The sequence below is a fragment of the Chiloscyllium plagiosum genome, unplaced genomic scaffold (genome assembly GCF_037043375.1).
Source record: "Chiloscyllium plagiosum isolate Xiang-an unplaced genomic scaffold, Cpla_swu_hap1 HiC_scaffold_17, whole genome shotgun sequence".
Classification (NCBI taxonomy): Eukaryota; Metazoa; Chordata; class Chondrichthyes; order Orectolobiformes; family Hemiscylliidae; genus Chiloscyllium; species Chiloscyllium plagiosum.
The window spans coordinates 29939968-30012056 of NW_028270155.1; the positions used below are offsets into that span (position 1 = coordinate 29939968).

The 72089-nt window shown below is 41.9% G+C and overlaps 1 protein-coding gene across 1 annotated transcript; it reads left to right on the forward strand.

Moving 5' to 3' along the window:
* The first annotated feature begins 8963 nt into the window (after positions 1-8963).
* Positions 8964-26811, forward strand: LOC122558296 (cytochrome b5). Its single transcript, XM_043706709.2, has 5 exons — positions 8964-9201; positions 13944-14072; positions 14824-14850; positions 19425-19459; positions 24585-26811. Exons 1-5 carry the CDS (start codon positions 9058-9060, stop codon positions 24676-24678), a joined length of 429 nt encoding a protein of 142 aa, XP_043562644.1. The 5' UTR covers positions 8964-9057; the 3' UTR covers positions 24679-26811.
* Positions 26812-72089: the final 45278 nt, after the last annotated feature.

The window sequence follows — 72089 nt, forward strand, 5'->3', positions numbered from 1 at the left end:
GCAGGAGGGAGAGAAACAGAAAGAAACCCACATTGCTAACTGACAGAGTTAACAGTTACTACCTTTGCTGTTGAATTCATGTATCGCAGGTCATCGGAGTGTGTCTGGAAAAATTAACAAACAGTGAAATTCACAACTTATCTTGGAGGAACCTGACTGGGAGAGGTCACAGCACAGAAGCAGATAAGTGGATTTTATGTGTGGCCTTAAAATAAGTCTGCATTAGTGAGTAGAGTGGGTTTTTTCTTGATTATATGCTTTATTGAGTTATGTCTCTTGATTAAATGTAAAATATAAGCCATAAGTATTAATGTAACCTGGAGCAGTGTTTTGCTATTTTCTGGGTCTGTAGATTGAAAGAAGTAAAATTGGCCCGAAGTGGAGTGATATGCTCATCTTGTCGGATGTGGGAGTTGACGGATTACTGAGGATTATGTCTGCAGTAAATACCGTTGGTTGTGAATCCTATGAGATCGAATGGATTGGTTGGAGAGGCAGTTCGAGACAATGAGGAATTTACAAGAGCAAGGGGATGTGATGGATGGCAGTTATAGGAAGGGGGGTGGGAAGTCTCAGATACAGTCACATAGATGGGTTAACTCCAGGAAAGGTAAGAGAGGTAGGCAGGTAGTACAGGAGTCTTCTGTGGCTATCCCCATTTCAAACAAGTATGCTGTTTTGGAAAATGTAGGGGATGAAGGATTCTCAGGAGAATAAACAGCCACGTTTCTGGTATTGAGACTGGCTATAAGGTAATGAGAGGTACGTCAGGTTCCAAGCGATCGATTGTGTTAGGGGACTCTCTAGTCCGAGGTGGAAATGTGTTGCTGGAAAAGCGCAGCAGGTCAGGCAGCATCTAGGGAACAGGAGAATCGACGTTTCGGGCATTAGCCCTTCTTCAGGAATGCCTGAAGCCCATTCCTGAAGAAGGGCTAATGCCCGAAACGTCGATTCTCCTGTTCCCTAGATGCTGCCTGACCTGCTGCGCTTTTCCAGCAACACATTTCCATCTCTGATCTCTAGCATCTGCAGACCTCACTTTCTTCTCTAGTCCGAGGTACAGATAGACGTTTCTGTGGCCAGCAGCAAAAAATCAATATGGTGTGTTGCTTCCCTGGTGCCAGGATCAAGCATGTCTCCAAGAGGATGCAGAATGTTCTCAAGGGGGAGAGGGACCAGCAGGACGTCATTGTACACATTGGAACCAACGACATAGGAAGGGAAAAGGTTGAGATTCTGAAGGGAGATTGCAGAGAATTAGGCAGGAATTTAAAAAGGAGATCCTTGAGAGTAGTAATAACTGATTACTCCTGGTGCTATGGGCTAGTGAGGGCAGGAAGAGGAGGATAGAGCAGATGAATACATGACTGAGGAGCGGGTGTACAGGAGAAGGATCATTGGAAGCTGTTTTGGGGTAGAAATGACCTGTACAAGAAGGATGAATTGCACCTAAATTAGAAAGGGACTAATATACAAGCAGGGAGATTTGCTGGAGCTGCTCGGGAGGATTTAAACTAGTAAGGTGGCGGGAGGATCCCAGGGAGATAATGAGGAAAGATTTCGATCTGAGACTGGTACAGTTGAGAACAAAGGTGAGTCAAACAGTGAGGGCAGGCAGGGAAAAGTAGAGACCAAGGTAGGACTGATAAATTAAACTGCATTTATTTCAATGCAAGGGGCCTAACAGGGAAGGCAGATGAACTCAGGGCATGGGTGGGAACATCAGAACATGGGACTGGGATATCATAGCAATTACAGAAACATGGCTCAGGGATGGACAGGACTGGCAACTTAATGTTCCAGGATACAAATGCTACAGGAAGGACAGTAAGGGAGGCAAGAGAGGAGGGGGAGTGGCATTTTTGTTAAGGGATCGCATTACAGCTGTACTGAGGGAGGATATTCCTGGAAGTACATCCAAGGAAGTTATTTGGGTGGAACTGAAAAATAAGAAAGGGATGATTACCTTATTGGGATTGTATTATATGGACCCCCTAATAGTCAGAGGGGAATTGAGAAACAAATTTGTAAGGAGATCTCAGTTATCTGTAAGGATAATAGGGTGGTTGTGGTAGGGGATTTTAACTTTCCAAACATAGACTGGGACTGCCATAGTGTTAAGGGTTTAGATGGAGAGGAATTTGTTAAGTGTGTCCATGAAACCTTTCTGCTTCAGTATGTGGATATATCCACGAGAGAAAGTGCAAACCTTGACCTACTCTTAGGAAATAAGGTGGGGCAGGTGACTGAGATGTCAGTGGGGGAGTACGTTAGGGCCAGACAGCAACCATAATTCTATTAGTTTTAAAACAGTGATGGAAAAGGATAGACCGGATCTAAACGTTTAAGTTCTAAATTGGAAAAAGGCCAATTTTTATGGTATCAGATTAGATTAGATTACCTCCTGTGTGGAAACAGGCCCTTCAGCCCAACAAGTCCACACCGGCCCTCCGAAGAGCAACTCACCTAGACCCATTCCCCCTGCACCTAACACTACGGGCAATTTAGCATGGCCAATTCACCTAACCCGCACATCTTTGGACTTGGGAGGAAACTGGAGTACCCGGAGGAAACCCACATAGACACAGGGAGAATGTACAAACTCCACACAGACAGTTGCCCGAGGCGGGAATTGAACCCAGGTAGCCCTGGCGCTTTGAGGCAGCAGTGCTAACCACTGAGCCACCGTGCCACCCAAGAACTTCCAAAAGCTGATTGGGTGGGGGCAGATGTTCGCAGGTAAAGGGACGGCTGGAAAATGGGAAGCCTTCAGAAATGAGATAATGAAAGTCCAGAGAAAGTATATTCCTGTCAGGAAGAAAAGAAAGGCTGGTAGATATAGGGAATGCTGGATGACAAAAGAAATTGAGGGTTTGGTTAAGAAAAAGAAGGAAGCATATGTCAGGTATAGACAGGATAGATCGAGTGAATCCTTAGAAGTATAAAGGCAATAGGAGAGAAACCAGGAGGGAAAAAAGGGGACATGAGATAGCTTTGGCAAATAAAGTTAAGGAAAATCTAAAGTGTTTTTACAAATATATTAAGGATAAAAGGGTAACTAGGGAGAGATTAGGGCCCCTCAAAGATCAGCAAAGTGGTCTTTGTGTGGAGCCACAGGCGATGGGGCAGATACTAAATGAGTACTTTGCATCAGTATTTACTGTGGAAAAGGACATGGAAGATATAGAATGTAGGGAAATAGATGGAGACGACTTGAAAAATGTCCATATTACAGAGGAGGAAGTGCTGGATGTCTTGAAACACATAAAAGTGGATAAATCCCCAGCACCTGATCAAGTGTACCCTAGAACTCTGTGGAAAGCTAGGGAAGTGATTGCTGGGCCTCTCACTGAGATATTTGTATCATCGATAGTCACAGGAGAGATGCCGGAAGACTGGAGGTTGGCTAACATGGTGCCACTGTTTAAGAAAGGAGGTAAGGACAAACCAGGGACCAATGGACCAGTAAGCCAGACGTCAGTGGTGGGCAAGTCGTTGGAGGGAATCCTGAGGGACAGGATGTACATGTATTTGGGAAGGTAAGGACTGATTAGGGATAATCAACATGGCTTTATTCATGGGAAATCATGTCTCACAAACTTGATTGAGTGTGTTGAAGAAGTAACAAAGATGATTGATGAGGGCAGAGTGGTAGATGTGATCTATATGGACTTCATTAAGACGTTCGACAAGGTTCCCCATGGGTGACTGGTAAGCAAGGTGAGATCTCATGGAATACAGAGAGAAACTCGCCATTTGGATACAGAACTGGCTCAAAGGTAGAGGACAGAGGGTGGTGATGGAGGGTTGTTTTTCAAACTGGAGGCCTGTGACCAGTGGAGTGCCACAAGGAACGGTGCTGGGTCCATTACTTTTCATCATTTATATAAATGATTTGGATGTGAGCATAAGAGGTATAGTTAGTAAGTTTGCTGATGACGCCAAAATTGGAGGTGTAGTGGACAGCTCAGAATACAACAGGATCTTGATCAGATGGGCCAATGGGCTGAGAGGTGGCAGATGGAGTTTAATTTCGATAAATGTGAGCTGCTGCACTTTGAGAAAGCAAATCTTAGCAGGACTTACACATTTAATGGTAAGGTCCTAGGGAGTGTTGCTGAACAAAGAGACTTTGGAGTGCAGGTTCATAGCTCTTTGAAAGTGGAGTCGCAGGTAGATAGGATAGTGAAGAAGGCGTTTGGTATGCTTTCCTTTGTTGGTCAGAGTATTGAGCACAGGAGTTGGAAGGTCATGTTGTGGCTGTATAGGACATTGATTAGGCCACTGTTGGAATATTGCATGCAATTCTGGTCTCCTTCATATTGGAAAGATGTTGTGAAACATGAAAAGGTTCAGAAAAGATTTACCAGGATGTTGCCAGGATTGGAGGATTTGAGCTATAGGGAGAGGTTGAATAGGCGGGGGGTGTTTTCCCTGGAGCATTAGAAGCCGAGGGGTGACCTTATAGAGGTTTATAAAATCATTAGGAGCATTGACAGGATAAATAGACAAAATCTTTTCCTTGGGATGGGGGAGTCCAGAACTGGAGGGCATAGGTTTAGGGTGAGAGGGGAAAGATATAAAAGAGACCTAAGGAGCAACTTTTTCATGCAGAGGGTGGTACGTGTATGGAATGAGCTGCCAGAGGAAGTGATGGAGGCTAATACAATTGCAACATTTAAAAGGCATCTGGATGAGTATATGGATAGGAAGGGTTTGGAGGGATATGGGCCAGGTGCTGGCAGGCGGGACTAGATTGGGTTGGGATATCTGGTCGGCATGGATGAGTTGAACTGAACGGTCTGTTTCCATGCTGTACATCTCTATGACTCTCAGTAACAGGTGTAGGTAAAGGAGAACTGGTGAATGTACTGTACTTCAATTTCTAAAAGGAATTTCATAAGGTGCCATGTAAAAGGCTATTGAAGAAAATAAGAGCTTGTAGTGTAGGGAGCATACTGGCTTGGATAGAAGATTGGATATTTAAAAATTACTTGCAAAAATATAATTTAATCATTAAATGATATTATATGACCAAAGTTGACATTGACAAACAGTGCAAATAGATCAGTTTTTTTTCAAATCAAGTTTCTGGCTTGATTTGAATTCCTTTTATTTACAACTTAATATTTGTAATATTTATTTCATGTCAAATATACTGTGTGTCTTCAGAAATATCCCATGTTTCTAAATTCTAATGAATACAGGCTTAATGTATTGAAATGCTCCTCATAAGACAGTCCCTCCATCCCTTGTATTTGCCTAGCGAACTTTCACTGCACAACTCCAATGCTAGTCTGTCTTTCCTTAGATAAGGGGTCCAAAACTGTTCAGTGTTCCACAAGGTCAGACAAGTACCTTGTACAGTTTTAGCAAAATCTTCATTTTTATGCCTCATTCCTTTTGCAATAAAGGCTGATATTCCATTTGCCTTCCCTATTACCTGCAGAATTTGGATGCTAGATTTTTGTAATTCATGTACAAGTTGAACCAAAATTCATTTCAATGTAGCATACTGTAGTCTTTTCATCATTATTTCCTTTTGAAATAAAGGCAAATATTCCATTTGTCTTCCCTATTTCCTGAGAATTGGGATGCTAGCCTTTTGTGATTCATGGACACATGGAACCAAAATCTACTTCAATGTAGCACAGGGTAGTCTTTCATAATTTAAATAATGTTCAGTGTAATTCTTCCTCCCAAAATACATAACCCCTCATTTTACCACATTATATTTCATCTGCCAAGTTTTTGCCCATTTGCTTTCCCACCTATTTTTGTGGCATCCACAAACTTGACTATTTTTCATTCACTTTTCTCATCCAAGTCATTAATTTATTTTGTAAATAATTGTCCCTCCAATACTGATCCCTCAGCACTTCATTAGTTACAGTTTTAAACCAACTTTGTCTTCTGTTAGTCAGCTAATCTTCAATCCTTGATAACATACTACCTCCAACATCATATGCTCCAATCTTATATTCTCTTGTTGATTTTTTATTTACTTAGCCCACCTCATTTCCAATAGGTCCATAAGTTTCTCTTCTCTCGGTGGACCCGAAAACAGCATGATGTAGAAAGTTTCCCTGAACATATTTAAAATGTTTACCTCTCTGTCATTTGCACTACCACTAGCCCAGGTAAAATCAGATAAAGTGGGAGAAAGTGAGGACTGCAGATGCTGGAGATCAGAATCGAGAGTGTGTTGCTGGGAAAGCACAGCCGTTCAGGGTATGAGCCCTTCATCAGGAATGAGGCTTGTAGGTGGGGGGGGGTCTGAGAAATAAATGGTGGGGGGGGGGGGAGGAAGGTAGTTGAGGAAGTGATAGGTGGATGAAGGTGAGGGAGAAGGTGATAGGTCAGAGCGGGGAGGGATGGACAGGTAAGGAGGGTGGTGCTAAATTGGAGGCTTGGGACTGGGATAATGTGGGGGGAGAAGAAATGAGGAAACTGTTGAAATCTTGGCGGAGGTGGTGTCATGAACGTAGGTGGGGAGTTCCTGGACTAACGGGGACAGGACGGTGTCGAGATAGGTAGAGATGAGTTCAGCTGTAGAGGAGACCACATCTGGTGCAACGGATGCAGTGGATGACTGTAGAGGAGACTACATTGGGTGCAACGGATAGTAGGGGAGACCACATCACCCTGTGGCTGAACACTTCAACTCCCCTTCTGATCCATCAAGGACCTGCAGGTCCTAGGCCTCCTCCACCACCAAATAAATATGGGTTTCAACAGCTTCCTAATTTCCCCTACCCCCACATTTTCCCAGTCCCAAGCCTCCAACTCAGTACTGCCCTCCGGACCAATGTAGTTTCCTCTACAATACATTGCACTCCCCCATCTGACCTATTACCTTCTCCTTCAACGTCATCCATCTATCACTTTCTCAGCTACTTTCCCCCCCCCCGACCAAGCCCCCCTGCCCCACCCAAAAATGTCATTCTTGATGAAAGGCTTATGCCTGAAACGTCGATTCTCCTGCCCCTCATGCTGCCTGACCGGCTGTGCTTTCGCAGCAACACAGTCTCAATAATATTCAGATAAAGACCTGTTATAACCATTCTATTAGTTTTACATCACTTTGTAATTTTCTTGTAAACTTATTCAACACCTTTTCACAAATTCAGGGTTTCCCAGCGGATGGGACATGTGCTTCAAAAAAGCAAGGCCATTGCAGAGTTCTAGAGTCGAAGAGAGTGGTGCTGAAAAAGCACAACTGGTCAGGCAGCATCTGAGGAGCAGGAGAGTCAATGTTTTGAGCATAAGCTCTTCATCAGGAAAGCTTTTTTCCTGCTCCTTGGATGCTGCCTGACTGGCTGTGATTTTCCAATACCACGCTCTTCGACCCTGATCTCCAGCATCTGCAGTCCTCACTTTGTCCCATTGCAGAGTTCCAGCCAAATTACAATTGTGCTCATATTCAAACAATCAGTTGCGATAAGCAATCCAGTCTCTGCGTTCATACCCAGCTCTGTCAGAGACATGGAGTGGTACAGCATGGAAATTCTGTCCAACCAGTCCATGTAGATCATAATTCCAAACTAAATAATCCTATCTGGCACCCTATCTGGAATCGCAAAACCTGCGCCCACACCTCCTCCCTCACCACCATCCAAGGCCCCAAAGGAGCCTTCCACATTCATCAATGTTTCACCTGCACATCCACCAATGTCATTTATTGTATCCGCTGCTCCCAGTGCGGTCTCTACACTGGGGAGACTGGACTCCTTGCAAAGCGCTTCAGGGAACATCTCCAGGACACCCGCACCAATCAACCCCACCGCCTCGTGGCCCAACATTTCAACTTCCCCTTCCACTCTCCTGAGGACATGCAGGTCCTGAGCCTCCTCCATCGCTGCTCCCTCACCACCCAACGCCTGGAGGAAGAATGTCTCATCTCCCGCCTTGGAACTCTTCAACTTCAGGGCATCAATGTGGACTTCACCAGTTTCCTCATTTCCCCTCCCCCCACCTTACCCCAGTTCTAACCTTCCAGCTCAGCACTATCCTCATGACCTGTCCTACCTGCCAATTTCCCTTCCCACCTATCTGCTCCACCCTCCCCTCTGACCTATCACCTCCATCCACACCCCCATTCACCTATTGTACTCTTTGCTACCTTCTCCCCCTCACCCTCCTCATTTATCTCTCCACCCTGGAGGCTTCCTGCCTCCATTCCTGATGAAGGGCTTTTGCCCGAAATGTCGATTTTCCTGCTTCTCGGATGGTGCCTGACCTGCTGTGCTTTTCCAGCACCACTCTGATCTAAACTCTGGTTTCCAGCATCTGCAGTCCTCACTTTCGCCTAAATAATCTTACCTGTCTGCGCTTGGCCCATATCCTTCCAAATATTTATTCATGTACTTACCTAAATGTCTTTTAAAACTTGTAACTGTACCCATATCTAACTCTTCCCCTTTAAGTTCATTTCACACACGAACCATTGTCTGTGTAAAAAGTTGCCTTTGATATATTTTTAAAGATTCTTTCTTCTCTCACTATCTTTGCTTTTACAGATCTCTTCCCCTCTGTTCTACCTCACGGTCTCAATCGTATTAATTTTCAAGGAATGAAAAAGTTTAAGCACTGCCTTAATTCGTGGCCTCTGGTCAACACCAGGTCATGAAATTAGTCTTTTTCTTGTTCCCGCACTACAGTTAAGTGGAACGATTTATTAATTCTCGTGGTCTGAAAGGAAAGTTAACCTGGAAAGGTGAAAATGAAAGTCCAGTTTGGATAAACCATGAGCTGTGATCGGAGCAATTTATCCTTACATTCCAATTCTCCCTGCTCCAACGGGGAACCGAATGTCCATTGGGAAGAAAATAGTTCGGTCATGTGACTTTGACGGTTTCGACCTGCGTGGTGATCCCTGCATGCGATTGGTTGTTGCCAGCGGAGACCGTCGTGGGAGCAAGGTCACGTGAGGGTGACGTTTACACCTGCGGGTGCCGGATCGGATCGTACTTAGCCATCTGGGTGTTGACGGTCATTGCGGGAAGGATTAAGCCAGTGAGTAGCGGAGTGTGTCAGTCAGCGGTGAGGGGGTACGCAATGGGCGAGTCAAAGGATAAGATCGATTGTGAGCCGACGGTAAATTATATAACCATGGAAGAAGTGAAAACTCACAACAGCAGCAAGTCCACATGGCTTGTGATACACGACAAAGTGTACGATGTCACTAAATTTCTGGAGGAGGTACGGTTCACGTTTATGGCTTGTTTTGCAGGACTAGGCCTAGTTCTGAGTGTCAAATATTGCGACGACAGGCAAATGAAGCATTTTAAAATTTTAAATGCAGTAAGCAAAACAGCCAGTTGCGAATAGTTTTGTCAGATTTTTAAAATATTTAGTTTAGTCTCGATGAGCAAGCGTGTTGTATCATACTTTGCAGTTTGATTTTTAGTGAAGTCGTGGAATTTAGATTTTTATATGAGAGCCTGATTATCTGTTGTATCAATTGACAATAAGTAGTTGAATGTTTTCTTTAATTCATGTGATTAATTGTGCTTCAAACAAATGAAAGGTATCAAAAGGAAATACATTTTCTATTACTTGTATCAACATTCTTTGCTTTGGTAGAAATGCTTTTAAAGTGTCATAGCATGGTCCAGCTTGTCCATGCTTGCTTGATATCCTAAATTAATCTAGTCCCATTTGCCAGCATTTGGCCTGATCCCTCTAAACCCTTCCTATTCATGTACCTATCTGGATGCCTTTTAAATGTAGTAATTGCACCAGCTTCCACCACTTCCTCTGCCAGCTCATTCCATAAGGCACGTGTGTGAAAATGTTGTCCCTTAGGTCCCTCTTCAAATCTTTCCCATCTCATCTTAAACTGATGTCCTTTGGTTTTGGACTCTCTCTTACTCTGGGACAAAGACCTTGGCGATTCACCCTATCCATGCCCCTCATGATCTTAGAAACTTCTATAAGATTGCCCCTCATCTCAGATGCTCCAGGGAAAACAGCTCCAGCCTATTCAGTCTCTCTCAATAGCTCAAACCCTCCAACCCTGCCAACATCGTTGTAAATCTTTTCTGAATCCTTTGAAGTTTCACAACATCCTTCCTATAGCAGGGAGACCAGAACTGAATGCAGTATTTCAAAAGTGGCCGAACCAATGTCCTGTATAGCTGCAAATGACCTCCCAACTCCAATACTCAATGCACTGATCTATAAAGGCAAGCATACTGCACCTGATGAAGGAGCAGCACTGTGAAAACTAGTGCTTCCAATTAAAACTGTTGGACTATAATCTGGTGTTGTGATTTTTAACTAAACATGCCAAATGCTGTCTTAACTATCCTATCTACTTGTGACTTCACTTTCAACGAACTATGAACCTGTCATCGAAGGTCTGTTTATTCAGCAACACTCCCCAGGACCTTCCCATTAAGTGTGTAAGTCCTGACCTGATTTACCTTTTTCACAATGCAGCAGCCTCCGCTTTATCTAAACTAAACTCCACATACCACTTCTTGGCCCACCGGATCAAGATCCTGTTGTACTCTGAGGTAACCTTCTTCACTGTCCACTACACCTGCAAACTTACTAACCGTACCTCCTGTGGTCACATCCAATTCATTTATATAATAGACAAAAAGCAGTGGACCCAACACAATCCTCCACTGCCACTGTCTGTCTTGTATCTTTTGAGCCAGTTCTGTATCCAGCTGGCTGGTTATCCCAGTATTCCATGTGATCTACCCTTGCTAACCAGTCTACCATACAGAAAATTGGCAAATGCTTTACTGAAGTCCATGTAGATCACACACTCTGCTCTGCCTTCTTCAATTCTTTGTTACTTTTTCAAAACACTCAAATGGAGTTAGACAGGAATGTTGACTATCCCTAATTATGTTAGGTTCTTTTCCCAAGGTTTCACTCACGAGACGTAATTCGCGCACACCAACTTCTGCAAACAGTTAAAGTTTATTAGAGCCTGTACAAACTAGGTGACCCATTTGACACTTTTCGCAGGCATGTGAAGTTGACCCAAAAGAGTCCCCAAACAAAGAAAAAACATCCATTTTTACATGTGAGTTGGTAATGCTTGCAGGTACTCTAGCCACTCCTGCATGAATGTCATCCCCACCCACTTCCAGACTGTTCAGCTTCCAGACAGTTTAATCCTTTAAAATTGCATTAAATTGTACTGTCTTTCTGGACATTAATCTTTTAACATTACACAATCAGTTCTTGCCTTCCAAATACATGTAAATCCTGTCTCATCCCTTCCAACAACCTGCCCACGATGGATGTTAGGCTCACCAGTTTATAGTTCCCTGGCTTTTCCTTGCCACCTTTCTTAAATAGTGGCACTATATTAGCCAACCTCTAGTCTTAAGACATTTCACCTGTGGCTATCAAGTGATATAAATATCTCAGCAAGGGGTCCCAGCAATCACTTCCCTAGCTTCCCATAAAGTTCGAGAGTCTACCTGATCAGGTCCTGGGGATTTATCCCCCTTTATCCATTTTAAGATGTCCAGCACCTCCTGCTAGGTCATATGAACACTTTTCGACATGTTGCTCTTTATTTCCCATTCTCAGCAGAATACTCGTTTACTATCTCCTATAGATCCATACGTAGGTTGCCTTGCTGATCTTTAAGGGGCCCTGTTGTCTCCCTAGTTACTCTTTCGTCCTTCATGTGTTTGGAGAATTTCTTTGAATTTTTATATGAAAGAATATGAAAATGAGATTTGGATATATACATGATGTTTCTAAATTTAAAGGATTTTTTTTCTAGTGATTAATTTGTTAGGTGCATACTGAAGATATTCTTGAAACGATATATAGTAGTCTAACTACAGAAAGGGTCATACTCAACCTTGTATTGGGGAATGAGCTTGGCTCGATGATCAAGGTTTCAGTCAGGGAACATTTCGAGAACAGTGATCGTAATTCTAGGTTTGTGATCATCAGAAGTGGTAGGGAAATTATTGGAGAAGATTCTTAGGGTCAAGATTTGATTTGTTTTCTGAGAAAGTGACAAAGGTGATTGGGGATAGGACTGTCTGTTGGACCTTACTAAAGCATTTGACACAGTGCCTCATGGTAGGCTGATCTAGAAGATTAAGTTACATGGGATCCATGAGTTGGTAAGTTGTGACCAGTGTTGTTCGCAAGGATCAGTGCTGGGACTTCTGTGACTTATTATGTATAAATGATTTCGATGAAAAGGTACATGGTCTGATTAGTAAGTTGGGAGACGACAGGGAAACTGTGGCATTGCGGATAGTGAGGAAAGTTGTCAAAGGATACAGCAGGATATAAATCAGTTGGAAAGTTAAGGGAGATGGAGTTTAATTCAGCCGAGTGTGAAGTGATGTATTTTGCTAGGTCAAATACAGCAGGAAAGTATCTGGGAAATGACAGGACTCTTAGCATTGATATACAGAGGGATGCATGTCTACTGCTCTGAGAAAGTGGCAACATGAGGATAAAGTGGTAAAGAAGACATACGACATGTTTGTCTTCATCAGTGGGGTCATTGAGTAAAAAAATGTTGTTCAAGTCATGGTATAGCTTAATAACTTTGGCTAGGCCACATTTGGAGTACTGTGTATAGTTCTGGTTGCCACACCATAAGAAGGATGGCTTTGGAGAGGGGGCAAAAGAGGAGTATATTAGAATGGAGTATATTAGCTATAAGGAGAGGTTGAACAAACTTAGTTTGTTCTGAGGAAGGATCACTGGACCTGAAATAGTAACTCTGATTTCTCTTCAGAGATACTGCCAGACCTGAGCTTTTCCAGCAAGTTCTGTTTTTGTTTCTGAAGAAATTTGGATTGTTTTTACTAGTGTTGGAGACTGAGGGATGACTGCTAATGGTATATAAAATTATGAAGGCAAAGATCGGGTGGATAGTCAGTTTTTTTTTTCCCAGGATGAAAATGTCAAACACTGATGGCAAAAGTTTAAGGTGAGAGGAGGATATGTTTAAAGATATGCAAGGCAGTTTTTTTTTACTCGGGTGGTAGGTACCTGGAATGTGTTACCAGTGAAGCAAATGCAATAACAATGGCTAAGAGGCATTTAGACAGACCCATGAACAGGTTGGAAATATAGAGCTGTGGACTGCTTGCACATAGGTGGGATTAATTTAGAATGGCATCATGGTTGGCACAGGCATGGTAAGCCAAAGGACCTGTTCCTGCACTGTAATGTTTGTTTAGAACTCTCCTTGAAACTTTTCTCTTGATTGTTCTCTGATTATCTGACCTAATATGTCCTTATGTGGCTCATTTTATCATGTTCTTGTGAAGCTCCTTGGGATGTTTTTTTATGTTTAAATTTGCTAAACACATATAGGTCAATGTCATCATTTGTTATGCAAGCTCAGAAACATGTTAGGCTATGTATTGCATTTTGGAAAAATACGTGAGTACTTAAAATCCATGATAGACTTGTTAAATATTAATGTCCTCCTGATATGTTATGCAAAAGAGCCTTGTTTTCTACCCAAATTGTAAATTTTCCACAGTATTTTGTTGGTAATTGACATTCCATTCACACCTATCCTCTACAGTAAAACAGAGCACAGTACATCTGTTTATCTGCTTTGAAGTTTGTTTTAACCTAAATTAAATCCACTTTTTTCTTGCTCAATTATATCTACATGATGCTAACAAACATTTTGTTTAAAAACATGAACCTAATCTATTCCACAACCCTCAATTGGACCTGTTAGAGTAGGATTACTGATATCCTAAATGATTGTTATACTTCAACATTGTAAATCGCAAATATGCGAATATGTTTCCAGAAATAACTGTGGAATAGTCATTAATTGCTAATAAGGAAAATATTGAAATCCTAAAGACTTAAAATAGAATCTTGGTTATTTGTCACAAAATGGTGTCGACATGTGTCAATTTTGAACTGTAACCACTTATTTATGTTACATATTTCATGATTTATTTATACTATAGCATCCTGGTGGTGAGGAGGTGCTCTTTGAACAAGCTGGAGGAGATGCCACAGAAAGCTTTGAAGATGTTGGACACTCGTCTGATGCCAGAGAGATGCTAAAGCAATATTTTATCGGAGAACTTGATTTGGTATAGAATATAGTTATCAAAGGCTGTTTTTGTCACCCTTAATATTTTTATTGTTATACTTAAGATATACTTAAATTCATTTCTTCTGCCCAATGGAGGAGGGTGAAAGAGATTATAACTGAGATGGGAGATTATAACTGAGGTTGTCATGTTGCCTGAATTATTTCAGATAGTCATAGTATACTGGGCCAAGCTGTAGCAATTAAAGAATATAGATACATCTTTTGTTCTCCTGTTGGATGTCACTTGCATCAAAGTATGTTTTTGGTTTTGTTTCCAAGCTTATAACCTTCTGAGTTCTTGTCCTTGCAGCATGATGGTTCAAAAAGGCAGCTCTCCCCACCTCAAGGTGAAATAGGATTTGCCTTGCCAACAATGCTTGCCACTCAGGTCATGAGACAGTAGGTTAGAGCAGTCAAGAGTGGGATTATTTGTGGTTTGCATGTCTTAATGATCCATCTGAACTCCAATATTCCAGGAAGAACCTGTACCAGTATCTCGTGGCACAGTAAGCTTGCCACTGCAAAAGACTTTCTTTGTTCTTCATTGTGAAATATGGAGATCTAATTAATTCATTTGATTAAATGAATCAATACCATGAACTTGATGCTAGTCATGGTGAGTTCAGTTTTGATTTCTTGTTCTTAGTTAATTTATTTGCCTTCAGGGAACATTTGAGTTTTTTACAACTGATTGGTCTTTATTGCAACCACTGTCTTTAATGATGGCTTTATCTTTCTTAATATTGTAGGCTGATCGAAGAAAGGAAAATTCTAAGGTAAGGACCATTTTTGTTCATCATCCTGCTTATGAATAAATACCATGAACAAACACTACCACTGCACCACAACCACCCCTCATCTGATATGAAATACTGGTAATGTGAAGAGTTTGATCTAACAATTTTCAAAACTACAACTTTATATGTCAACTATTTTTGATAACTAGTATTATTCACTTTGAATTCTTTCTTTGGTAAAAGTTGAAAACATCAATTTAACTCCCACTTAAGGGGAAGTTTATTAGTACAAAAGTCACATCCAATAAATAGTCTGAACCCATAACAAAATAATTTTTTTATTTTCCTTTTTGCAAGTCACTAGTGGATTCCATTTATGTACTTGATATATGGACTTTTTTGTTTCACCTCTTTCAAGAAGTATGTTTACTTTTCTTTCTTCCAATAGCATTCTTCATGAAGTTCACTTTGTGTCAATTTTTTTTTATCAGTTTGAATTTATACCATTATTGCGAAAAGAAAATCAAAAACTGGTCACACCAACACAATTTGGCTCTGTCCTAATAGGTCCGATAGTCAGCTGTGTTCAGTACCAAAGATTAAGTGCTGGTTAGTCCATTTATACGCTTTTCTATTTAAACATAAACCTTAAATCAGCCACTGTCTTGTCAGTGTTTCATGGTTTGTTGACACATTACAAACTTTTTGATGTTGATTACTTGTTCATGATGTTGATATGCCTAGTTAACCACTAACTAAGATTTATCCATTGCTTTTCCCTAGTTCCATTCGGTGTCAGCCAAACTGTGTTCATTGTTAACAATCCATTGGTGAACCTCCTCCAACCCTGTTATCTTGTTAACTACACAAGTTATGTTTTGTTAGATGACAGCTTGCATACTTTAAGTTACACAAACATTATGTTTGAGACTTTGATACAGTTCTTTTCACTGTGACTCTTTCTTGTTGTATTTGATCATTTTAAGTATAGCTTGTAGCATGTCATTACAACATTATTTTGTGGCACTCAAGATGTTAAAATGAAGAAAACTCTTTTGGACTCAATCAGAAAATTAGTTCTGTTTCCTCAATACAATACCTACATTTCTAAAATTATTACAGCAATCTAATTTTTTGTCACTAACCTGAGCACCCAAGTCCAACATTAAATATGCAAATGTATAAAATAATGCATCTCTCCAATGACTATGAATCTCAGAGCTTGATCTGAAAGTTAAAATTCTATTGAGCTGAAAAATTAATCTAATTCCTAACACAACAGCGCTCTGGAAATGCCTAAACATGAAGACTGCAGCAGTTCAAGAAGAGAGCTCACCACCAAATCCTCAAGGATAATTAGGAATAGGCAATAAGATGCCAATGAAAAATGAATAAAACTAGTGAAAATAAAATATATTACAAAGCTGCTTTTGGTCAGTGGTAATAGGTTTTCCTTTAAATCTGTTCAAGTTCCACTCCAGGGTACTTCAAAACATCTCAGTTGACACTCCAGTGTAGTGCTGAGTGAATGCTGCACTGCTGGAGTACATGTCTACAAATTGAGAATTTAAACTGAGGCTTAATCTTCCCTGTTGGTTGTGAAAGATCCCATGAGCTGAGAAATTCTAATGGTACCCTATCCAATATTTAATCCTTGACCGCATCACTTTAACAGATTATTTGGTTATTCTTGCATCACTGTTTGTGGGACCTTACTATGCACACATTGCTGACCATGACATTATAATAGTAAATTCACTGCAAAATTAATTCAGTTGGGTGTAAACAGTTTGGAGAATCCGGAAGCAGTGTTATGTACGTGTAATATTTTCTGTCTCTGTGTAATTATGTTGGCATTCACGGATTTGTATAGAATGTTTTGTACGTTAGATATGAATTTAAATGATAATGTGATAAAAACATATGTACAAAGTAGGTTATTTTGGATCCTTGACCCTGTTTCACCATTCAATAAATCTATGGGTGTTCTGTTTCTGAATTCCTGATAACCTTAGATTTTCTTGTCCAAAAATAATCTATGTACCTCTGCTTTAAGATATTCATTGACTTTCTTCCATCACCTTCTGAAGCAGTGTTCCAATAATTGCACAATCCTCAAAGAAAATTCTCCATTGTATGTCCTAAACAGGAATCCTTAATTTCAAAATTCTGCTCCCTCGTTCTGGACTTATCTACAAGAAAAATGTGCTTTTCACATCCACCTTTACAAAACTACTCAGGATCTGTTGTACTTCAATCAAATCGCTTCTTGTTCTTTTGAAATTCTAGTGCATAGATGTCCATCATGTTAAATTTTTCCTCCTAAGATAAAGCTCTCACTCCAGGTATAAATCTATTAAACCACTTCTGAACTGCCTCCCAGTACATTTACATCTTTAAATCAAGAGACCAAAATTGTCTGAAGTAATTGAGATGTGATCTCTCCAATATCCTGTATAATTTGAGCAAAACAGAACCAGGGATCATGGTCTAAGGATATAGGTAGGCAATTTAGAACTGAGATTTGGAAAAATTTCATATATTCGCCTAAAGAGTGAGCCTGTGGAAAGTGCTGCACTGAAAGCAGTTGAGGCCAAAACTTTGAATCGTTTAAAAGGAGTTAGATAATTCTTGGAACTAAACGGATCAAAGGGGAGAAAATGGGAACAAGTTACTGAGTTGGATGATCAGCCATGATCATATTTGAATGGTGGAGCAGGCTTGAAGGGCTGAATGGCCTATTCATGCTCCTATTTTGTATGTTTCTATATTTCTATTATTTAGAATTCTGCTGTTGTTCACTAAAGTAACACAGACGAACCTTTATTATCCGAACGAGATGGGTGGGCAATATTTCGTTTGACTAATTGATTATTCGGTTAATTGATTCAATGCCTCTCCTCTGGCTCAGTTTTCTTAAGTTTCTGTTTTCCTTTCTCCCTCTTTCTGTCTCGGGGTTTGTTTCTGAGCAGACACACACTTTTGTATGTAAGGGACCTGCAGCTTTGCGGAAGCTTCACCCCACATCAGTTCAATGGATTGACACAGCAAGCACTTGCTAAGTCTGCTCTCCATTCAGGAGACCCAGCAGCAGCACACCGCATGTGAGAACCCGGCCCTGGCCGCCTGCCTGTCACCCCCACCCCTGGTCTGCCCCGACCCACCGTCTGCTTCCCGCGCCACCCACCTTCCCGGGCCAGCTGGACTGGACACCAACAGTAAGACTGCCTGTTTCGCAGCCACACACTGAAGTTTTTACTGCAACTTTTTGACAAGTTCCACCTTTGCCCTGTACAGGACAGTGTTGGAGAGATTATCTGGGGAAGAGGGGTTTAAGGTACACCCCTGTGTAGAACTCCGGGGGAGAGGAAGAGAAAGAGAGAGGAGGAGGGCGGTCAGTGATTTGGAGACGGTGCCTGGGCTCCCATCGATATCCAAGACTGTTCTCGGCAGCATTTCATTAAGCAGAGTTCATTTTTAATCATTGTAAACAATTGATCAGTGTTGGAAACACCTCTTTGATGTAATGTTACTCTTGGGACCTTGAGATCTTCTTCAGATAATCTGAAATTCGGATAATAGAGGTTGCTCTGTATTCTGCTTTATTTCTGCCAAAATAAACAGCTTTACATGTAATGCATTATAACCCATCTGCCAGATTTTTTTCCCACTTATTTAAGTCTATATTCATCTGCATCCTGCTTAGGTCCTCTTCATAACAGGTTCCTACCTGTCTTTGTCATTTTGCTTCCACTCCCCTGCCATCTGAGTCATTTGATATAAATTGTAAAATGCTGAGGCCCCAACTCTGACTTCTGCAGAACCCTACTCGGCATGTCCTGCATGCCTGTCTGTTCTGACAGCCAACCAATCTCCTACCTGTGCTGGCACGTAATCCCCAGACAATGAAGTACTATTTTGCACAATAACCTTCTATATGACACCTGTCAAAAGCCTTCTGGAAATCCAAGTATGTCTGCAGTCTCCCATTTATCATCAGCTCCAATAAATTTGTCAAACATGGTTTTCCTTTCACAACACTGCTGACTGTTTCCAACTTCCTTGAGTTTTAAGTGCTGAGCTATAACATTCTTGGTGATCAACTTTAAGCATGCCGAGTTATTGATGTCCAGCTCATTAACTGGCCAGTAAGTTCCTGCTTTGCCCCTCCCTCCCCTTGTTGAATAGAGGGGTTATATTTGCTACTTTGCAGTATGATGAAATATTTCTACAATGTAGGGAATTTTGAAATTTTAATACCATATCATCATTTAGGATGATAGGAGGAAATCCTTTGGAAAACAGGAAATTGTCAGCCCACAGCAACATCAGTACCATTCTTTAGTGATAGAAAGGGAACTTTGTGAAATTACTGATTTCTAGCTAGTGCTGAAATGTTGTATACTTTTATAGTTATTGAAATTAACAAATATTGCACTTCTATTTTGTAATTTCCTTATTTACTATTAACTTGTCATTCTCACTGTTCAAATTATCTTGGTAAATATTTTTGATCTGTTTATCAAGCCAAGACAACTATGCTTTAATTTGCTCTCTTCAGATTTTCAGATGAACATGCTAAACCATTTTTATTTATTTTTTTTTCTACACAGGATGTTTTAATCACAACAACATCAAGCCATTCCAGGTATGGTAGACTTAAAAATAGCACTGTTTGTCATGTTCTTCAGCAATGGCAGGATGATTGGGCAAAGAAGGGCTTATTTTCCAGAACAAGTTGCATTTACATCTCATTATGATGTAAAGGCTTGTAACAGTCCATTTAGAGCTTAAAAACAGTTAACTGAGTTAACAATGGGCTTCTGCTCCAGATCCCAAAGTTAAATTAAAAAATAACTGCATCCTGTATGTAATAAGAATATGTCAGTAATATAATGGGCAACGTTCCCATATGTGCTGGACATCCTACAATATAAATATGGTAAAATCTGAACTTGTCCAAATGGCCCAGAATTTACAGTTGTAATGTTAGCAGAACTGTCAATGCCTTTGAGATTGGCAACCTCTGATTTTCTGTGTAGTTCACACACAAATCTGGAGTTTGCATACATGTGGCTATACAGCAAATGCAATTACAATCTTTAGCAATGCAATCAACAGATTTCTTTTTAACAAAACTTTCATAGGATGTATGAGTTGTTTGCAAGGCCAGTTTGTTTCGTACCCGTCCCTAATGACTATGAACTGAATGACATGCTCGATCATTGCAGAGGGACTGTAAGAGTCGACCACATTGTTAGGGGTCACAATTACGCCAAATCAGGTTAAGATAGCATACTTCCTTCCCTAAACAATGTTAGTGAATGATAGGGGTTTTCTAACTTGCATTCCAGTGCAGTAGTCAGTAATACTACATGGTCATAGTGCATTTAAATTCTACCAACTGCCACGGTCATGTCATGGTACAATCATTAGATTAGTAATACAGAAACCTAGGCTAATGCTGTGGGAATGTGGATTCAAGTCCTACCACAGCAGATAATGATTGAATTTGATTTACAAAGATGGAATTACAACAATCTAGTCCAATAGCAATTATTGTTGGTTGTTGTAAAAAACCTATCTGGTGAACTAATGTATTTTAGAAAATGAAATCTGTCTTTATTAGTCTGGCCTATCTGTGACTCCAGGCTGTCAGCATTGTGGTTGACTCTTAAGGAAACAGGAGCAACAGAATGTCACTTGAGCCTGCTGCACTATTACAGATCATGATCTAGCTCAAAGCCATATTCCCACCCTACCCTCATTTACCTTGATGTCATAAGTAACTATAAATCTGTAAATTTCTGGCTTGTCTTTGCTGAATGTCTCAGGGAACTGACAAGATTCACCCTTCTCTGAGTAAAGGTATTCCTGATCATCTCAACCTTAAATGGGTTGTCTTTTACTCTGTGACTCTTGGTTCTCAGCCCTGTGGCGGGGGGCGGGGGGCAACATAGTTGCTGCATCTACTCTTTGTTTATTTCTTTCAGAATTTTGTAAATTTCTGAGATCACCTCTCATTATTCTAAACTCCACAGAATACAGGCTGAATCTCCCCTTTAAACCGTCCCCCATACCAAATGTCAGTCTGGTGAACCTCGATTGCATTCCCTCAATGGCAAGCATATCCATCCTTAGGCAAAGGGACTGAGTGCCCCATACAACATAGTGGTTGCTCCAACAGTGTTCTTTGCAAATGAAGTAAGGTGTCTTTGCACCTGCACTCAAATGCTCGACCAATGAAAGCTAAAAGGCCATTTGCTTTGCTTGCTACACCTATGTGCTTGTTCTTAGTGAATATCAACATTTGCAATCTCTCACCTTTTAAGAAATACTCTGAATCTTTTTGATTCTGTCACCAAAGTGGATAACCCCTCACTTGTCCACATTGTGTTCCATCTGCAATGTACTTGCCTACTCGGTGCCTAAATCTCTATGAAGCCTTTTTTTGTATCCTTATCACAACTCAAATTCACACCATGTTTTGTTTCATCTGTAAACTTGAATTTGTTACATTTGGCCTCTAATGGTCTATTAAGCTAGTTGTGTCAAATCACCACAAAGTATTACCCAGGCAGACCATCCTGTCTTGACCTGGATGCTGGAAATGATGGCAAACTCAAATCTATGGGTTCTGCAAAGTCTTCCTTACTATCACCTAGGCACTTATTTAAAATTGGGAGAGTTATCCCACGAGTCAAACAACAGGCTAGCATAGTCATACATGTGGAAGACATCACTAGTACCATCTGGTTATGTCTTGACTTGCCAGCAGAACAGGCATGAGTTGTCCTGGGGTCCTCTTACATTTGATTCTTGATCCCATGAGGTTGAACAGACATCCCCTCTCCCTCCTCCTGCAAAAATCTGATGCATCAGTAACATGACGTGTTGACCACCCCCTGAAAGAAACACCAATGGTGGCATGAGCATGGAACGTTCTAGGATAGGGCACTTCAATGACCATCACTGAGAGTGGCTCAGTAACACCATTAGTGACTGAACTGGCTGAGTCCTAAAGTAAATAGCTGCTGGACTGAGTCTGCAGAATTGGTGGTGGAACAAGAGAGAAAAACATTCTTGACCTTGATCTTGTTCTCAGCAATCTACCTGTAACAGATGCAGCCATGTGATAACATTAATGAGAGTGACTGTCACACACACCCTTGTGGAGAAACATCCTGTATTCATATTGAGGATACTTTGGATGGTGTTGATGCACGAACAGTGTTAAATGGGATAGATTTCAAACCTATCTAATAACTGGACCTAATTGAGACATTGTGGGTCCTCAGCACCAACAGGATGATGTTCAACCACATATTTTACCCGGACATCATACTATAGCCTGACATACTCTGCATCAAACCAGTGAACGGGAACTCTCGTTCGATCAAGAGTGCAGAGGGCTCGCCAGAATCAGCAACAGACACACCTAAATGTAAAGCCCAATCCAGGGCTACTTGCATGCCAAGCATCATGGGATAGATGAGGCTCAGTAATTCCAACAGACAACAAATCTCTGCAGTCTTACCACATCCTGTTGTAAATGATGGTGGAAAACTAAACAACCAACAGGAGACAAAGGCTGCAAAAATATCCTGTCCTTAATTATGGGGAGCCAGGCACAAAAGTGCAAAACAGAAGGCTGAAGCATTTGCATTATTCTTCTGCCAGGAGTACCAAATGAGTGATCTATCTTGGTCTTCGACTGAGGGCCACTCCAACAAAGATTCCCTTCTTGAACAGATTTGATTCACTCCAAATGTCCAGAAATGGCCAATGGCATTGGAAAGTGCAAAGGCAACCTGACGCACCAACATTCTGGTAGTAGCACTAAAGATGTGCTCTAGAATTAGCTGGGCCTCCAGACAAACTGTTCCAGTGCAGCTATAATGGCATCCACACAAGAATATGGAAAATTGCTCAGTACGTCCTTTCCTGAAACAGGACAAATCCACCTATCTAATTACCATCCTATTACTATATTCTGCCATCAATAAAGTGATGGAAGTGCATTGTAAAGGAACAACCTGCTTGTTGATGCAGTTTGGTTCCACCAGTGCCACTCAGAACCCGACTCTGTAGCCTCAGTTCAAATATGGATAAAAGTAGTGAATCCCAGAAGTGAGATGAGTGACTGCCCTTGATATCAAGATAGCATTAGACTGAGTTTGGCATCAAGGTACCTTAGCAAAACTGGAGTCAAGAGTCACCTGGGGAAGCAGACTGTTCTCTGCTTGTTGTAGTTATACCAGCTAAAAGGAAGGTGGTTGTGGTTATTGGAGGTCAGTCATCTCAATCCATGGACATCACTGCAGGAGTTTGACAGTGAGGTGTCCTAGACCTATTCCTCTATTAGATGCTTGAAAATCAAACAAGTTACGTTGAAAATACAGCAAATTTGTGACAGCAAAATTCCATAAACACCAAATGGCAATATGTGCTTTATTTATTCCTCGACCAATGTCTGTTCTGTTCTTTGAAATCGTACCATTGGAATTCTTACATCCAAAAAGGAGGCAAGCTGCAGCCTTAATTTGAAGTCTGTCACAAAATGGCTCCCCCTTCAGTACTTTACTGGAATGTCAGCCTTGGTTTTTTTTTATCTTGTGTTGCAGCTCTACACTAAGTTGAACGCAGAACCTTGTGATTCAGGCAAGGGTGCTCTGAATTTAGAAATGTTTAATGTTCAATTGTGATTTTTTTAAATAACTAAAATAAGCTCTAATTCAAAATATTTTAATCTTTAGTTATCAAATTGGATATCAGGGCAGCACAGTGGCTCAGTGGTGAGCACCACAGCTTCTCAGTGCCAGGGATCCGGGTTCAATTTCAACCTTGGGCGACCATCTGTGGAGTTTGCATGTTCTCCCCATGTCGGCGTGCGTTTCCTCTGAGTTCTTCAGTTTCCTCCCACAATCCAAAGATGTGTAGATTAGGTCTAGTGGCTATGCTAAATTGCCCATAGTATTCAGGGATGTGGAGGTGAGGTGCATTAGTTAGGGTAAATATAGAATAATAGGGTACAGGAATGGGTCTGGGTGGTTACTCTTCGGAGGGTTGGTGTGGACTTGTTGGGCCGAAGGGCCTCTTTCCACACGAGGCATTCTATTCTATTCATTCTTCGGATCTATTCTAAAATTGAAGTTATCTGCAAATCTGAGTTGGAGCTTTAAAGGATATGTTTCAATGGCTTTTTAAAAAAAAAGTGTCTTTTGGTTTTCCTTTGCCTTTCAATGGAGCTCTCTGTTCTTCCGCACTCCTCCTCAAATAGATGTTTTAGATTTAACGCTTGTGTAAGATTATATATCTTAAATGCAGCATCAAGCATTGTTCCAAAGGGAGGAACTAAAGTTATTTTCACTTCTTTAATCATCAACTTTGGGATAGCTTTGCTTTTGCATTCATTTGCAGACATCTGCATTTCTCCAGAACTGTTGATTAATCCCAGGGATTTGGTCTGCAAGGAGACTGCTGATCTGAGTGTGCCACTAAGTAAATTGACACAAAGTCATGTATTTTGTAATTGCTCATTTGTATACCTGACTAGGTACTTTTGAGATTATAAATGTTTAAACTGTAAATAAATCTTCCACCTTCCAACAGGGAAAGATCTACTAAAGTCAACATTTGATAACTTTTATCTCAAGCTTTTTGCTAAATGTTCCTATACTAGTTTAATTCACATTCAAAAAATAGAGCTTTGGTTTATTTTCATCAACAGGTAAATATTTTACTTGGTCACTCAAAAATGTTTTCTTTCCTAGTTGGTGGACAAACTGGCTGATTCCTGCCTTTGCAGCTGGCATTGTAGGACTCATGTATCGCTTCTATCTAACAGAGACCAAAAGTTCATCCTGAGGCTTTCAGTCTCTCTTTTTTCATGAATTGGGGAGGACAATGTGTCTACAGAGTGATACCGTTAACATCCATGTCTTCAAAGTTTTATTGATGATTGAATAATATACAATTATGTATTTAATTTCATTGCTCGCCGATAAAAAATTTTTCTACTCTATGCACTAATTAGTCAAGTATATTATGTCAAGGATTTACAAGGAGTATATAACCAATTCAACAACAAAAGTTTTGATTACTTAAATTCCTATTTTCCTATTTATGGCTCATTGTAAGGTCAAGTATTCAAGACCACATTTGAATGAAGAGCACATTGGATATTGAAGAATTGTTCATTACACTGTGCACGTGCCCATCAAAGTTGAGCCTTCTACAACATGACCATTGTGTACACAATGAGTTTTAAGACTATTTCTGGCTCACATTGAGGTTCTGGATGTAGGTTTGCTTGCTGAGCTGGAAGGTTCATTTCATGAAAACTAATCTCCCAGCTCAGCGAGCAAACCTACATCCATTGTGTACACAGTTGAACTATTTACAATAGAAAGAAAGTAAATGGAACTTGTCTTTCAGAATTTTTTTTTCACTGAACTGCTGAACCGGTTTTTTACTAGTCTATTTCTCGTGTAAAAAGATGGTAGCAGCTTGTAGCACTCAAATATCGGTGCAACTTTTTCAAAGTTTAAAAAGGATTCTGTGAAATACTTGCTATTAGGTTATTTAATCTCAATGTGAAATGTAATATACAACCAGAAATAGGTTAACAGCTGTTATTCTTCTTGGTCCCTTTCCCCTTTGAATATAACAACTCATGCTAAATATAGTTCCATAGATATTAACTTGGCGATGTCTCACCATTCTTCATCTGGACCACAAGTAGGCAGTTTTTAAAAAAATTTAGAACACAGCTAACTTTAATCTTAGCGAAGCACAGCGTCTGTATTGCACCTTTTCAGTGTGACTTTCTGTTTAGTGATAAGAATCGGGTTGTGTCCTTGTGTCTTGGTCCCATTCTGTAATTCAGCAATAGAGTTGTAGTGATTTGCCACTATTGCCAATGGAAACTGTGTAGAAATAAATGTCTTGAAAGATATCCACTGAGCCATAAAGATAATATTATAGCTATCTTGAATACTGTGGTTTGCTGTACTGTTCCTAAAATGGAAAGGTTTACCCCAATTTCTTTTACAAGTTTGTTATTCTTAGGGAGAAATTTGAAGCATGGAATCTGTATCTTGCCTTCTGTAAAAATTGGAGTTAGTTCTTCCTTCCTCCTTTCCTTTCTTTCTTCTCCCGTTAAACCAAAACAGTTCACTGAAAATCCCGCACTGCCCAATTTACTACCAAACCTATGTGAATTTCAATCAACCTAATTAATGCAGATGGTTATTGTTGTGTTCTGTGTTTTAGATTTTTAGTCCTAAGTAACGCTAATTAAATTCCTTCTTCTAATTCATTGTAGCATATACATTTTGTACCTTTGGTCTGATCTGAATTTATAATTCAGACTCAGCACAAATGTATAACTGAAAATATTTGCTTTTGTAATTTTCTAGTAGTGTCCCAAAATAATTTTTCACAAGATTGGATTTTTTTTTTTTGCATTATAGGTACATGTTTTTGTGCTATTACCATAATGCAATGTCTACTTGAAAGTTTCACTGAAATTCTTCACGGTAGTCCATCTAATGAGCTAATAAATAAAATGTCTTTCTAAATTTATCCCAGATAGGTAATTCATGTTTGTCGACACGATTCATGTTTTTTAAAAATATAATAACTGTTGTGGAGATTATGCAAACTTTATTGTACTTGATGCAAAAATATCAAAGATTTTCAGGCACTTTTATTATATTATGCACCATAATCTGGCAGATGTGTAGTGTACATTTGGGGGTGACTACATCAAATGCATGTAAACTTGACCACAATATTTCTTGGAATAATTTTATCATTGTTACACTGACCTTTGGTTCAAATATGAACAACACTGACTTGCATGTTTGCATCTGTTTACTGCGTTGTGTAATATCTGTACTAATAAGCAACTGTTCAAAGTCTATGTATTTCCTTTTTCTTTCCAAACAGTTGTAAAAATTATTGATAATCCAGCCACTAAAATGACTTGAACTTGAATTTATTATGCATTGTGTTTCCTGAAGAATAGATTTATTTGGTGATCTTATTTTAATTTGTTATGGCCTACTCAGTGGACTTTGTAACTTCCACCTAACTGTTGGTTTTAACTTACATTTTTTTGTTTCTAAAAGCCCAGTCCAGAGAAACTACACATGACTGAACTTTTGAAACTAGTAGATCTAAAAATTTAAGGGAATTGCCATTTGTTTTTCAACTAAACTGAGTGAATGAAGAAGGACTGGTACTTTGAGCATTTATGAATTTGGGTACCCGAAGGTCCATAGCTGAAATAATGTAACGTTAGTGATTTTTTTTTTCTCTACCTTTTTTAGTTTTCTGGCTCCACTGGTTAGTTAGTCCACCTTTTTGTACTAGGAATTTACAGGGCACACTGGCTTCAATCGCACTTCTGGTTGTCCACTGGCAAGTAGTGATTTTTGACACAAATTAACTTTAAATCTCTCATGAGGCAAGCTGTAGCTGAGAAGTAACAAACCAATGAGTTGCCAGAGGAAGTGGTGGAGGCTAGTTTGCAACATTTAAAAGGCAGCTGGATGGATATATGAATAGGAGGGGGGTTTGGAGGGATATGGGGCAAGTGCTGGCAGGTGGGACTAAATTGGGTTGAGATATCTAGTCGGTGTGGATGATTTGGACTGAAGGGTCTATTTCCATACTGTACATCTGCCTAAATGTATATGATCAGTCTTTGCCTAAAAAGTAAATTTTTGGTTTTGATAGGTTGGTAGATCTATTGTAATTCCTGAGCCAGGAGAGGAATAACTGCCAACACTACTCCCATCCTCACTTTACATGTGCAGATTTACAATGAACATTTGGAAACTGATCAAAGTAAAAACTGAGCCAATATTGAGTTTGAGGCTTTGAAGTAAATGATTATTTTTAAGCATTAAAAATAAATGATGCTGATCCCTTTTCTATGCTACCAAGTTTAAAATCCCACTTTGCCCAGTAGTTTGATTTAAAACAAAGTCCACCAGATAAGAATTTTGGTGTTGACTATTATGAATAGTGAACCACATGTATAATTTACAATCTGTTCTGATTGAACAGTTTTGGCAGTGTTACAAGAATTGAGATCATTATTGTGGTATAGCACATAAGTAGCCAATAAGGGAGAAGAACAAAGGAAGCACATGGTAAGGTCAGTGCAGGAGAGAGAGAAAGAAACTGACACCAGAGTGAATCTGCACAGTACTGCCTTTGCTGTTTGGATTCATGTATCACTGGATATTGGAGTGCATCTGGGAAAATTAACAAACAGTGAAATCTTAGATCGAATGGATCAGTTGGAGAGACAATTAGAAGCCATGAGGAGTTTGCAACAGGAACAGTATGGGATAGATGGCAGTTAGAGGAAGGAGGGGAATATCTCAGATACAGTCACGTAGATGGGTTAACTCCAGGAAAGGTAAGCGAGGTAGGCAGCTAGTGCAGGGGTCTTTTGTGGATATACCCATTTCAAAATGTAGGGGATGATGGATTCTCAGGGGAACGTAGCACGAACAACCAATTTTCTGGTATTGAGACTGGCTCAAATGCAACGAGGGGTACGATGGGTTCCAAGAGATCAATTGTGTTAGGGGATTCTCCAGTCCGAGGTACAGGCAGACGTTTCTGTGGCCAGCAGCAAAAAAGCAGAATGGTGTGTTGCTTTCCTGATGTCTCAAATCAAGGATGTCTCAGACATCGTGCAGAATGTTCTCAGGGGGAAGAGAGGCCAGCAAGAGGTCATTGTCCACATTGGAACCAACGACATAGGAAGGGAAAAGGTTGAGATTCTGAAGGGAGATTACAGAGAGGCAGAAATTTAAAAAGGAGGTCCTCAAGGGTAGTAATATCTGGATTACTCCCAGTGCTACAAGCTAGTGAGGGCAGGAATGAGAGGATAGAGCAGATGAATGCATGGCTGAGGAGCTGGTGGTTTGGAGAAGGATTCATATTTTTGGACCATTGGAATCTCTTTTGGGGTAGAAGTGACCTAAATTGAAAGGAACTGAAAATGTGTTGCTCGAAAAGCGCAGCAGGTCAGGCAGCTTACAGGGAACAGGAGAATCGACGTTTCGGCATAAGCCCTTCTTCAGGAAGGAATCTAATTGGAAGGAGACTAATATACTGGCAGGGAGATTTTTTAGAGCTTTGGGAGGATTTAAACTAGTAAGGTTGGGGGTGGGACCCAGGGAGATAGTGAAGAAAGAGATCGATCTGAGACGGGTACAGCTGAGAACAGAAGCGAGTCAAACAGTCAGGGCAGGCAGGGACAAGGTAGGACAAGTAAATTAAACTGCATTTATTTCAATGCAAGGGGCCTAACAGGGAAGGCAGATGAACTCAGGGCATGGTTAGGAACATGGGACTGGGATATAATAGCAATTACAGAAACCTGGCTCAGGAATGGGTAGGACTGGCAGCTTAATGTTCCAGGATACAAATGCTACAAGAAGGATAGAAAGGGAGGCAAGAGAGGAGGGGGAGTGGCGTTTTTGTTAAGGGATAGCATTACAGCTGTACTGAGGGAAATACATCCAGGGAAGTTATTTGGGTGGAACTGGGAAATAAAGGGATGATCACCTCATTGGGATTGTATTATAGACCCACTAATAGTGAGGGAAATTGAGAAACAAACTTGTAAGGAAATCTCAGCTATGTTTTAGAATAATAGGGTGGTTATGGTTGGGGATTTTAACTTTGCCAACATAGACTGGGACTACCATAGTGTTAAGGGTTTAGATGGAGAGGAATCTAAGTGCATACAAGACAATTTTCTGATTCCGTATGTGGATGTACCTACTAGAGGTGCAAAACTTGACCTACTCTTGGGAAATCAGCCAGGGCAAGTGACTGAGGAGTCAGTGGGGGGGCACTTTGGGGCCAGCAACCATAATTCTATTAGATTTAAAATAGTGATGGAAGAGGATAGACCAGATCTAAAAGTTGAAGTTCTAAAATTGAGGAGAGGCCAATTTTGACAGTATTAGGCAAGAACTTTCAAAAGCCAATTGCTTGGAGGCAGATGTTAGCAGGTGAAGGGACAGCTGGAAAATGGGAAGCCTTCAGAAATGAGAACTAAAATCCAGAGAAATCCCTCTGAGGGTGAAAGGAAAAAGGCTTGTAGGTATAGGGAATGCTGGATGACTAAAGAAATTGAGGGTTTGGTTCAGAAAAAGAAGCAAGTATATGGAAAGTATAGACAGGATAGATAGAGTGAATCCTTAGAATATAAAGGAAGTAAGACCATAAGACATAGGAGCGGAAGTAAGGCCATTCGGCCCATCGAGTCCACTCCGCCATTCAATCATGGCTGATGGGCATTTCAACTCCACTTACCCGCATTCTCCCCGTAGCCCTTAATTCCTTGTGACATCAAGAATTTACCAATTTCTGCCTTGAAGACATTTAGCGTCCCAGCCTCCACTGCACTCTGTGGCAATGAATTCCACAGGCCCACCACTCTCTGGCTGAAGAAATGTCTCCGCATTTCTGTTCTGAATTTACCCCCTCTAATTCTAAGGCTGTGTCCACTTGTCCTAGTCTCCTCGCCTAACGGAAACAATTTCCTAGCGTCCACCCTCTCCAAGCCATGTATTATCTTGTAAGTTTCTATTAGATCTCCCCTTAATCTTCTAAACTCCAATGAATCCAATCCCAGGATCCTCAGCCGTTCCTCATATGTTAAACCTACCATTCCAGGGATCATCTGTGTGAATCTCTGCTGGACATGCTCCAGTGGCAGTATGTTCTTCCTGAGGTGTGGGGACCAAAACTGGACACAGTACTCCAAATGGGGCCTAACCAGAGCTTTATAAAGTCTCAGTAGCACAACAGTGCTTTTATATTTCAACCCTCTTGAGATAATTGACAACATTGCACTCGCTTTCTTAATCACGGACTCAACCTGCATGTTTACCTTAGAGAATCCTCAACTAGCACTCCCAGATCCCTCTGTACTTTGGCTTTATGAATTTTCTCACCGTTTAGAAAGTAATCTATGCTTCTATTCTTTTTCCCAAAGTGCAAGACCTCGCATTTGCTCACATTGAATTCCATCAGCCATTTCCTGGACCACTCCTCCAAACTGTCTAGATCCTTCTTCAGCCTCCCCACTTCCTCAGTACTACCTGCCTGTCCACCTAATTTTGTATCATCGGCAAACTTCGCGAGAATGCCCCCAGTCCCTTCATCATTAATATATAATGTGAACAGCTACGGCCCCAACACTGAACCCTGCGGGACACCGCTTGTCACCGGCTGCCATTCCGAAAAAGTAGGAGTATACTTAAGAGGGAAATCAGGAGGGCAAAAAGGGGACATGAGATAGCTTTGACAAATAGAATTAAGGAGAATCCAAAGAATTTTTACAAATACATGAAGGACAAACGGGTAACTAGGGAGAGATTAGGGCCCCTCAAAGATCAGGTGGTCTTTGTGTGGAGCTGCAGAAAATGGGGGAGATACTAAATGAGTATTTTGCATCAGTATTTACTGTGATAAAGGATATGGAAGATATAGACTGTAGGGAAATAGATGGTGACATCTTGCAAAATGTCCATATTACAAAGGAGGAAGTGCTGGATGTCTTGAAACGCATAAAGGTAGATAAATCCCGAGGGCCTGATCAGGTGTACCCAAGAACTCTATGGGAAGCTAGGGAAGTGATTGCTGGGCCTCTTGCTGAGATATTTGTATCATCGATAGTCACAGGTGATGTGTTGGAAGACTGGAGGTTGGTTAATGTGGTGCCTCTGTTTAAGAAGGGCGGTAAGGACAAGCCAGGGAATGATAGACCAGTGAGCCTGAGGTCAGTGGTGGGCAAGTTGTTGGAAGGAACCCTGAGGGACAGAATGTACATGTATTTGGAAAGGCACGGACTGATTGGGGATAGTCAACATGGCTTTGTGTGTGGGAAATCATGTCTCACAAACATGATTGAGTTTTTCGAAGAAGTGACAAAGAGGGCATCTATATGGACTTCAGTAAGGCGTTCAACAAGGTTCCCCATGGGAGACTGGTTAGCAAGGTTAGATCTCACTGAATACAGGGAGAACTCACCATTTGGATACCGAACTGGCTCAAAGATAGAAGACAGAGGGTGGTGATAGTTGTTTTTCAGACTGGAAGACCTGTGACCAGTGGAGTGCCACAAGGATTGGTGCTGGGTCCTCTACTTTTGTCATTTACATAAATGATTTGGTTGCAAGCATAAGAGGCATAGTTAGTAAGTTTGCAGATGACACCAAAATTGGAGGTGCAGTGGACAGCGAAGAGGGTTACCTCCAATTACAGCAGGATCTTGATCAGATGGGCCAATGGGCCGAGAAGTGGCAATGGAGTTTAATTCAGATAAATGCGAGATGCTGCATTTTGGGAAAGCAAATCTTAGCAAGACTTATACACTTAAATGTAAGGTCCTAGGGAGTGTTGTTGAACAAAGAGACCTTGGAGTGCAGGTTCATAGCTTCTTGAAAGTGGAGTTGCAGGTAGATAGGATAGTGAAGAAGGCATTTGGTATGCGTTATTGGTCAGAGTATTGAGTACAGGAGTTGGGAGGTCATGTTGCGGCTGTACAGGATATTGGTTCGGCCACTGGAATATTGCATGTAATTGTGGTCTCCTTCCTATTGGAAAGATGTTGTGAAACTTGAAAGGGTTCAGAAAAGATTTACAAGGATGTTGCCAGGGTTGGAGGATTTGAGCTGTTGGGAGAGGCTGAACAGGCTAGGGCTGTTTTCCCTGGAGCGTCTGAGGCTGAGGGGTGATCTTAAAGAGGTTTACAAAATTGTTAGGGGCATGGATATGGTAAATAGGCAAAGTCTTTTCCCTGGGGTCAGGGAGTTCAGAACTAGAGCGCATAGGTTTAGGGTGAGAGGGGAAAGATAGAAAAGAGACCTAAGGGGCAACGTTTTCACACAGAGTGGTACGTGTATGGGATGAGCTACCAGAGGATATGGTGGAGGCTGGTACAATTGCAACATTTATAAGGCATTTGGATGGGTATATGAATAAGAGGGTTTGGAGGGATATGGGCCAGGTGCTGGCAGGTGGGCCTATATTGGGTTGGGATATCTGGTCGGCATGGACGAGTTGGACCGAAGGGTCTGTTTCCATGCTGTACATCTCTATGCAAGAGACATTTGGTTTACAAGTTGGAAGCTGCCTTTGTGCCTGTCAACTTCTTGTATCTCTACAATTTTCAAACACAAATGTCCCCTGCTTCTCAATTGCTAGTGTACAGATGATTATCAATGTGTGAAAAAGCTAAATGTATCATTGTCTAAAACAGTAGGCACTTGGATGGCCCATTTTATTAGTCTGTTTTCCCAATAATTGCATGAGTATTCTACGCACAGTCCTTTCTTTTTTCCACATTTCATAATGGGCTGTCAAATTTTAAAAGTTACATCTAACCTGTGTAGTTCTGAGAAATATTCTATTGGGACACATCAACATTTTCAAAGTTCATTCGTTCCAACAAGAGCTAATGTGAATTGTGTTTAGATACTGAAATTGCCATGTTAGCAAGTGGGGCTTATTCCCATGTTGTGTTTGCTTAAGTTGAGAAAGAAATCCTGAATACAAATTACACTTGAGTGTTCTATGCCTTTGACTTTTTCATTCAAATGCTTTGGTTTATAGCATTTTAAATGTGTATGATCTCTTGTGTATTCTATATTATTGTCTAATATTCCTTGCAATTTAATAACCTGCCTGCATTACAATACTCAAGTTTATAACAAATGAAACTATTCACTTTTCCTTAATTTATATTCTGCCATTACCATTTTGAAGGAATTTATTTTTAAGAAAAATCTGGAGAAAATGCTATGTTTCAATCATGTCATGCTTTTTTCAGAGATCAGAGGTGCTAACGAGCAGTAATTTGGATTTTCTTCTATAGCCCAAATCAGCATCTTAATAGTCCTGCACCTTTCTTTTTAACTGAATTTGGCCACCCCTTTCACTAACCTTCCTGACCAAGCAATCTCAAATGCATCCCTTGCCCTAGCCGGAACTTGAATATTTCTTGAATTGCTCTCCTATCTCCCCTACATCTGGGTCCATCTTGTCCTTGACGACATGTAACTCCTTGCTTGACCCTATTCCCACTAAATAGTTGATCACCCAGTTTTCCTTTCCACTGTGCTTGTTTGCTGCTATGTAAATAAATTCTCTTTCCAGTGCTAGCCCTTATCCAAATATTATGACCTCTCGTTCTCTATTTCTCCCACAAGGAGACATTCTGCCTGTCTACTTTATCAATCCTTTTTATATTGCAATTATGTTTTCTCACATTTTTCTAAACTCCAGAATTAAATACCTCAGTTGATTCAATACCTTGCTTGAAACTTTATTGCTGGAACAGCACAGCAGGTCAGGCAGCATCCAGGGAACAGGAGATTCGACGTTTCGGGCACAGGCCCTTCTTCAGGAATGAGCAGAGAGTGTTCAGCAGGAGAAGATAAAAGGTAGGGAGGAGGGACTTGAAGGAGGGGCGTTGGAAATGTGATAGGTGGAAAGAGGTCAAGGTGAGGGTGATAGGTCGGAGTAGGATGGAGGCGGAGAGGTCAAGAAGAAGACTGCAGGTCAGGAAGGCGGTGCCGGGCTGGAGGGATTCGGCTGAGACAAGGTGGGGGGAGGGGGGATGAAGAAACTGGTGAAGTCCAAGTTCATCCCCTGCGGTTGGAGGGTTCCCAGTCGGAAGATAAGACGCTCCTCCTCCGACCGTCGCGTTGTTGTGGTTTGGCGGTGGATGAGTCCAATGACCTGCATATCCTCGGTGGAGTGGGAGGGGGAGTTGAAATGCTGTGCTACAGGGTGGTTGGGTTGGTTCGTCCGGGTGGCCCAGAGGTGCTCTCTGAATCGCTCCGCAAGTAGGCGGCCTGTCTCCCCAATATAGAGGAGGCCACACCGGCTGCAGCGGATGCAGTAGATGATGTGGGTGGAGGTGCAGGTGAATCTGTGGCGGATATGGAAGTTCCCTTTGGGGCCTTGGAAAGAAGTGAGGGGGGAGGTGTGGGCGCAAGTGTTGCACCTCCTGCGGTTGCAAGGGAAGGTGCCGGGAGTGGAGGTTGGGTCGGTGGGGGGTGTGGATCTGACAAGGGAGTCGCGGAGGGAGTGGTCTCTACGGAAAGCTGATAGGGGAGGGGAGGGAAATATATCCTTGGTGCTGGGGTCTGTTTGGAGGTGGCGGAAGTGACGGCGGGTGATGCGCTGTACATGGAGATTGGTGGGGTGGTAGGTGAGGACCAGTGGGGTTCTGTCCTGGTGGCGGTTGGAGGGGCGGGAAGTGGAGGAGATGCGGTGGAGGGCACCGTCGACCACGTCGGGGGGGAAATTGCGGCCGTTGAAGAAGGAGGCCATCTGTGTTGTACGTATTTTGAACTGGTCCTCCTGGGAGCAGATGCGGCGGAGACTAAGGAATTGGGAGAATGGGATGGCGTTTTTACAGGGGGCAGGATGGGAGGAGGTATAGTCCAGGTAGCTGTGGGAGTCGGTTGGTTTGTCGTAGATGTCCGTGTTGATTCGGTCGCCTGAGATAGAAACAGAAAGGTCTAGGAAGGGGAGGGAGGAGTCCGAGACTGTCCAGGTGAATTTGAGGTCGGGGTGGAAGGTGTTAGTGTAGTGGATGAACTGTTCAACCTCCTCGTGGGAGCACGAGGTAGCGCCGATACAGTCATCAATGTAGCGAAGGAAAAGATGGGGGGTGGGGCCAGTGTAGTTGCGGAAGATGGATTGTTCCACATACCCTACGAAGAGGCAGGCATAGCTGGGGCCCATGCGGGTGCCCATGACTACTCCTTTTGGGCATAGCTGGGGCCCATGCGAGTGCCCATGGCTACTCCTTTTGGGCATAGCTGGGGCCCATGCGGGTGCCCATGGCTACTCCTTTTGGGCATAGCTGGGGCCCATGCGGGTGGGCCTTGCTTGACAAGTTTTAGATATGGATTATGTAATTTGATTAGAATTTAATAATCAATTTGAGAATGGAAATTTGGATTGGAAACAACTGTGCAATTCCCTTTTTAAGTTGAAGAAAGAAATCCAGCTAAAGTGAACTGTGTAGATAGGTTACCAGAAATGAGCAGAAGCAAACAGTGATGGACATTTTAAGAGGGAAATTTATGACTTTCAGCAAAAATCCAATCCCAGGTAAGGAGGAAAGACTTTAAGAAAGGGATAAACCAACCATGGCCAATTAAGTAAAAATGTCAGGAGACCAAAGACAGTGATAGCCCAAAGACTGGATAATTTCAGAACTGAGCAAAGGGGGACTTCTGTATCAGTCTTTATGGAGTAAGATTCAAACATTCTATTAACACAAAAATACAGGGAGGGAATTAAATACACCATCACTAAAGAAGGCATATTAGAAAATCTAATTTGGCTAAAGACCTGAGTCCCCTGACTCTGATGGTTTGCTTCCTAGTATCCCAAATGAGGAAGCAAGAGAGAGATATAGTGGAGGTATTGGTAGTACTTTTCCAAAAAAAATCCTTCAATTCAGAAGTGCCGGAGAAAAGGAAAACTGCTAATTGTCACATTCACATTCCAAAAGGGAGGGAAGTATGTATCTGGAGGCTAGTTATCCTAACATCTATTGTTAGCAAATTACTGGAATCAAGTATTAGCAGATACAGAGTAACCTTGATTATTTGAATGAGATAGGCAGGCGCTATTATTTGGATAATTGATTATTCGGTTTATTGATTCAATTCAATGCCTCCTCTGGGGCTTGGAGTTTTCTGAAGTTTCCTTTTTCTGCACAGACACACTAAGGGACCTGAAGCTCCTCCACCCCCGCCCCCTCCACCACCCAATCAGTTCAATGGATTGACATGGTGAGCACTTGCGAAGTCTGCTCCCTGTTCAGGAGAGTAGGCAGCAGCACACCGTACGTGAGCCCCTGTCTGCCCCCTTCCAATTCTCTCCCCCCGCCCCCCGTCCCCATATGTGCCATTGTCCAATCCATCCCTTCCCGCACCCCGGCAGCCAGATTGGACACCAACAGTAAGACTACTGCTGCCTTTGGGGGCTGGTTTCTAAATCTCCCTCTCTCTCACATACCCCTTTTTTTTACTGCAACGTTTTGTCAAGTTCTACTTTTGCCCTGTACAGGGAAATGTTGGAGAGATTATTTGGGGAAGGGGAGTTCAGGGTACACCCCTGTGTAGAACTGCTGGGAAAGTGTGGAGAGAGAGGGAGGGTGTGGGTGGAAGGCGGGAGGTCAGTCACTTGGACATAATGGCTGGGTTCCTACTTATGTCCAGGACCATTCTCTGCAGCATTTCAGTAAGCAGAGTTTGTTTTAAATCATTGTAACTAAAAGGCGCGATCAGTGTTGGAAACATGTCTCTGATGTAATGTTTCTACTGGGACCTCGAGATCTCCTATGGATAATCAGATATTCAAATAAATGATATTCGGGCAATTGAGGTTCCTGTGTGTTTGGAAAATCTAGATTATGATTAACCGAGCATAGCTTCATGAAAAAAGGAAATCCTCTCTGAATAATTAATTTGACAGTTTACCAGAAGTCTTGAGTGGACAGAGGAGAACTAGTAGGTGTATTATATTTGGAGAAGGTGTTCGACCAGGTACTTCAATAAAGGTTTCATTGTAAGATAATCGCCTATTGTGTTGGAGGTAATATGTTTGTATAGATAGAGAATTGGCTCATGGGCAGGAAACAATGATTGGGATAAGGTGTTCATTGTTAGGTTGGCGACCTGCGAGAGTGGGGTTCCACAGAGGACTGCAGGGACCACTTCCTTTCTCCGAGTCAATATGCACTACTGCATCCACATTTGCAGATGACACTGAAAAAAAGGTGGAAAGGTAGGTTGAGAGGGATACAGACAGATTCCAGAGAGATTGATGGTTAAGTGGGCAAACGTTTAGCAAATGGAGTATAATTTGGAAAAATATGAAGTTTATTTTGGAAGGGAAAACAGAATATTAAATGGGGAGAAAACTTCAGGATGGAGGGACTTGGATGTACTTGTGCAGAAACACAAACTTAGTACAACTGCAGCAGGTAACGAAGAAGGCTAACAAATGATTGACCCTTATTTCAAGGGAATTAGAGTATAAGAGTATGGAAGTCTGGCTGCAAATTGCTGGTGATCCCACATCGGGATTAGAGAGTAGTTTTGATTCTGTTATTTAATTGGAGGCAGTTCAGAGAAATTTCACTGGGATGATCCCACGTGTGGGGATATTGCCTTTTGAGCAAAGATTAAACAGGTAGGGATTCTACTGTCTAGAAGAATGAGAGGTGACCTCATTGAAACATATCGGATTCTTAATGGGCTTGACAAGGTAAATGCTGAGAGGATATATTGCCTCACGCAAGAGTCCAGGCATAATCTCACAATGTTGGGCCTCCAATTTAAGACTGAGATGAGGAGGAATTCCTTCAGAAGGTTGAGAGTCTTTCAAACTTCTTGCTACAGCGATCTATAGTGGCTGAGTCCTTGTGTATATTTAAAGCTGGGATAGGTGGATTTTTGATTTGTAGAGGAATTCAGGATTACAAGGAAAGTGGACATGAAAGATCAGCCATGATTCTTTTGAATGGTGAAGCAGTCTCGAGGGGCCAAATGACCTACTCCTGTTCCTATTCTTTCATGATCTTATCACTTCAGCTACCACATGAGGATATGAGACTTCACAATCTTGAAGCATGAGTCACCAAAGGAATTCCACTAACAGATTTTGTTATTCGAGGCAAACATGCGAGTTCAACAGGGGGCAGAAGTATCTGGAATAAGCTCAAATTGCAATATTTAGACAATACCACCACATCCATTGTGTTCAGCAGGTCAGTATAATCACTGTTGTGAAGAGAGTTAAGATGCTTTTCATTTGTGTGCTAATTTGCTTCTTGATTTCAGTCTACGTCGCTACGTAGCAACCAAGTGAAAAAGAAAATCAAGTGTGTAACTTTCACTGTTTCATCAGCAACTCTACAATACCATTTTGAATGACATAAGCATCGGCCCAAAGCTGAGAGGAACTCTGAGGTAGCTTATCTTAAAGTCTTTGTGTTTACACCCACTGGGATGAGGATATGCCATGTCACCCGTGATCCAAATTCCCAACAACATGTGAATAGCTCCAGCCTTGTGGACCTATGGAGAAGTGAAAGATAAAGGAATAAGCCCTGACAAAAAAAAACAAACAACAGCAAAAAAACACATGACACCTCTTCTCACCTTATCAGAATAGGTCGTTGCTAAAAGATTCAATCCGGAGTACGTGTACGGTTCACAACTGAAAGATTTCCAATGGACGTGACTGTTTTAGTCTGACATTTGCAAGAGAAATGCCATGAAAAGAGGAGACCACTATATATCACTTCTGTTAATTTCACCAAGGTATTTGACATGGTCTTAGAGGTTTGTCAAAAGGCAAGGCTGTCCAAACTTTTCTTTATTCTCATCACCAATGTCATAACTCAGGAAGCCCAACTGGAAAGGAACATTATTTAACACCAAAAAAAGAGAGCCACTACTAATGGCATACATTTCAGCCTGAGACAGCTCTGCGGACTCATCCCAACATCTGCCTTTTTGTCATATATTCAGAAGTACTCTTACACACAACTGAACATTCTTTTTTTTCCCCCTCATCACCATGACTGTTGTCTTTAACCATTAACCACCACCAGTAAGTCATCCATGCAGCAAGTTAGGTATTTACACACAAAGCTTGTTATGGGCAACACACCTGGATCTGCTTTTTTTGTATCTAGAAGCGCTCTTAAACACAACTAAGTGGTTTTTATCCCACCATCAAATCAGCACAATGTTTTTTACCCCCGCCAGTAAAATAGCCACGTAGCCAATTGGTTTGTTACATACAACGCTCATTACAGGCAATGCAAACCATTACAAGTGAAGGAGGGGTAGGGAGGGCAGGAATGAACTAAATCAAAATAGATTCTGAGGGAGAAATAATGCATTGTATCCCTGGCAAAGCCCACCTTTCTCTAAAAGTAATGACAGCATTAGTGGACACTTCATACTCCCTCTCCAATGACACCCAGGCATGAACATAACTGTGGAAGAGGGCAGACAATTGACAGATTGACCTGGCATCAATTTTATACTTTTTATATTCAAACATGTTATCACACAACCAAATGGCTTTCTCAGCACCAAATTACCATGACTGAAATACTTGCACAGAGGCTGTTATCCTGTCACCAAGTCACCCTTTATTACTGCACAGTACTATACACTGGCTGTGGCCAGTCAGCTCGGAGTCAGTGGCCTGAATTGAGGAGATTCTAATTTCTAGTTACTTTTTTATCCTCAGTTCAGAGATTCTAATCTCCTAGTTATATTATTTCTTATTTTTGTACAAAACACAAACAAACAATGAACATCACACAGCAGTTTACAGGGGAAAAGGGTCAGCAAGGCCTAAACCCAACCCCACCATACCACCAGTACGCAGGGAAATGTGGACAAACGCAAAATCCCACCTTATCTTGCCAAAAAGGAAACAGTAAACACAAACACATACAAAACAGCCCAACCAACTGAATAATAAAAGTGCATAAATCACAGACACCTCTGGCAAGCCAGCAAACAACCTGGCCTCCCACCTTCCAGCCACAAAGTAGTCTGTCCCTAAGCAGTGCTTATGTATTCCCCAGCACCCATGTCGTGTGTGTGTAGGTGTAGGACACAATGAAGAACAACAAGTCATTATTCATATTTCACCACCAGGAAGAAAGGAAACACCCAAGTGGCCAGTGACAAGCAGTGCCTTTCTCAACAAGGGGCATTGCTGCGTGATCAAAAACAAGGGGAGGGCAGGGATTAAATCTAAATAAAATCAGAAGGGGGAAATAAAACACATCACATCCTGTGGTACCCACCTCTCCCTGAAAACCTTGAGGGTGTTGGTAGACACCATGTGCTCCTTCTCTAGGGACACCCAGGCACGCATGTAACTTTGGAAGAGGGGCAGGCAATCGGCCATAACGACAACCCGTCCCCACCCACCCCACCATGGTCCGCTGCCTGGACCTGTTTATGGCAGCCTGGCCATGCCCAGGAGCAAACCTACCCTTCCCTCTCTGCACCAGGTGCCCAAAGATCAGGACTGTGGGGTGAGGTGCAACCAAAAACATAAAAGATCCTTAAGAAAATTTAAAAAGGGAGTGCAAACACCCACACCCAATATATACATGGTCCACAGGCTCCACAGCACCACAGATTAAGCAGTTTGGCTGGGAGTCCGTGAACCACCACAATCTCCGGTTGCAGGGGACTCCACCCCAGATCCCCGAGTGAAGGGAAGAACCCCACATACAGAGCCCTCCACTGGGGATCCCCATCGCCCGGTGCCAAATGGGCATACCAAGGCATGTCCAGGCAGTGGATAAAGGAGAAGAGGTGAATTGTGTGCAGCAGCAGTCTATACAGACCCTGCCATTTTACAAGGAAAATATATAACAGGGATGAAACTGACTCCCTGTTATATATTTTGTTCCTGAGGAGATTCTAGTCTCCTGGTGATTTTATTTTGCAGGTGTAAGACACAGTGAATGAACGAGTGCATAAAACGTTATTCATATTCCACCACCAGAAAGAAAACACCCAAATGTCCAGTGACAAGCAGTGCCCTTCTCAACAAAGGGCAATGCTGAGTGGTCAAAAAGTGAAAGGTCGAGCCGCGAATAAGTCAAAATGGATTCGGAGGGGGAAATAAAGCACTCCACACCCTGTGGTGCCCACCTCTCCCTGAATATCTTGAGGGTGTTGGTCAACACCACATGCTCCTTTCCTTATGACACCTGGGCCTGGATGTAGCTGCAGAAGGTGTTTGGGATGGGTGGGGGGGTAGACAACCGGCCATAACGACCCCCTCCACGCCCACTGTCTGGACCTGTTTATGGCCAGCCCCATCAGCACACCCACAAGGAGGTCCTCTGACTTGCCTTCCCCTTCCACAACGGCTGCCCAAAGATTAGGAGCATGGGGCTCAAGTGCAACCAAAAGCAGAGAAGAAAGTCTTTAAGAAAACTAAGGGATTGCAAATGCCTACACGGTCCGTGGACTCCACAGCATCATAGAACAAGCAGTTGGGCTGAGAGTCCATGAACCATCACAATCTGTGGTTTCAGGGGACTGATGCATGCAACACCTTCTGCCCCAGATCTCTGAGAGAAAGGAGAAGTACTCCCACGTAGAGAGCCCTTCACTGGGGATCCCCACCACATGGCATGGCTGGATGGTGAGCAGCAGCAGTTGGTACAGGGCCTGTTGTTTTATGTCCCTCAAAGGGACAAAACTAAATCCTCATTATATTTTTTTTTTGGTTCTTCCAAAGAGCAGAAACCAACAGCAGCAGTGCACACTGTGTAGCCAGCCAGCTTGGAGTCATCCTCACCTGTGGAGGTTCTAATCTCATAGCTATATATTTTCTTTCTTTTTTCCCCACACTACTGCCTAACCTTGAAAACCTTGAGAGTGTTGATAGACACCGCGTCTCCTTCTCCAGGGACACCCAGGCACAGGCGTAACAGCAGTCATGCTTATTTTTCCCCCAGCACACGTGTGTGTGCAGGTGTGAGATATAGTGAAAGGCAACAGGTGTCTAAATCTTGATTCATTTTCCACCACCAAGAACAAAGGAGACACCAAAGTGGCCAGTGACAAGCAGTGCCCTTCTCAAAGGGCAATGCTGTATGATTAAAAAAAAAAGTGAAGGGGAGGACAAGGATTAAATCAAAATAGACTTGGAGGGGGAAATAAAACACTCTTTGTGGTGCCCACCTCTCCCTGAACAGCTCAATCATGTTGGTGGACACCATGTGCTCCTTCTCCAGGGACACCCGGGCTCGAACCTAACCATGGAAGAGGGGTAGGCCATCGGTCCTAATGATTTCCTCCATGGCCCACTGCCTGGACTTGTTTATGGTTAGTTTGGCCAAGCCCAGGAGCCAACCCACAAGGAGGTCCTCTGACCTACCTTCCTCCCTCCGCACAGGTTGCCCAAAGATCAGGAGTGTGGACTGAAGTGCAATGAAAAGCAGGAGAAACTTTTCCAGAAAGAGTGCAAATGCCCACACCCCATATATACATGGTCCATGGACTCCAAGCTACCACAGAACAAGCAGTTGGGCTGGGAGTCTGTGAACCACCAAAATCTGTAGCTGCAGGGAATTGCAGATCCCCAAGAGAAGGGGGACGTACTCCCATGTAGAGAGCCCTCCACTGGGGATCTGCACCATCTGGTGGCAAATGGGCACACCAAGATGTATCCAGGCAGTGGTTAAGGGAGAAGAAGTGCATGGTGTGCAGCAGCAGGTATAAGGTCTGCTGTTTTATGTCCCTGAAAAGAGACAAAACTAACTGTTGTTAAACAGTACAAAATACAGTTAAAGAGAAAGTAGTTCACAAAAAAACATTATGTACAGGGAAAAGACAGCAAAGCCAAACCCCACCATTCAACCAGTTTTCCGGGAGAGGAGAACAAATCTCAAATCCCACTTCCATTCATCACAAAGCTAACAGTAACAAACATAGACAAGACAGTGAAATCAGATGAGAAACATTGCATCGAATACAGACCCAATATTGCGAAATAAAAACTTTAGACCATCCTTGACTAACCTTCCTGCAGGACAGTCAGTGACCTTCTGGTCTCTAGCCACCCTGCGTACTGACTGACCCTCCCCAGGCCTGCTTTCCTCCAGGCTGGTCGTCCACCACCTAGCTTCCAGTTGCCCTGTGTACTCCCCAGACTACCCCGGGCCACTTTCCTACGAGCTGGTTGTTGGCCTTCCGGTCTCCGGCTGCTCTGTGTACTGATTGACCCTCTCACTTACCTCCGTGATGAGCGTAGACCACTGATTCCCAGTCATCCCGTGTACTAACCAAACCACCCCCGATCTCCTTTCCTACAGACAGGCTGTCGGCCTTCTAGCACCCGGCCTCGCTGCGTACTGACTGACACTTTGTACTGGCCAGCGTTCCGACAGACCAGCCATCAGCTGTCCAGCTCCCAGCCTCCCTGCATACTGACCAGTCCTCCCCCAGTCGGTTCTCCTACGGGCTGCCGTCAGCTATCTGGCTCTACCCGCCCCATGAACTGAAAGGCTCCTCCCGGCCTGCATTTCTCCAGGCTGATCATTGACCCTTCGAACCCAGACAGCCCATGTACTGGCTGCCCTTCCCTTGACCAACATTCCTACAGAGCAGGCTGTTGACTGCCTAGCCTCCAGCCACCCTGCATACTAACAGACCCTCCAGCTCCTGGTTGCCCAACATACTAACTAGCCCGCTCTGGCCCATACTCAAACCCAATTAAATTGCAAAACCCACATACACATTCACAAAATCCTCACAATCCAGTTTCTAGCAGGGTCCGCACCAAAAGGAATTAAATACACAGGTGTTCAGTTTCCATAGAGGCCTGTCCCATCCATTGAGAACCAGGCCCACTCACAGGAACACAGTACTTTGTGAAGTTGCAGTTAACTCACAGGGGTTTGTTCCATTCCCACAGGCAGAGCCCACAGCATACACACAGATGTTTGGTCTCCACAGAGGCCTGGTCCATCCAAAGGACTAGGCCCACTCACAGGAACACAATGCATTGTAAAGGTGCAGTTAACTCACAGTGGTTGGTCCACTTCAGGATCCAGGTGTTCAGTCTTTATAGAAGCCTAGTCACCCACAAAGGGCCAGACCTACCCATACATGACCAGCTCATCTGGAAAGAAGTATTTTCTCACAAGGGCTCAGGCCAAACACCAAAAGAGTGAAAACACATTCCAAAACAAAAACCAGAGTGCAAGGGCTAAGCCCTGCCACAAAAATCAGCAGAATCCTTTTCTCAAGGTAAGGAAAGAGAAGAGTAAGACAGACTGTAACCAGCCAGTGAAACAACAATTCTCTAATGAGAACTGAGTTACACCTGTACACATTGACTGATTAAATCAACCAGTTTAAAAGTCAGTTCTCAATAAAAAGGAACACCAGGTAACAAACTGGCTATATGGTTCAACCAGTTCAGTAATCAGGTTTCCTCCAAAAATAAAGAAACCAACTGCAGCAACAACACACTGACCATGGCCCAGCCAGCGCAGAGTCAGTCCCCTAAAATCTCATTTTTAAAAATATTTTATTAACCAGTACAAGTTACAAACAAACAGTTAATATTAACAGCTATAGACAAGACATAGCAATTTACAGAGGAAAGGTACAGCAAAGCCAGACCCCAAACCCCACTGTTTAATCAGTTCACAGGGAAATGAGGACAAACCTCAAACACCACCTTATATCAATCAAGAAGGAAACAGTAAACACAATTACATAGAGACAGTCCAATAAACCGAACAATAAAACAGTGCCTATATCACAAACACCCCGGCAACCCAGCAAACCACACTCTCACCCACTTTCCAGCCACTCAAAGGCAGCATTCCCCATGACCCTTCTGGCTCTCAGTCTGCCCTGACACACCTTCCAGCCATCTCTAGGACAGCCCATCCTGTTGACTGCCCTCAGCCTACCCACTTTCCAGCTCCCAGAACTTTTTTTTAATTTCAAAAATATACTTTATTCATAAAATAATTTGATGGTCTGTACAGTTGGTCATGCCATACATATGTAAACATGTACATACAGAGATCAGAATTTATCATTTTTATACAGGTCTGTACATTTTTCAATCATATGCCCATATAATTAGCTGAGGCGTCAGCAGAGCCCAAATGACTGCATGGGCCCCCTGTTCTTCATTCGGCAGGCAGACTTTACACAGTGGTCTTTCCCCACCGTGCCTTGGCGGCAGCTGCCCCAAGCTTCAGCGCATCCCTCAACACGTAGTCCTGGACCTTGGAATGTGCCAGACTGCAGCACTCAGTCGGGTTCAACTCCTTCAGCTGGAAGATCAGCAGGTTTCGGACCGCCCAGAGAGCGTCCTTCACCGAGTTGATGATCCTCCAGGCACAGTTGATGTTCGTCTCGGTGTGTGTCCCGGGGAACAGGCCTTAGAGCACGGAGTCCTGCGTCACGTTGCTGCTCGGGACGAACCTCGACAAACACCACTGCATTCCTCTCCAGACTTCCTCTGCATAGGCACATTCTAGAAGGAGGTGTGTGACAGTCTCGTCCCCCCCCCGCAGCCGCTTCGAGGGCAGCGTGCGGTGCGGCTGAGAGTCTGGGCGTGCATAAAGGATCTCCCAGAATAGCCTACCCACCCTTTTGGGATGACCAGCTCAGTGAGGCCTGCCAGACCCAGGGACACAAGACAGTGCAGGTGATAAACCCAGCAAGCAAGACAGAATTAACTAACAACAAACAGAGTCTTTTCTGATACGCAGAGACCATTACCATAAACAGTTCTCTTCAGAATGCAGAGTCTACTCCCAGGAACACAGTCCACTCTAGTATGCAGAAATGCATTGTCAGAGATAGATGCATTGTCAAAGGCAGCATCCACTCCAGTCTACAGAGTCCATGCCTGAAGGCAGCAAATACACACCCCACAGCACACAGATGTTCAGTCTCTATAGGGGCCTGGTTTATCCATAGAGAACCAGGCCCACTCATAGGATCACAGTATATTGTGAAGGTGCAGTTAACTCACAGGGGTTTGGAAGGGTCCTGAAGGCAGAGTCCACAGCAAATGCTCAACTCAGAGTACATGTGTTCAGTCTTTACACAGACCTAGTCCACCAACGAAGGGCCAGGTCTATCCACAGGAACAGCTCACCAAAAAAAGTGTGTTTTCTCACAGGGGCTCAGTCCAAACACCAAACAATGTGCAAACACGCACAAAAAAAAGAAAACCAAAGTGCAAGGGCCAAGCCCTACCACACAATCAACATAGTCCTTTTCTCAAAGTGAAAGAGAAAAGAGTAGCACACAGGTTATAAACACCCAGTGAAACAACAGTCCAGTAATGAGGGGCAAATTACACCTGAAGCACATTGACCATAAATGCTGTTGGATGCGAATCTTATCAGATCGAGTGGATCGGTTAGAGAGACAGATGGAAGCGATGAGGAATTTGCAACATCAACAGTATGTGATGGATGGCAGTTATAGGAAGGGGGGAAAGTCTCAGATGCAGTCACATGGATGGTTTAGCTCCAGGAAGGGTAAGAGAGGTAGGCACCTAGGGCAGGAGTCTTTTGTGGATATACCCATTTCAAACATTGTTTGGGGAAATGTGGGAGGTGATGGATTCTCAGGGGAACGTAGCACGATCAGCCAAGTTTCTGGTATTGAAACTGGCTCTAATGCAACGAGGGGTACATCGGCTTCCAAGACATCAATTGTGTTAGGGGATTCTCCAGTCCAAGGTACAGACAGACGTTTCTGTGGCCAGCAGAGAAAAAGCAGAATGGTGTGTTGTTTCCCTGGTGCCAGGATCAAGGATGTCTCAGAGAGGGTGCAGAATGTTCTCACAGGGGAGAGGGGCCAGCAGGAGGTCATTGTCCACATTGGAACCAATGACATTGGAAGGGAAAAGGTTGAGATTCTGAAGGGAGATTACAGAGAATTAGGCAGAAATTTAAAAAGGAGGTCCTCAAGGGTAGTAATATCTGGATTACTCCCAGTGCTACAAGCTAGTGAGGGCAGGAATAAGAGGATAGAGCAGATGAATGCATGGCTGAGGAGCTGGTGGTTGGGAGAAGGAGTCACATTTTTGGACCATTGGAATCTCTTTTGGGGTAGAAGTGACCTAAATTGGAAGGAGACTAATATATTAGCAGGGAGATTTGTTAGAGCTGTTCGGGAGGATTAAAACTAGTAAGGTTGGGGATGGGACCCAGGGAGATAGTGAAGAAAGAGATCAATCTGAGACGGGTACAGTTAAGAACAGAAGCGAGTCAAACAGTCAGGGCAGGCAAGGACAAGGTAGGACCTGTACAAGAAAGATGGATTGCACCTAAATCGGAAGGGGACTAATATACTGGCAGGGAAATTTGCTAGAACTGCTTGGGAGGATTTAAACTGGTAAGGTTGGGGAGGTGGGACCCAGGGAGATAGTGAGGAAAGAGATCAATCAGAGACGGGTACAGCTGAGAACAGAAGTGAGTCAAGCAGGCAGGGACAAGGTAGGACTAATAAATTAAACTGCATTTATTTCAATGCAAGAGACCCAACAGGGAAGGTTAGGGCATGGTTAGGAACATGGGACTGGGATATCATAGCAATTACAGAAACATGGCTCAGGAATGGATAGGACTGGCAGCTTAATGTTCCAGGATACAAATGCTACAGGAAGGATAGAAAGGGAGGCAAGAGAGGAGGGGGAGTGGCATTTTTTGATAAGGGATAGCATTACAGCTGTGCTGAGGGAGGATATTCCCGGAAATACATCCAGGGAAGTTATTTGGGTGGAACTGGGAAATAAGAAAGGGATGGTCACCTCATTGGGATTGTATTATAGACCCCCTAATAGTCAGAGGGAAATTGAGAAACAAACTTGTAAGGAGATCTCTGCTATCTGGAAGAATAATAGGGTAGTTATGGTAGGGGATTTTAACTTTCCAAACATCGACTGGGACTGCCATAGTGTTAAAAGTTTAGATGGAGAGGAATTTGTGTACAAGGCAATTTTCTGATTCAGTATGTGGATGTACATACTAGAGAAGGTGCAAAACTTGACCCACTCTTGGGAAATAAGGCAGGGCAGGTGACTGAGGTGTCAGTGGGGGAGCACTTTGGGGTCAGCGACCATAATTCTATTTGTTTTAAAATAGTGATGGAAAAAGATAGACCAGATCTAAAAGTTGAAGTTCTAAATTGGAGAAAGGCCAATTTTGATGGTATTAGGCAAGAACTTTGGAAAGCTGATTGGAGGCATATGTTCGCAGGTAAAGGGACGGCGGGAAGATGGGAAGCCTTTAGAAATGAGATAACAAGAATCCAGAGAAAGTATATTCCTGTCAGGGTGAAAGGGAAGGCTGGTAGGTATAGGGATTTCTGAATGACTAAAGAAATTGAGGGTTTGGTTAAAAAAAAGAAGGAAGCATATGTCAGGTATAGACAGAATAGATCGAGTGAATCCTTAGAAGAGTATAAAGAAAGTAGGAGTATACTTAAGAGGGAAATCAGGAGGGCAAAATGGGGACATGAGATAACTTTGGCAAATAGAATTAAGGAGAATCCAAAGGGTTTTTACAAATATATTAAGGACAAAAGGGTAACTCGGGAGAGAATAGGGCCCCTCAAAGATCAGTAAGGCGGCCTTTGTGTGGAGCCACATAAAATGGGGGAGATACTAAATGAATATTTTGCATCAGTATTTACTGTGGAAAAGGATATGGAAGATATAGAATGTAGGGAAATAGATGGTGACATCTTGCAAAATGTCCAGATTACAGAGGAGGAAGTGCTGGATGTCTTGAAATGGTTAAAGGTGGATAAATCCCCAGGAACTGATCAGGTATACCCGAGAACTCTGTGGGAAGCTAGAGAAGTGATTGCTGGGCCTCTTGCTGAGATATTTGTATCATCAATAGTCACAGATGAGGTGCCAGAAGACTGGAAGTTGGCAAACGTGGTGCCACTGTTTAAGAAGGGCAGTAAAGACAAGCCAGGGAACTATAGACCGGTGAGCCTGACCTCGGTGGTGGGAAAGTTGTTGGAGGAAATCCTGAGGGACAGGATGTACATGTATTTGGAAAGGCAAGGACTGATTTGGGATAGTCAACATGGCTTTGTGCATGGGAAATCATGTCTCACAAACTTGATTGAGTTTTTTTGAAGAAGTTACAAAGAAGCTTGATGAGGGCAGAGCAGTAGATGTGATCTATCTGGACTTCAGTAAGGCGTTCGACAAGGTTCTCCATGGGAGACTGATTAGCAAAGTTGGATCTCATGGAATACAGGGAGAACTAGCCATTTGGATACAGAACTGGCTCAAAGGTAGAAGACAGAGGATGGTGGTGGAGGGTTGTTTTTCAGACTGGAGGCCTGTGACCAGTGGAGTGCCCACAAGGATCGGTGCTAGGCCCTCTACTTTTTGTCATTTACATAAATGATTTGGATGTGAGCATAAAAGGTAGTTAGTAAGTTTGCAGATGGCACCAAGATTGGAGGTGTAGTGGACAGCGAAGAGGGTTACCTCAGATTACAACAGGATCTTGACCAGATGGGCCAATGGGCTGAGAAGTGGCAGATGGACTTTAATTCAGATAAATGTGAGGTGCTGCATTTTGGGAAAGCAAATCTTAGCAGGACTTATACACTTAATGGTAAGGTCCGAGGGAGTGTTGCTGAACAAAGAGACCTTGGAGTACAGGTTCATAGCTCCTTGAAAGTGGAGTCGCAGGTAGATAGGATAGTGAAGAAGGCGTTTGGTATGCTTTCCTTTATTGGTCAGAATATTGAGTACAGGAGTTGGCAGGTCATGTTGCAGTTGTACAGGACATTGGTTAGGCCACTATTGGAATATTGTGTGCGATTCTGGTCTCCTTCCTATCGGAAAGATGTTGTGAAACTTGAAAGGGTTCAAAAAAGATTTACAAGGATGTTGCCAGGGTTGGAGGATTTGAGCTATAGGGAGAGGCTGAACAGGCTGGAGCTGTTTTTCCTGGAGTGTCGGAGGCTGAGGGGTGACCTTATAGAGGTTTACAAAATTATGAGGGGCATAGATAGGATAAATTGGTAAAGTCTTTTCCCTGGGGTTGCGGAGTCCAGAACTAGAGGGCATAGGTTTAGGGTGAGAGGGGAAAGATATAAAAGAGACCTAAGGGGCAACTTTTTCACGCAGAGGGTGGTACGTGTATGGAATGAGCTGCCAGAGGATGTGGTGGAGGCTGGTACAATTGCAACATTTAAGAGGCATTTGGATGGGTATATGAATAGGAAGGGTTTGGAGGGATATGGGCTGGGTGCTGGCAGGTGGGACTAAATTGGGTTGGGATATGTGGTCTGTTTCCATGCTGTACATCTCTATGACTCTATGACTCTACGACTGTTTAAATCAGAGGCTGGGTCTGCGAATTGATATTTTTCCTAATCCACCTAACTGTCTACGGTCTTCAAAGCTCCTGAACTGGAGGAGAAAGTGAGGTCTGCAGACGCTGGAGATCAAAGCTGAAACTTTATTGCTGGAACAGCACAGCAGGTCAGGCAGCATCTAGGGAACAGAAGATTCGACGTTTCGGGCACATGCCCTTCCCCCTTTCTGCATTTTCATGTGATAGGCTTTCCTGAAGTCCAGATCTGGTTCAGTCTGTAGCTTCCTTTGGTTTGCAATAGTATTAATTGAAAAGACTAAGTGATCTCTTAATATTTCCAGAAGTGCTGGCCCATAATCAGTGTCAGTCAATTCCCACAATCTCAAGAATTTAGTAACTGGAAGTTTATTTCCTAAGTTGTACCTATAACATTACAATATAACATATGATTAGGTCTACTACCATATCTATCAGTTCATCAAAGGATTTTGACTCTGGCACTGCCGGGAAGGTTAAACTCTTCATGATGCTAAAGGTTGGGGCCTCAATCCTCCATGCCCATATCACAAGATTCCCATTTCCAAAACAGCTGCATTTCCAATATTTCCCCATCATGGCCTTAAGGAGTTCATTGAAAGGCAAGGCTGTCCAAAACTTTATTCTCGTCACCAATGTAACAATCCAGGAAGCTCAACTGGAAAGGAACATCATTTATTGCTGAACACTAAAACAAAGTCACTACTCATGGCGTACATAGGCTCGCCTCAGACCAACGCAAACATTCCTGGGTCTGTTTATAAAGGGCTAAGGTGATGATTTCAGCTAGCTAGGTCATTGCCTATTATCAAGGGAACTCGTACTCAATAAGGTCCACAGGGAGGTTACTTAGTAATTCCCCTTTGGCCTTACATGGGTTGATCACACAAAAGCACCAGCAGCTGAGATGTAAAGTTGGTGGGAGGTAAGCAGAAATGAAAACTTCACCTGGCCCACAGAAAAGAGACATCAGTACATTGTACAGCATGTTAGCCCACTGTCTTCCTCTGCAGCAAATACAGCAGAGACTGTCATGTCAGAATGAAGCTCCTAAAACATATTAGGGAACACTTAACAGAGTTTATTACCTTTGCTCAAATCACCATCCGATGAGATGGACGGCTGCAACTGCCAGATCCACTGACTATACGTTTACTTTGATACATTGTCAATCTGTTAACAATCTCACAGCGCCAGAGACCCGGGTTCAATTCCCGCCTCAGGCGACTAACTGTGTGGAGTTTGCACGTTCTCCCCGTGTCTGCGTGGGTTTCCTCCGGGTGCTCCGGTTTCCTCCCACAGTCCAAAGATGTGCAGGGTCAGGTGAATTGGCCATACTAAATTGCCCGTAGTGTTAGGTAAGGGGTAAATGTAGGGGTATGGATGGGTTTCGCTTCGGCGGGTCGGTGTGGACTTGTTGGGCCGAAGGGCCTGTTTCCACACTGTAATCTAATCTAATCTAATCTAATAATAAAATGGTTGTTCTTCCTAGCCCATTATGTTGTTTTGGATGACAGCAGTTCTGTATTTCCATTTATGCCTCTCGAGCCAACTTACTTTACTTGTCCTGTTAACATGTACTTTCACAATAATCCCTTGTCATTTAATTTTTCCTGCCTTTACTCCTAACATAGACCTCCAATGTTGTTAATTCTCTTCCCCTATTTGGTTGCCACTATGTTAATACCCCATTATATTTCCAACTCTTACTAATTCTGATCAAAGATCATTTATATGAAATGTTAGCTCCTTCTCAACTGATGCTACCTGAATTGGTGATTATTATAAAAATGTTAGATGATGTTTATTTATGGAAATGCTGGTTTTGGTGCATGGCTTCAGTCCAAACTGTAGTGTATTGTCAGGGCCAAAAGTCTTTGCTGTATCCATATTGTTGTGACAGAGATAGCAAACTAAACCTTCATTATCACTGGACGTGCAACATGGTGATCTTAAAACATTCAGTGATTCTCAAAATCGCTCAATTGTTCCGAACTAGACTTTATAAATAACAGGTATTGGACACCAAGTTTATAACCTCGTCAAAGATTAACAATTTATTATTAAAAATGCAATTTTAGCAGAACAAAAGTGGACAAAGCAATGTAATTAATATTTAGGATCTAAGCCAAATTCTATTTGAAAACAAATCTTCACTTAAACAACAAATACAGATAGACAATTAAAGGATAAATAAAAAAAAAATAAGAATCAGAATTTGGTAACCATTTCAATGGTGATTACCAATCCTTCATGAATTTGAAATCATTGGTTAATGCAAATAGCTTCCACAAACCACTGGGGATTCTTTACTTATTTCTTATGATTCAAAATGTTAATTCAGTTCTCTCTCCACAGAAGCTGCAAAGCCTTCTGAGTTTCTCCAACAATTTATGTGTTTGTTTGTTTCAGCTTTCAAAGTAAAACTGTCTCCTGCCCAAAACCCAGTCAAAACCATTTTTTTTCTTTCTTTTTCACATACTCCATGGTTGACTAACCAGTACTCATCATCCCTTGATTGACCAATTCAACATCCAACATCTGCCAGTCCTGGAGTATAACAACATCTCCATGTCTGTATGTCTACTGTGTTCTTAGAATGGTAATTATCTGCTTTATTGAATTCTTTGAGGATGTGACAAAACACATTGGTTCAGGTAGAGCAGTGGTTGTAGTGTATATGGATTTTAGCAAGGCACTTGATAAGGTTGCCCATGGTAGGCTCATTCAGAAAGTAAGCATGGATATAGAATTGGCCGGCCCATAGAAGACAGAGGGTGATAGTAGATGGAAAGTATTCAGCCTGGAGCTCGGTGACTAGTGTTGTTCCGCAAGGATCTGTTCTGGGACCTCTGCTTTTTGTGATTTTTTTAAAATGACTGGATGAGGAAGTAGAAGGGTAGGTTAGTAAGTTTGATGATGACATGAAGGTTGGTGGAGTTGTGGCTAGTGTGGAGGGCTGTTGTGGGTTGCAACAGGATACTGACAGAATGCAGAGCTGGACTAAGGAGTGGGAGATGGAGTTCAACTGGAAAAATGTGAAGTGTTTCATTTTGGAAGGTTGAATTTGAATGTAGATTATGAGTTTAAAGGCAGGATTCTTGGCAGTGTGGAGGAACAGAGGGATCTTAGTGTCCATGTCCGCAGATCTCTCAAAGTTATCACCCAAGTTGAGAGAGTTGGTAAGAAGATGTATGGTGTGTTGGCTTTCATCAACTGGTGAATTGAGGTTAAGAGTCCGAAGGTTATGCTGCAGCTCTATAAAGCCCTGGTTCAACCACACTTGGAATATTGTGTTCAGTTTGGATTGCCTCACTATAGGAAAGATGTGAAAATTTTACAGGGGGTGCAGAGGAGATTTACCAGGATGCTGCCCGGACTGGAGGGTAGGTCTTAGAAAGGTTGAGGGAGCTAAGGTTTTTCTCATCGGAGCGAAGAAGAATGAGAGGTGACTTGATAGAGATGTACAAGATGAGAGGCATAGATAAGTGAATTTTCCCAGGGCAGATATGGCTATCACGAGGGGGCATAATTTTTCGGTGACTGGAGGAAGGTTTAGGGGAGATGTCAGAGGTAGGTTCTTTACACAGAGAGTGGTGGGCCTTTGGAATGCACTGCCAGCAGTGGTAGTAGAGTCAGATACATTAGGGACATTTAAGCAACTATTGGATAGGCACATGAATGATAGTAAAATCAAGGGCTCGTACGTTAGTTTGATCTTAGAGTAGGATAAAAGGTTGGCAAATTATCGAGGGCCAAAGGACCTGTGCTGTGCTGTACTGTACTGTCTCATGTTTTATGTTCTGTGTATTTTTCCATCCAGTTCCCAACATCAAATGCCTCTTTCTTATAACAAAGTTCAATTTTCAACTGCAACTCAGTTCCAAACCAAAAATGAGAAAAATAAAAGAAAATTAATGGTGGTCTCAACAATATTATTGAAGTGAATCAAATTGACATATTCAGACAACTGTAGTATGTCTATGAAGACAGCTGAGGGAGCTATAATTCTAAATTGTAGATATTTTCACTAAAATTGTTTAGGTGAGTTATGTTAAGTTTATGACACAGATGGGACTTGATCCCAAATATTCTGATCCAGAGGCAGGGACGCTACCATTGTGCCACAAGAGTCCTCTAATTCAAAATAAAATGCTGAAATATTTTAAACTTCCACAATTAACATGAATTGTAATTCTAATTGTGAACCTGATGGTGACATTAAAAAAAATCACAAAACAATTTGTTGTCCTTTGCAGGTAAGGATGTCACTCCCAAGAGTGAATATTTTTAAAAAACATTAAATACAAATATAACAAAGTAATATTAAGCGTATAAAATACTGTAATTATGTTTCATTGGTGCAGTGATTTCAAATAGCTTTTGAATTGAATTGACATTTATGAATTGTAACACTAGATTTTAACATCTGTGAAATCTAGAAATACCATTTAAATAAACACTATAATTGGATGAAGCTGAACAATAATCATCTGTATCAGTGTATGGTGTACTCTTTCTCCTATTATGAATTTAATTCCTTATTGCAGTATTTCACTATGTTTAAGAACGGTTGATTTTATCTTTTTCCTTAATTCTACAATGTGCCAATTCTTTTGTTTTTCTTCCCCGATTAATCCCCCTTCCTCTCCTGAAGGTATTCACTTCTTGCAAGGATCCAATTCCATGAATATTAAATATCTTCTCAAGTCTCAACCAAGATTCATAATGAGGGCATGCAACAATGTACTGGCACACTATTATAGCCTTGCTCAATTCTGTCTTCAACCAAAGAGAGTCACTTTCCCTTTCAATTATGTGGCAAATTCTAAAGTTCCAATTAATTTCATCCATTCCTTTATTATTCCTAAATGAATTGATGCATTGTTTGGTACAGGCAATGTACCTCAGAATAATACAAGAGTTTATAGAGTTAAAATAAAAAGGACTGGATGCATATATTGAATTCGTGTTTTCTTCAGTGTTAAAGTTTTATGTTTTATTTGATAGAAATGTATATGCTGATTTAACAATATGATGGAGTAAACAGGATGAAGCTATTCTGGTGGAGAATCCAGACCAAAGGACACAACCTTAATGATCAATCATGATCTGATTGAAAGGTTGAAGAGGTTTCAGAGCCTGATTGACCGACTGCTATTGCTATGTTTCTTTTGTACTGTATGTAATGTGCTGCCTTGTATTTATATTTCAATTTAATCATTGCTGCTTGCTGTTGCACTCTATCAAATGCTGTCTAATGTCAAGGGTAGTCACTCTCAACGTACTGCTTGAATTCTGGTCTACATTTGGACCAAGAATTTATTAAAATCAGGAGCTCAGATATTGGTGAACAGGTTACCAGTGAATAAATGCCATTTGATCATAACGTTTATGACACTTTTTGTCACTAATTGGAAAACAGATTGGATTTGTCTTACTTTTTGTGATAGTAGTAAGAAGTGGTGATATCTTAGAGACTTCCTCAAATTAGACCATATGGGTGTAAAAACAAGAATAATCACATTGCTGCAAGTGTGCAATAGACCTCCAAATAGTCAGGGAAAGATAGCTGGACAGAGATGTAGGCAAATCTCAGAGAAATGTAAAAATAATAGGTTAATAGTAACAGAAGATTTTCAACTTCTCCAGTACTAAGTAGGATAAACAAACCATGAAAGGCTGAGAGGGGATGTATCCAGGAGAGTATTTTAAGTCAGCACGTGTAAAGTTTATGAGAGATATTGGTGCTGGACCTAATTTTAGACAGCCAAATCAGTGAAGTGGCAGATGTGTCGTGGGAGAATGTTTTGGTGATAGTGACCATATTATAATATTACTTCACCTGGAATGTCAAAGGGAGTAATTCGCCACTTAAAAGGAAGAAAATATTATCAAATCTTAAGAAGGAAAGAGTTGATATAGCTCTCCTACAGGAGACGCATCTGTCAGATAAAGAACACTTGAAATTACGACAGGGCGGATTTGATCAGGCCTTTTTTTCTTCTTTTAGCTCAAAAAGCAGGGGAGTTGTTATTCTTGTTCGGAAGAATTTCCCTTTCAAAATCCTAAAGCAGATAAAAGACGAATCTGGACGATATATCTTGATTAAAGCTCTCATAAATGGAGAGGAATATGGGATTTTAAATTTGTACTGCCCCCCGGCACACCCCTTTAAATTTATAACAGAAGCCTTCTCAAAATTGATGGCTTTTGATGCCCGTCATATAATTATAGGGGGAGACTTTAATTGTATTATGGATCCGGAAATAGACAGGATTCCCAAGAGTACTGCAGGAGTATCTCCCAGATCTAGACAATTGATGGATCTGAACAAAGAATTAGGATTGGTAGATGTATGGAGATGTCTTCATCCACAGGGTAGAGATTTTTCTTTCTACTCTAATCCACATAAATGTCATACCAGAATTGATATGGTTTTTGCCCCCTCAATTTTTTTAAATTCCATATCATCCTGTAAAATAGGTAATATAGCAATCTCTGACCACGCTGCTGTATATATGGAAACTAAGGCGAGGAACAGTAGGACATCCCCTCGGCATTGGCGTATGGACCCCTTCTTAATGAAAGATAGTAAATTTGTAAAGTACTTCTCTCAAGAATTTAAAACTTTTTTAGAAATTAATTCAGGTACAGCTAGCAACCCGTCAATGATGTGGGAGACCATCAAAGCTTACACGCGAGGCTTGATCATCTCCTACTCAGCGACCCAGAAGAAATTAAAAGGAGAACAACAGCGTTTGCTTGAAGCCCGCTTAAAAGCGGCTGAAACAGCATACACTGATAGACCCTCTATTATTAAATTGCAAAGGATTACAGCTCTTAGGACAGCTCTAAATACTACACTTACTCAAACGGCTAAGAGGGAAATATTATTTGCAAAGCAAAGATTATATGAATATGGCGACAAACCGGGTAGATACTTAGCATTTCTTGCAAAGAAAAAAAAGGCCCCTCAGACGATTATGTCTATTAAGGAAAGTACGGGTATTTTGACTCATGATCATAAAAAGATTAATGCGACCTTTAGAAAATTCTATTCTGAGTTATATAAATCACAGGATTGTGAAGATAGGGCGAAGAGGATGCAGTCATTTTTTAAAAATTTGACTTTTCCAGACCTAACTCCGGAACAAGTATCGGTCCTAAATGCTCCTCTTACACCCCAAGAAATAGTTGATGCAATTAGGCACCTTCAAAATGGTAAGACGCCGGGCCCAGATGGCTTTCAAGCTGAATTCTATAAAGAATTTACAGAAATACTGGTTGGTCCACTTATGGACATGTATAACTATGCATATAGTCAGGGCTGTCTCCCGCCTTCGCTGAAAGAGGCAAATATCTCTCTTATCCTCAAAAAAGGAAAGGACCCAGAAGATTGTACATCATACAGACCAATATCCTTGCTAAATGTAGATTTTAAAATCCTCTCTAAAACGTTAGCACTGAGATTAGAAAGGATACTGCCACATATTATAAAGGAGGATCAGACGGGGTTTATTAAGGGCCGTAGATCATCCAATAATGTTAGAAGGGCTCTGAATATGATTCAAGCTTGTCATCAGGGAAAGATACCAGGAGTAGTGGTTTCATTAGACGCGGAAAAGGCATTTGATAGGGTCGAATGGTCATATTTGTTTTACACATTGGAGAGGTTTGGTGTTGGACAGGTGTTTACCAAATGGATCTCAACATTGTATAGTGATCCCAAAGCAGTTGTGGTTACCAATGGATTAGGCTCGGATAGCTTCAGTGTGGGTAGGGGCTGCCGTCAGGGATGTCCCCTCTCGCCATTGTTATTCACGCTAATAATTGAACCACTAGCAGAAGCTATACGAGCTGATCCTAACATAGTGGCCCCAAGGATTGGTACAGGTAAACATAAAATTACCCTTTATGCAGATGATGTTCTTCTATTCCTCAGTAACCCTTTGATGTCCATACCTCGCTTAATCCAAGTTATTAATACATTTAGTGCATTCTCAGGCTATAAAATTAATTTTTTAAAATCGGAAGCTATGCCAATGGGTGGCCTTGCTGTGATACCCCGCTTAGCGGACGGTTCCCTTTTTCCCTTTCGCTGGTCCCTGGAGGGTTTCGTATATTTAGGCATTTTTATTACTCCAGTATTTGGTCAGTTGTATAAGGCTAATTTTGTGTATTTATTGGAAAGGATAAGGCAGGACCTCCAGCGATGGGGAGACCTGCCAATTTCCTGGCTGGGTAGAATAGCATTAATCAAAATGAATATCCTGCCCCGTCTCCTATATCCTATGAGAATGCTTCCGGTGATGCTGCCGAGGACAGCTTTATGTAAATTATACGGCTGGCTGAGTTCCTTTATCTGGAACCATAGGCGACCCCTCATTAAGCTGAAGAAGCTACAGCTTCCACAGGCAAGGGGTGGATTGGACTTCCCAGATTTTAGGAAATATCAATTAAGTTCCCTATTAAGTTATATAGCTGATTGGGTCTTGTCTGATCCACAATCAATCTGGTTGGACATCGAGGCTTCTCAAGTAAAATACCCACTTATTAACCTTTTATTCTCAGACAAGAGGAAAATCATTACAGATCACTGTAAAAACCCCATAATACTGAATACAATCAAGGCTTGGAATATAATGCGGCAAAATGAGGGTAATTCACATAAAACATCCCCCTATGCACCGATAGTGGGAGCATGGGGATTCCAACCGGGGTTAACAGATGCCACTTTTAAACTCTGGAGAGCCAGGGGTATCTCATGTCTTGGGGATTTATTTAAAGATGGGGTCCTGATGTCTTTCGGACAGCTGCGTCAGAAATTCGGATTACCCAATGGAGACCTCTTTCGATACTTCCAAATTCGAGATTTTATACAGAAGAAGACTACGTTATTAGATAGTCTTTATAAATCCGATAGAGAATGTAGTGTCCTACGACCAGTGGGGGTATCTTCCGTCAGTAATATTTATCATTTGCTACATGATGAAGTATCGGGAGATATGGATAATCTGCTTAAAACATGGGATCAGGATCTGGGACTAGAAATCTCCACAGAAACGTGGAATGATATCTGGGAAAATGCTAGAAGAATTACCATCTGTAACAGAACCCAGGCTATCCAGCTGAAGATACTTCATAGGGCCCATATAGCACCGGTTCGATTGGCAAAGTTTAAGGCAGGAGCATCTCCAATGTGTCCTAAATGCAAAATAGAGGTGGGCACTCTTGTACATTGCTTATGGACCTGTCATAAGATCCGTGGATATTGGACTAAAGTAGCAAGTACCCTGACAGAAATTTTAGGAACGGAAATAAAAGTGGACCCCGTATCTCTCCTCTTGGGCTTTTCGAACTTTCCCTCCCTGGACACGTACGGGAAGAGACTATTTTCTATTCTTTCTTTCTGTGCAAGGAAAAATATTTTGATGAACTGGGTGGCGGAGGGCCCCCCTGGACTTTCAAATTGGCACAGACTAATTATGGAATGTATTCCCCTTGACTTCCTTACAAATATGGTGCACCGAAAGACCGAATTATTTTATAAAATATGGCAGCCCTTTTTGAATTACAGACATTTCGGCTATCCTAACAAGGGCTTTTATTTAATTGAGACTACGAACCTGGCTGGTCCGCGGCCCCTCGGGGGAGGAATCCCGCACGAATACGGGTTTTATCATATCTGATGTTAACACATCCCGAGCATGTAAGAGACTTAAATATACACCCTGGTTAGTTATAGGTTAGATTAGTAGATAGTTGAGTTTTGTCTGTTTTTTTTTTGTGGGTTTTTTTTTTTGGGTTTTTTTTTGTTGTTTTGTTTTGTTTTTTTTTTGTTTTTGTTGTCAAATTTTGGCTATTGTATATTTGAGCTAATTGTATATCAATGTTTATATCTGAGAGTTTTGTTTATTTTTGTAAACTTGTAAAAATGTTAAATTTCTAATAAAAATATCTATAAAAAAAAATAAATAATATTACTTAAGGTTTTTACAGAAAAGGACAAGGTTGAAGCAGAAATAAAGGTTATGAATTGAGAGAAGGCTGCTTTTTTTCAAAAGTAACTCAAGATGAAAACTGGTTAAAGGGATAAAATATGTTTCTGGGCAATCCACTAATCCATCGAAAAAGAAATCATGCTCCTCACATAGATCTTACAGGGAGTTTGAAAAATAAGAAAATGCAGGTACAATCAACATGAATAAATTTAAAAAAAATACCAGGGAAGAGATGACCAGTGCAGAAGAAGCTCATCACATCCTGAAGAAACAGTGTGAATAATGAGTACCTTAGATGGAGGAAAATGTTTTGAGCTCAGGGTGTAGATTTGGAAAAAAAAGGCAAGGTCAGGAGTACCTTGTTTTAAACAGGAAAAGCAAGGTAGTGCTTAAACTTGGTACATCATGCTATGCTGGCCCTTTCCATTTAAAAAGAATGTATAAAATGGCAGGAAATGTTGACACTGTAGAACCATATGATGGAAATTTGGAGTGTGGAAAGTCCTACATAAAGAGACTCCATTATTTTGTTTAAGCTAAAAAAAAATTGAAATAGGTATATATGTCCTTGTGTTCCTGAGTATTGTGGGGTGGGGGGAATCATTTAACCTCCTGAGGAATCTGGTGCAGCAAGAGAAGTGGGTTCCAAAACATATATAGAAGTAGTCGGAATTGCACTGAACCATTTTTCATCAAAGTCATTGGTGACATGTGGAAGATTCAGATTTGACAAATATAAACAGTATGACAGTGAATTTATCACCCAGTCTGTCACATTTTTAAAGATACTAGCAGAATGTTGTGAATTTGGAGAAAACCTAAATGGTGCTATTAGAAACAGACTGGTACATGGCTTAAAACATGAAGCAATCAATCATAGAGCATAGAAGCGTACCCTTCAGTTCAACCAGTCCATTCCGAACATAATTCCAAACTAAACTGTTCCTGGCTGATATCCTTCCAAACCTTTCCTATTCATGTTTCCAACCAAATGTCTTTTAAACATGTAATTCTACCCACTTTCTTTCTACACCCTCTGCGTAAAAAATTAGCCTCTCTTTTCAATATTGACTATCCTCCCTTACTTAATACATTTGCATGTTTAAAATTGTGACTCCAATTAAAGAAACAAAAAACAATAGATATGACCTACAAAGGTTTGCCAACTAACTTAAAAAATGAAGTAGTGGTTGGTACACTCAGTATAATACCAATAAGCGAAGAATGTTGAAATTCCTGGGAAATAATTACCCATAACGTTAATAACATTTCTGTCATTAAAAGGGATGGTTCAAGATATGTTCTTAGCCAATGTGCAGTAATCCATAACCAGTAGGTTAAATTCTTGTCAGCAATGTACTTTAACAGTCACAGCATGAAAACTACTTCCACTGCTACAATAAGAGGGCAATAACATTATCACACACTCAAAAATTCCCTCCAAGGCAACATAACATTAAATTTGATGTACTGACGTGAATATGTTTACCTGTTCTTTCAGGAAATTGCATTTTCTTATGGACTGCTTGTTTTCTGATGGACAAGACACAATTTCTTTTTAGCATGGCAATGAAATTTTCTTTCAGAGGTTCACTTGCTTGAAGTGATAGAGTCATAGAGATGTACAGCATGGAAACAGACCCTTCAGTCCAACCCGTCCATGCCGACCAGATATCCCAACCCAATCTAGTCCCACCTGCCAGCACCCGGCCCATTTCCCTCCAAACCCTTCCTATTGATAAAGGTTGTTAAAAATATTTTCATGTACTTGAAGACAATCTAAATGCTGTTCAAAACAGATTTTGCAACATAATTCTGTGTATCGTTAGTTGATACATATTACTTTATCAGGTGGCATTTTAAACAACCATCTGAATTTTATAATGCCTGTCGTGTAATAAGATGTCAGGAGGAATTTGATGGCAATGAACCACTACTACCATCTCTCCAGTCACAAACTAATCTGCTGTATCCTCTTACTTCTATAGTAGCTGATAAGTGACAATACTATTATCTTTGAAGTCCTGCTTGCAAGTTTATTTCCTAGCTTCCTAAAATCTGGCTGTATCTTTTGAAAGGGGAGATGATCTTGAGATTGTGGCTTGCTCACAATACTGGTTGTAACCCTGTGGTGCACCATAACCCCAGCAGTAACAGTGATGAAATATGAGGATTGAGCTGATGAATCCATGGCTGAAGAGATAGTGGAGGAGGGAGGACTTTAGATTTTTAGGAATTTGAAACAGACTTGGAGGAAGTTGAGGATTGTATAGCATACGTGAGTTATACCATGATTTGGATATGCCAGTGTTGAATTGGGGAGTACAAAGTTAAAAATCACACAACACCAGGTCATAGTCCAACAGGTTTATTTTTTTCAGAGCGCTGCTCCTTCATCAGGTGGAGAAGCAGCGCTCCGAAAGCTAGTGCTTCCAAATAAACCTGTTGGACTATAAACTGGTGCTGTGTCATTTTTAACTGAGTTATACCACTCAGAGAAAGGATCCAATGTCCTTGGGGGGCAGTTTGCTAGTGCTGTTGAGGAGAGTTTAAACTGATTTGGCAGGGGGATGTAAACCAGAATGTAAACTTAGATTGGAAATCAAGGTGCTCATTGAACTGGAAGATATAGAGAAGCCCAGGGTAAGAAATGTACACTATGTGGGGTCAGAGCAAATGGGAATGCAGTAAGGACTAAAATAAGTTGTCTATGAATGTATTTTGAATGTATGGAGTAAGTTCAATGAGGTTTATGAGCTGCAACACAACTAGCCAGATGGGGGATGTGATGTTGTGGCAGTATTGTGGACCTTAAAAACAAGTGGGACTGATGTTAATGATTTCTAGATAAAGTTTCAGAAAATAGAAGGAAAGAAAGGAGGAGGAATGTGTGTGTTGATTGAGGATAATCTTACACTGGTGCAGGAATGATATCCCAGATGAGTAAAGGACAGAATCTATTTGTTTACAGCCAAGAAAAACAAATGTGCCTTTCCAGGACTAGGTGTATTTTATTGTCCACCAACTTGTGATAAATATTAAAATCAACAAATTTGTAAGGAGGTGCAGAATTATGAGTTAGCTTAATATAGACTGGGATAGGACACAGTGTAAGGTGTGGGATCAGGAATGAGTTTCTTCAGTGTGTTCAGGAGAATTTGGAAGAAGGCATTGTTGCATCTGACTCTCGGAAATGAAGTGGGACATTTAGATTAACTGTCAGCAGAAAAACACTGCGGTGATAGTGCTCTTAGTGTCATAAGATTTAGGTTGGGTAGGCAAAAATAGCTATCCAGAGCAAAGATAATTTGGGAAAGATCAATTTCAATGGTGTGCCACTGAATCTGACCCCAATAAGATGGATTCAAAGATTGGCAGGCAAACCTGTAACAGAACAACAGACTGGCTTTAAAAGGGAAATGGCTTGTATACAAGTAAGGTACATTCCCACAAGGGGAAACTGAGGAGACACAATGTGAGTTCTGTCTAGATGATGAGAGATGGAGAATAGATTGAAGCAGATAAAAGTGTGTGTATGACAGATATCCATTTGATAATACAGATAAGGACCAATATAGAAAGCTCATAAGGGAAATGTGAAAAGAAATAAGCAAAGAGAAGATTAGAAACTAGCAACTGACATAAAAGAGAATCCGAAAGGAATTCAAAAGGCATGTAAATATTAAAAGAGTACTAAAATGAATTGGAGTCTTGATTTGGGACTAAATACGGGATTTACATTTTGAAATGTATCACATGGCCAAGGTAAAGAAAAATTGCTTCTGTCTTAACTATGAAAGTCGATGCTGAGGTCACAGTGAACGAACAGGTAATTGAGATGCTGGATAGGCTAAAATTATAAAGGGGGTTTTCGAAAATTTCACCATCCCTCAAGTTGACACAAATTGTAAGTGTCAAAAAGTGCGGCACTGGTAAAGCACAGCAGGTCAGGCAGCAGGAGAATCAACATTTCAGGCGTAAGTCCTTCATCAGGAAGGGGGGAGCAGGGGGCAAGAGGACTGAGAGATAAATAGGAGGGGGGTTGGGGCTGGAGAGAAGGTAGCTTGAAAGGCGATATGTGGATTCAGGTAGGGGGTGATAGTGACAGGTTGGAGCGGAGGGTGAAGTGAATAAGTGGGAAGGACGACAGACAGGTTGGACAGTTCAAAAAGGCAGTGCCGAGTTGGAGAGTTGAATCTGGCATAAAGTGGGGGGAGGGGAGATAGAAAACTGGTGAAATTGACATTGATGCTGTATGGATGGAGACTCCCAAGGTGGAGGATGAGGTGTTCTTCCTCCAGTCATCAGGTGGCTAGGATTTGGTGGTGAAGCAGGCCCCGGACTTGCATGTCCTTGGCAGAATGGGAGGAGGAGTTGAAATGGTTGGCCACAGGGGGGGTGGGATTGTTTGGTGCGTGTGTCCCAGAGATGTTCTCTGAAATGGTCTGCAAGTTGGCATCCTGTCTCCTCGACATAGAGGAAACCAAATCGAGAGCCACAGACACAGTAGATGAGCTATTTGGATGTGCGGGAAAATCTCTGCCGGATGTGGAAGGATCCTTTGGGGCCTTGGATGAAGGTGAGGGGGGAGGTGTGGGCATAGCTTTTCCACCTCTTGCGGTGACAATGGAAGGTGCCAGTGTGGATCTAAAATCTGGATTAAGGCTGTTGTCAGGAACAGCCATTTAATGCATGTTTTTACTAACTACAAAATGGCTTCTTAATGCAAGTAACAAAAAATATCATGACAAAATGGCTTCTAGGATCAAATTAACAATTTTGTTGATAATGACATCTAACTCTGCTGAAAACTGCATACCTGAACTAATTGAACGAGATTAGCAAACAATGCCCTGTTCATAACATGAATTAACTAAGCAAGATTTGACATTATTAAAGTATCCTAGCTGGCTTTGTAGACGCAGGTGCAGAGAGTTAATGACACACAAAACAAGTCAGTTCCCAAAAAATATCATTATCTCAATTTTATGTCTATTTTTCATTTTATTACATTTTATTGGATTAATTTTGCAATTAAGGCTGTTCTGTTTGTTAAGAGTTGCCTGTGTTTTAAGCTAAAGCACATAGCTCTTCCAGAATACACAGAAGTCTTAACCCCTGTGCTGCTGGATAACCTATGCCCGGTGTCATAATAAATTGTTAAATCTTGCTGAAACCAGATTGAGCTGCTCGTGTTTATTTGACCGATCGCAGAATTGAGAGATTCCTCCCGGGGCTCCAGCTTTACACTAGGAGTGGAGAGTTGGTGGGGGCGTGGACCTAATGAGGGAATCGAAGAGGGAATGGTCTCTGTGGAATGCTGATAGGAGTGGGGAGGGAAACATATCTCTATTGGTGAGGTCTGACTGTAGGTGGTGGAAATGGCGGAGGATGATGCATTGTACCCGGAGATTGGTGAGGTGGAAGGTGACGACCAGGGGGTTTCTATCCTTGTTGCGATTGGAGGTGTAGGGTTCAAGGATAGAGATACAGGAAGTGGAGGAGATGCGCTGGAGGTTATTATTGACTACGTGGGAGGGGAAATTGCAGTCCTTGAAGTAAGAGGCCATTTGGGATGTTCTGGAGTGGAATTGCTCCTCCTGGGAGCAGATGCTGCAGAGGAATTGGGAGTAAGGGATAGCATTTTTGCAGGAGGGGGTGTGGTAGGAGGTGTAGTCCAGGTAGCTGTGGGAATTAGGGCCATTTTTTCCTTAATAATATTCTACCATTTTCCCAACAAAAGATGTTAGGCTAATTGGCCTAACTGACTTTCTGCCATCCTCCCTCTTAAACAGTAGTGTGAACCCTCCCAGATTCCAGTGAATTCTGGAATATTTCGATCATTGCCTCCTCTATCTCTGCTAGACAACAGGAGGCTGGAAGAACACAACAAGCCAAGCAGCATCAGGAAGTGGAGAAGTCAACATTTTGGGTGACTGTGACTGTCCACTCCACTGTCACTGTCCACCTCCACGGTCTTTGAAGCTACTTCCTTTCAGCTTCTTGGATGCAGACTATCACATCCTGGTGAATTATGTGCCTTTTGTACCATTAACTTGTCAAATTCTTTGACCCTCATGACACAGACTGTTACAAGATCTCTCCTCTCATTAGCACGTTACTTAACATTTAGCTTTGGGATATTTATAGCGTCCTCAATCATGATGACTAATGCAAAATATTTGTTTAAATTACTGGATCATACCCTGATATTAATTGTGCACTTGCATCCTCTAAATGTCACACACTTAGCTTAACTATTCTCTTTTCATATATCTTTATAAGCTACTTCTGTTTGCTTTTGTATTTCTTACAAAATTATATCATAATCATTTTCCTGCCTCTTTATTAGTCTTTTGCTTACCTACTCCTGGCTCCAAAAAGTAATCCCAATCCTCTTGCCTAACACACGGTTACATAGCTATGTATGCTTTAGTTTTTGGTTAGATATTCTCCTTGACCATCTTTGTTGACCATGGGCAGTATATTCTTCTCATTTGAGTCCTTCTTTATGAATGTTTGCTGAGCATTGTAAAATTCTTGCTTTAAATGTCTGCTGTTGCTCATCTACTGGCATTCATCTTCAATCTATTTTCCCAGCCCACTTTACATAACTCTTTCTCACCTTAATAGTTGTCCTATTTGAGTTGTGGATACGGATTTGCAAACTGAGTTGCTCTCCCTCAAACTAAATTTGAAATCCTAGTATATTGTGATCACAATACTCTGGAGGGATAGCATAGCTACAATATCTCTTATTATTCCTACTTCATTACACACTACTGAGCCTAAAATAGCCTGTTCCCAGTAGGTTGTGCAACATATTACTCTAAGAAACAATTCCTGATTTACTCTTCAAATTCAACTTCCATGTTATCTGTGCCTATCTGATTTGTCCAGTCAGTATGAAAATAAAAATGACACTTGATAATTATGGTGCCCTTCTTATATGGCTTCATCATTTCTCAACTTATACTTTATTGTACATTGAGACAACTCTTGTAAGGCCTACAGACAACTCCCAACTGTTTCTTTCCTTTGCTATTTCTTATTTCCACCTAATTCACATCACAATCTATCACACCTTTATCACTTTACACCACTGCAGTTACCTTCCTTAATAGACAGATCTATTCTGCCTCATTTTCCTTTTTGCCTATTCTTCTGGAAGATTGAATATCTTTGAATATTTAGTGTCCGTTCCTTGTCACCCTGTAAGTATGGTTTTATAATAGGTTTCATGTCAAACTAATTTATTTCAATTTGTGCCATCAATTCATTTGTGTCTTACAAGTGCTCTACGCTAAAAAGGTCCTCAAACTTTAATTTTTACCACTATTCTGCTGCATCCTTCTGTGTATATTTTCCATCCCGTACTTTCACACTTTGATCATTGTTCACCTCATCACCCTTGCATCTCTTTTTATTTAATTGTTTGAACTTCCCTTCAATTGAAGCCATCCTACTAATTAGCTTTAAGCTCAAGATACAACCCTAGTTATACAGATCTCAGTATACTTCAAATGATGCTTGTCCAAATTGAACAGCTTTCCTTCCCAATAGAACAGCTTTCCTTCCCAATAAAGTGAAATTCATTTCTCCCAAACCAATTTTCAAGCCACACATTTACTTCTCTAAACTTATTTACACTTCATCAATTTGCACATGGCTCAGATGGTAATACTGAGATTATTAGCTTTGCTATTCCATTTGTTAATTTATCCCTGAGCTGTTTGTAACCTTCAGCAGAACCTCTTCTCTCGTCCTACATTTGTCATTGGTACCTACACTAATGGTAACTGGATCCTTGGCCTCCATTCCAAGTTCCTCTCTAGCCGAGAAAATATGCCCTGAACCTTGCCAACAGGTAGAGAACACATTCTGTGGGACTCCCTGTCTTTGCTTCAGATAATGGTATTTAGTCTTTGATTCATACAATTCACTATGACTGCCACATTTCTCTTTTCTCATCCAACTTGAATGACGCTCTGGACCACACTGCTGTGGTCAATTTCTCATCCGCCCTCCAGTCTGTGCTCCATACTGGGACCGAGACTTTAGTATCTATTGGACAAGGGCTGAGACGTCTCCAAAGTTAAATCCTGGATCTCAATACCTGCCTCACTCACAGTCATGCCCTCCTATCCCTGACCATGAATCTGATTTGATGTAATTAATCTCAGGAGTGTGATTGCCTCTTGAAAGAGTGTGCAGGTAATTCTGTCTTTCTCATATGTGTTACATTGCCTGGAGCTCAGACTCCAGCCCATAAACTCTGAGCCAAAGTTCTTTGAGCAGCCAACATATTAAAATGTAGTCACTATGGATTGCATTAGTATGCATCAAGTCCCACACACTACAGCTGCAACACATCTCCTGCTGAGCTATCTCTATTCTATTTCATGAATTGATTTGGATGTCAAATGTTGCCAGGGATGGAGAATTTGAGCTGTACGGATAGGTTGAATAGGCTGGGGCTGTTTTCCCTAGAGCGTCGGGGGCTGAGGGGTAACCTTATAGAGGTTTATAAAATCATGAAGGGTATGGATAGGGTAAATAGACAAGGTCTTTTCCCTGGGGTGGGTGAGTCTAGAACTAGAGGGTATAGGTTTAGGGTGAGAGGGAAAAAAATATAAAAGAGATCTAAGGGGCAACTTTTTCACACAGAGTGTAGTGCGTGTATGGAATAAGCTGTCAGAAGAAGTGGTAGAGGCTGGTACAATTGCAACACTTGAAAAGCATCTGGATGTGTACATGAATAGGAAGGTTTTGCAGGGATATTGGCCAGGTATTGGCAAGTGGGATTCGGTCGGGATATCTGGTCAGCATGGACGAGTTGAACCAATGGATCTGTTTCTGTGATGTACATCTCTATTTTAAGAGAATATTTCCTAACTGTACAGTTCTGCTATAATAATGATTTTTGATTTAAACCACTTAGCCGATCAAGAGACACAGAACAAATACCCACAAATCACCTGCCTATTTTCCTGTGATGTCACACTTCTGCTTTGAAAGGTAAGAATAGGTTGAAAGGGTTCACTATCGCCACTTTTTATCTCACATACTGCTGCCCTCCCTTCCCATGTAGATACACTCTGTATGCTCTAAGACAGAGAAGGGAGAAACTGCTCCCAGGAGGACCAGTTCCAAAAAGGCACAACCCAGATGGCCTCCTTCTTCAAGGACCGCAATTTCCCCCCCGACGTGGTCGACGATGCCCTCCACCGCATCTCTTCCACTTCCCGCTCCTCCGCCCTTGAACCCCGCCCCTCCAACCGCCACCAGGACAGAACCCCACTGGTCCTCACCTACCACCCCACCAATCTCCATGTACAGCGCATCATTCGCCGTCATTTCCGCTACCTCCAAACGGACCCCACCACCAAGGATATATTTCCCTCCCCTCCCCTATCAGCATTCCGTAAAGACCACTCCCTCTGTGACTCCCTCGTCAGATCCACACCCCCCACCAACCCAACCTCCACTCCCGGCACCTTCCCCTGCAATCGCAGGAGGTGCAAGACTTGCGCCCACACCTCCCCCCTCACCTCCCTCCAAGGCCCCAAAGGAAACTTCCATATCCGCCACAGATTCACCTGCACCTCCACACATATCATCTATTGCATCCTCTGCACCCGATGTGGCCTCCTCTATATTGGGGAGACAGGCCGGCTACTTGCGGAGCGTTTCAGAGAACACCTCTGGGACACCCGGACCAACCAACCCAACCACCCTGTAGCTCAACATTTCAATTCCCCCTCCCACTCCACCAGGGATATGCAGGTCTTTGGACTCCTCCATCGTCAGACCACAACAAAACGACGGTTGGAGGAAGAATGCCTCATCTTCCGGCTAGGAACCCTCCAACCACAAGGGATGAACTCGGATTTCACCAGTTTCCTCATTTCCCCTCCCCCCACCCTGTCTCAGTCAAATCCATCAAATTCAGCACCGCCTTCCTAACCTGAGATCTTCTTCCCGACCTCTCCGCCCCCACCCCAGTCTGACCTATCACCCTCACCTTGACCTCTTTCCACCTATCACATTTCCGACGCCCCTCCCCCAGTCCCTCCTCCCTACCTTTTATCTTAGCCTGCTGGACAAACTTTCCCCATTCCTGAAGAAGGGCTTATGCCCGAAACGTCGATTCTCCTGTTCCCTGGATGCTGCCTGACCTGCTGCGCTTTTCCAGCAACACATTTCCAGCTCTGATCTCCAGCATCTGCAGACCTCACTTTCTCCTCCAGAGAAGGGAGAAAGACAGAGAGTGAAAGAGTCAGAAAGAAAGACAGTAACAGAGATAGTGTAAGAGACTACATATTTTTCACTTTTGGAAGGTGAACTGCTCAACTGGGATACCAGGAGAGTTTTACAGCTTGATAATCAAGTGCTGCCTATACTATTGAACCATGAAATACAGTGTTGCCTTTTGGCAGCAGCAAGAAGAATGTGAGACTGAATGGCACCAAGAATCTTTCAAGTTAAAGAAATTCTATATAACAGCAACCCTCTGGTTGGGTTACTGAATGTATTATCTTTGGTTCCCCATATAAACATCTGATCAGGGGAATGTTTCTTCTTACGCTCATCACCAGTATTGCTGATTGCTGAATGTAGCTTCCTTATTTACTATATTTACTCTTTTGGAAATTTCTTTAGGAAGGTTCTGTGATGGGGTTCTATGGGCAGCTGAGTGATTGATCTGACCCCATGTCTCTCTTATTTTTCTCCTGTTTAGGGTTCCTGATTTAGCTATGTGGCATTTCTGTCATAACTTTGTTGTGTTATGAAATCATTCTCATACAGATTATAATGCTGTCATTCCCTTTGTGGTTTATCTATTGTTGGGATTATATTCGCTGGGATGCTGTAATCTATATATTCTGTCTAATGCCTCTTGTGTCCTGATTTTCAGGTTGAGGCCAAGGAGGCATTCTTTGAAGATTATTATGTTTAGGTTTAATTACTATTGAATTTTGTTGATTATTGAGTGTGTTGGCCTGTATTTTATTTCTGTCACTCTTTCTATGTTCATGAGACCATGTGCATTCTCAATAATTCTATATTCTGGATTAGCGGTACTGGAAAAGCACAGCAGTTCAGGCAGCATCCGAGGAGCAGTAAAATCGACGTTTCGGGCAAAAGCAATTAAGGGCTTTTGCCCGAAACGTCGATTTTACTACTCCTCGGATGCTGCCTGAATTGCTGTGCTTTTCAAGCACCACTAATCCAGAATCTGGTTTCCGGCATCTGCAGTCATTGTTTTTACC

What these genes read in the sequence shown, in the direction of transcription:
- LOC122558296 (XM_043706709.2), top strand. Translation starts at nt 9,058, where the DNA reads ATGGGCGAGTCAAAGGATAAGATCGATTGTGAGCCGACGGTAAATTAT. An exon ending in TCACTAAATTTCTGGAGGAG is followed by an intron (nt 9,202 to 13,943) that starts GTACGGTTCACG and finishes TTTATACTATAG; the next exon opens with CATCCTGGTGGTGAGGAGGT. An exon ending in TTATCGGAGAACTTGATTTG is followed by an intron (nt 14,073 to 14,823) that starts GTATAGAATATA and finishes TTAATATTGTAG; the next exon opens with GCTGATCGAAGAAAGGAAAA.